The sequence below is a fragment of the Ornithorhynchus anatinus genome, chromosome 7 (assembly GCF_004115215.2).
Source record: "Ornithorhynchus anatinus isolate Pmale09 chromosome 7, mOrnAna1.pri.v4, whole genome shotgun sequence".
NCBI lineage: Eukaryota > Metazoa > Chordata > Mammalia > Monotremata > Ornithorhynchidae > Ornithorhynchus > Ornithorhynchus anatinus.
Window position 1 is genome coordinate 69,555,359 of NC_041734.1, and position 71,676 is coordinate 69,627,034.

Sequence of the window (71,676 nt, forward strand, 5' to 3'; positions counted from 1 at the left end):
TCATATATTTTGGAAAGCGTGATTAAACTGCTTGTGGGCAGGGAATGTGTCTGCTTATTGTTGTGTTTTACTCTCCCAAGCACTTAGTAAAGTGCTCTGCACACAGTAAGTGCTCAGTAAGTACTGAGCACTTAAATTCAAATACTAAATTTGTTGAATTTAATAAATCAGCACTTTTGTGAGCAGCATATTAGAGATAGTCCCGGCCAATCTTACAGTGGTCTTCCCTTCATCTTATGCTCTGTATTCATTCATTCATTCAATCGTATTTATTGAGTACTTACTGTGTGCAGAGCACTGTACCAAGCACTTAGCACTGTACTAAGCGCTTATTCCTAAACACATCCTATTACTGTTTACTCATTCTTCTCACCGCTCCATTTTGTCCCCATCACCCCATTCCTGAGCCCTCACCTTGGAGCAACAGCTTGGTGTAGTGGCTAGAATAAGGGTCTGGGTCGGGTTCTAATCCCGACTCCACCACTTGTCTGCTGTGTGACCTTGGACAAGTCACTTAACTTCTCTGTGCCTCAGTTACCTCATCTGTAAAATAGGGATTAAGACTGGGAGCCCCAAGTTGGACAGGGACTGTGTCCAACCTGATTAGCTTGTATCTACTCCAGTGCTTAGTACAGTGCCTGGCAAATAGTAAGAGCTTAACAAATATTATTATTATTATTATTTAGCTGTTTGCTGCAAAATGGAAAAAACTTGTATAAACCATAAAGACTTTATAGCCAGCAAAATGTTTCAATAGCAGCCATCCAACTTTATGATTTTCTTTATGATTTCATTAAATATGACAGATGAAATAATGGAATTTCCTCCACCTAGAAACTTATTACAGAATTTGGTTAAACACTTAACTTCCCAGGTACCTATCATTATTTCAGCTTTCTTGGGGTGGGAGTTTGTTGATATGTAGATTAGAATAGCGAAAGTTCAAAGAATCCTAAGAACAAATAATCTTGCTTTAAGAAGAAATTACTTTTAGAGAGAGAGGTTGAAAGGCAGCTTGGCTTATCAAAAGAAATATACTGAAAGATTAATAAAATACAAAGTATGTTTGATAATTCTTGGTAATATACGTTCTAAGACATTTATTGCGATTGATGGTGAATTCCTCGTGAATCACCACAACATTTCTGTGTAGTTGGGTTTTCAGTCAAAATGTTTGCCCCAGGTAAGCCCAGTTAGAGCATAAAGGATAAAACTTAAAACTTTAACTATTCGCCTATGTACAGTACAAAGAAATTTTGTAAAATGGCTGTCTGTGTACCTTAAGGCATTTGATATTTGCCCCACCTTCACCCCCATAGCACTTATGTACATATCTTTAAATTGTATTCGATAAATGATTTATATTAGTGTCTGTCTCCCCCTGTAGACTTTAGGCTCATTGTGGGTAGGGAGCATTTCTGCCAACTCTCTTGCATTGTACTTTCCCAAGTGCTTAGTACAGCGCTCTGCCCATAGTAAGCACTCAATAAATACCATTGTTGATGATGATGGTGGTGTTTCTCATTTACAAGACACCTTATTTTGCCCAAACGTTTTGGGAACATCAAAAACATCTTTGTGTTCTAGGTGGTCAAAGAAGCAGTTGCTTTCAGGGCGTAAATCAAACTCAAATTATTTTACTTTAAAATGCCACATGCAATCCAAGCACTTATTTTATCGTGATAATGTTGTCTTGTTTTTGTTTCATTCTGTTTTGTTCTGCCGTCTGTCTCCCCCAATTAGACTGTGAGCCCGTCAATGGGCAGGGATTGTCTCTATCTGTTGCTGAATTGTCCATTCCAAGTGCTTAGTTCAGTGCTCTGCACATAGTAAGCACTCAATAAATACTATTGAATGGTGAATGAAAAAATATTGAAGCATATTAATTCAATCTCCTAACACCCTTAGAAAGTGGATTTTGCAAGGTTCTCTCCATTTTACTGAGACTCACCCAAATCAATCAACTGATGGTATTTATTGAGTGCTTACTGTGTGCAGGGCACTCTACTAAGTGCTTGTGGAGAGTACAATGCAATAGAGTTCATCATCATCAATCATCAACATCATTGGTATTTACTGAGTGCTTATTATGTGTGGAACACTGTACTAAGTACTTGGGAGAGTACAATACAACAGATTTGGCAGATATGCTCCCTATCCACAATGAGCTTACAGTTTAGAGGGGGAGACAGACATTAATATGAATTAATTTATAATATACAATTTATAGATGTGTACATAGGTTCTGTGGGGTTGAGGGTGGGGTGAATATCAAATGTCCAAAGATCATAGATCCAAGTGCCCAGGCAGTGTGGACCGAAGAGGGAGAGAGGGAATAAAAGACTTAAAGGGGAATGCCTCTCGGAGGAGCTGTGACCTTAAAAATCACAGTCGCTACCTACAAAGAGCTCACAGTCTAGAGTGGGAGACAGGCATTAAAACATACTAAAGAGAGGGGTAACGTCAGAATATACAGGATATGTACAAAAGTGCTGTGGGGCTGGGGGTGGAAGTGAATATCAGAGTGCTTGAGGAATACACACCCAAGTATATAGGTGAAGAAGAGGGGAAAGCGAATAGGGTGGGGAAATCAATCAATTGTAGTTAATAATAATGTTGGTATTTGTTAAGTGCTTACTATGTGCCGAGCACTGTTCTAAGCGCTGGGGTTGACACAGGGGAATCAGATTGTCCCACGTGGGGCTCACAGTCTTAATCCCCATTTTACAGATGAGGTAACTGAGGCACCGAGAAGTTAAGTGACTTGCCCAAAGTCACACAGCTGACAAGTGGCCGAGCCGGGATTTGAACCCATGACCTCTGACTCCAAAGCCCGTGCTCTTTCCACTGAGCCACGCTGCTTCTCTTGAATCCTTACTCTTCTAAGTGCTTGGGAGAGTACAACACAGGAGAGTAGATAGACATGATCCCTGCCTCCAAGGACTAGAGACATTAAACTAAATTATAGATGGATGTGTACCTAAGTGGTGTGGGGGTGGGATGAAATGCAAAGTGCTTCAGGGGTAATGATGTTGGTATTTGTTAAGCGCTTACTATGTGCACAGCACTGTTCTAAGCGCTAGGGTATACAGGGTAATCAGGTTGTCCCACGTGAGGCTCACAGTCTTAATCCCCATTTTGCAGATGCGGTAACTGAGGCACAGAGAAGTAAAGTGACTTATCCACAGTCACACAACTGATAAGTGGCAGAGCCGGGATTCAAACCCATGACCTCTGACTCCCAAGCCCGGGCTTTTTCCACTGAGCCAGGCTGGGTAAAGATCAAGTGCATAGGTGACACAGAAGGGAGAGGAAGTTGGGGAAGTGAAGGCCTAATAAAGGAAGGCCTCCTGGAGAAGATGTGATTTTACTAGAACTTTGAGGACGGGGAGACTGGTAGTCTGTCAGATAGACTCCGCACACAGTAAGCGCTTGATAAATCTGATTAACTGGTTGATGAAGGGGGAGGGAATCCAGGCGAGAGACCGGCATGGAGAGGCCGGCGTGGACAAGGGGTCGGGGTGAGATAGGCGAGATTGAGGTAGGTTGAGTAGGAGGGTTTAGAGAAGCGAAGTGTGCGGGCTGGGTGGTAGTAGGAAATCAGTGAGGTGAGGTAGGAGCAGGAGATCTGGTTGAGTAATAATAGAACTACTACTTGTGGCATTTGTTAAGCACTTGCTATGTGTCGAGTGCCGTTCTAAGCACTGGGGTAGAAACAAGACAATCAGGTCCCTCCTAGGGTTCACAGTCTGACTAGGAGGTAGAACAGGTATTGAAACCCCATTTTGCAGATGAGGGAACTGAGGCACAGAGAAATTAAGTCACACAGCAGGCAAGTGGCAGAGCTGCGTAGAGTGCTTTAAAGCTGGTGGTAAGGAGTTTTCGTTTGAGGCAGAGGTGGATGGGCAACCGCTGGAGGTTTCTGAGGAGTGGGACACTTGAACTGAACTTTTTTTTTGGAAAAATGCTCTGAGCAGCATTGTGTAGCATGGACTAGAGTGGGGAGAGAGAGTGGGGGTTTTGTGCAGCTTCTGTCCCAGCCCTCTTGGGTTCCTAAAAACCAGGAGCCCTGAACTTAAAGCCCACAATCGGGGCAAAATAACAATGGTGATTATGGTATTTGTTAAGCCCTTACTATGTGCCAAGCACTGTATTAGAAATAATAATTATTTTAGTATTTGTTAAGCACTTATTGTGTACCAGGCACTGTTCTCAACACTGGGGTGTAAACAAGTAAATCGGGTTGGGCACAATCCCTGTCCCATGTGGGGCTCACAGTCTCAATCCCCATTTTACAGATGAGGTAACAGAAGTGAAATGACTTGTCCAAGGTCACAGAGCAGACAAGTGACAAAGCAAGGATTAGGAGCCATGACCTCCTAAATTCCAAGCCTGTGTTCTATCCTCTATGCTATGCTGCTTCTCCCCACTGGTGAGATCCAGTACAAGGAGATTAGTAACAGCCCCATAGAGGGCAAAATCTGAAAGGGAGAGCAGGTATTTTAACTCCTTTTAATAGAAGAAGAAACTGAAGAACAGAGAAATTAAATGATTTGCACAAGGTCACACAGCAGGAATGTATGCTTGTCAGGGGAAAAGTAGAGGATGGAGCTCGTTATTATTACGAAACACCCATATCACATTCTTGAGACGTTGATGGAGAGCCTGTATTATTATTATTTCCCTTTTTAATCGGGCACACCGAAGCGGAGAAATTGAGTAATGCATCCATCTGTTTTAGATTTTAGAGCAAAATACAAATAATGAATTTGATATTTAAAAACATAGCTTTAGTAGAAGCAGCTTTTAAAAAAGACCCAACAGAAACCGTGAAAGATACCACCGGTTCCCAAATCTGACCAAGTGTTTGGTTTTGGGCTACACTCTGAAAGTCAGTCAAGAAGGGAAGGCAGGGAGGGAGTGACAGAGGGCAAACCCCCCTCCCCTAAATCCCCAACCTCAAATTCACGCTTGTCCCTCTCCCTCTTAAACTGTGTCATATCTGACGGCGTTGTATCTACCCCAGTGCTTGGCACATAGTAAATGCTTAGCAAATACCATTTTGATGATGGTGCTGATGTTTATTTCCTTACTCAGAGATCATTGAGAAGCAGCGTGGCTTAGTGGAAAGAGCCCGAGCTTTGGAGTCAGAGGTTGTGGGTTCTAATCCCAGATCTGCCACTGGTCTGCTGTGTGACATTGGGCACGTCACTTGACTTCTCTGCGCCTCAGTTACCTCATCTGGAAAATGGGGATTAAGACAGTGAGCCCCACGTGGGACAACCGGATGACCTTGTGTCTACCACAGCGCTTCGAACAGTGCTTGGCACATAGTAAATTCTTAACGAATGCCATATGTGAAGCAGCATGGGTTAGTGGAAAGAGCCCGGGCTTGGCAGTCACAGGTCGTGGGTTCTAATCTCGGCTTTGATACATCAGTTGTGTGACTTTGGGCAAGTCACTTGCTTCTTTGCACCTCAGTTACTTTGTCTGGAAAATGGGGATTAAGACTGTGAGCTGCACGTGGGACAACCTGATTACCTTGTATCTACCCCAGCGCTTAGAACAGCGCTTGGCACGTAATAAGCGCTTAACAAATACCATTATTATTATTATTATTTTTATTATTGAGTTGGAGTGGGATTATGCCAGTCGGGACTTTCTGGGGCCTCCCCGTTTTCCCTGGATTCTGCCACAATGTGGCAGCAGAGCTCCCCTTAGGCCTGGGTCATCTCATTCCTTCACCTTTTTCCCACAATTTTCCCACGTATTCCTTTTCCAGCGCTTTCCTCCTTTTTGTTTGGCTGCTTCCTCGGTCTTGGCTTCTTTTATTTTTCACTTCTCTTTTTCTCTGTCTTCATTTTCTCCTTCCTCTTTTCTTCTCCTCCTTGCTTCCTCATTTTCCAGGGCTATTTTCTCTCCCCATGCTCCCCTTCCCACTCACGCTCTATATTTCTCTTCGAAATCTTTCCTGCCTTTCTTTCCTCCCCTTCCCCTTTTCGGAGGGCTGACACTTTCTCCTTCACCAAGGAAACCTTCTGTCTCCCAGTTTCCCCACTCTGCCATCAAGCAAGGATATTTATTGGGCATTTTTTGAGGGTATGGAACTTGGGAAAGTAGAGCGGAAGCAGAGTATACATTGCCTGCCTTCAAGGAACTTATGCTAGAATCGAGCGTCGGCATATTATACCAGCTCCTGCCAAATGCAATTCTGCTTTGTTTTTTCAAAATCCTATTTGTCTCCTTGTCTAGACTGTAAGCTCGTTGTGGGCAGGGAATGTGTCTGTGTTTTGTTATATTGTACTCTCCCAGGCCCTTAGTATAGTGCTCTGCACATAGTAAGCGCTCAATAAATACGATCGATTGATTGAGCTTTGAGAGAGAGCGAGGGGAAAGCTATTGGTTCTAAGTGGTCAGTGCAGAGGGTCAATCAGCCAGTGGCCCCGACCATTGCATTTCTGGCAGTATCAACCGGAAGCCTGGAAACTGGAAGTCCTGGATTCTATAGTATGGATGTGGTGGGGAAAAGGCAAAATTCCAGCTCTGTAATGGGGAGAGGATACAGAAACAGCATGGCCTAGTGGGAAGAGCATGGGCCTGGGAATCGAGGGCCTGGGAATCGAAGACCTGGGTTCTAATCCCTGCTCTGTCACTTGTCCGCTGGTAACCTACTTTTCATTTCTCTGGGTCTCAGTTCCCTCAGCTGTAAAATAGGGATTCAATACCTATTCCTCCTCCTTTTGGATTCTGAGCCCCATGCGAGACAGAGAATGTGATTGTATCGTACCTACTCCAGTGCTTAATACAGTACTTGGCCCATATTAAGTGCTTAACAATACCATTATTAGTATTATTTATACTATGCTAATGGAGGGTGTGGTTCTGGTGCTCCTAGGATTGGGACATCAGTGCTCACTGTGGGCAGGGAATCACTCTGCCAACTCTGTTATGTTGTACAGTGCTCTGCCCACAGTAAGCACTTTACAAATATGATTAATCATTGGTGTCCCCAACCTACTGCTAAAGGCAGAGTGGCAAACTGTAAGCTCCTTGTGGGCAGAGCTTGTGTCGGCCACCTCTGTCGATTGTACCTTCCTAAGCATTTAGTACAGCACTCTGTTCTCAATAAATACCACTGACTGATTCATGACGGCATTTATTAAGGGCTTTATTGTGTGCCAAGAATACAGAATAATCAGAGCAGACCCAGTCCCCATCCTCCATTGAGCTCCAGGGTGACCTTGGGTAAGTCACTTAACTTGTCTGTGCCTCAGTTCCCTCATCTGTAAAATGGGGATTAAGACTGTGAGCCCTACATGGGACAGGGACTTTGTGCAGCTTGATTATCTTGTATCTATCCCAGCACTTAGAACAGTGCCTGGCACATGGTAAGCACTTAATGAATACCACAGTTATTATTATTATTATTATTAAGAGTGGGGGAAGGCAGTGTTCTGCCCAGCTCCAGGACAGACAGGCTCAAAAGTCTGTGGGGGTGAAAATAGTAGTCTCACTCTACCCTCAGGACATGGGTCCATGGCAGCAATCATTCTCTTTGTCCCCAGGGCTGGAGCAGATAATTTTTTTTAATGGTATTTGTTAAGTGCTTACTCTGTGTCAAACACTGTTCTAAGCACTGGGGTAGATTCAATTAGTTTGGACACAGTCCCTGTCCCACCTGGAATTCACAATCTAAGTGGGAGGGAGGACTGAGGTATGTAGGAGTTAAATGACTTGCCCGAGGTCATACAGCAAGTATTTGGTAGTATTTTCTCTGACTCCCAGGCCAGTGCCCTTTCCACTCTTTCCACTAGGCCACTGATTCTCAATTTCTGTCTCCGGCCTGGAACTACCTCTCTCTTCATATCTGTCAGACGATCTCTCTTCCCAACTTCTAAGACTATTGAAGGCACATTTCCTCCATGAGGCCTTCCTGGACCAAGCCCTCTTTTCATCTTCTCCCACTCCCTTCTACATCACCCGTGCACTTGGATTTTCTCCTTTTATTCACCTCTCCCTCAGCCCACACAGCACTTACATACATATCTTCCTTATCTTCCCACCCAAACCCTGTCCTCCCCCTGACTTTCCCATCTTTTTAGACAACTTCATCCTCCCTACCTCACAAGCCCATAATCTTGGTGTTGTCCTCAACTCATCACTCTCATTCTACCCACATATTCAACCTGTCACCAAATCCTGTCAGTTTTACTTTCACAACATTGCAAAAATCCACCCTTTCTTCTCCATCCAAACTGCTGGGCCAAGCACTTACGCTACCCCTCCTTGTCTACTGCATCTGCCTCCTTGCTGACCTCCTGGCTTCCTGTCTCTCCCCACTCCAGGCCATGCCTCACTCTGCTGCGTGGAATGTTTTTCAACAAAACAGTTCATTTCATGTCTTCCCACTCCTCAAGAACCTCCAATGACTGCCCCTCCACCTCTGCATCAAACAGAAACTCCTCACCATTGGCTTTAAATCAGATAATCAGCTCGCCCCATCTTACCTCATCTCACTGATCTCCTACTATATCCCAGCCCGTACACTCCGCTCCTCTAGTGACAGCTTCCTCACTGTGGCCTGGTCTCGTCTATCTCATGGCTGACCCTTTTCCCACATCCACCCCCGAGCCTGGAACTCCCGCCCCCTCCATATACTCCAGACCACTCCTCTCTTCATCTTCAAAGCGTTATTAAAGTCACATCTCCTCCAAGAGGCCCTCTTTTCCCTGGCTCGCTCTCCCTTCTGCACCTACGTACTTGGATCTGTGACCTTTGGACATGTGATATCACCCCACCCACAACCCCACAGCACACTTATGTACATATCTTTAAATTATAGATTATAAATTACTCATTAGTTCATATTAATGTCTGTCTCTCCTCTAGACTGTAAGCTCGTTATGGGCAGGGACTAATGCTAATTCTGTTATATTGTACTCGGTACAGTGCTCTGCTCATAATAAGGGCTCAGTATATACCACTGATTGACTGATATCTGTAATTTATTATTTATATTAATGTCTGTCTCCCCCTCTGGACTGTAAACTCATTGTGGACAGGGAAAGTGATTACCGACTCTTCCGTATTGATGATGATGGCATTTGTTAAGCGCTTACTATGTGCCAAGCACTGTTCTAAGCACTGGGAGGGATACAGGGTAATCAGGTTGTCCCACGTGGGGCTCACAGTCTTAATCCTCATTTTACAGATGAGGTAACTGAGGCACGGAGAAGTTAAGTGACTTGCCCAAAGTCACACAGCTGACAAATGGTGGAGCGGGGATTAGAACCCATGACCTCTGACTCCCAAGCCCCTGTTCTTTCCACTGAGCTGCGCTGGTCCCCAGTGCTTCATACAGTAAGTGCTCAATAAATACCATTGATCGATTGAATGATTTTCTCGAGAAACGGTGATTCTGGAGACAGCACAAAGTCGTGAATCTTAGGGGCAAAGGACCATCCACTCAGCTGCCTCCAAGCAAGGCAGAACTTTTACCATCTTGGTTAGATTCCTTTCAAGACTCCAGGAAAGAAAAAAGTTTATGGGAAACAGGGTCTGCCCCTTCTTCATCATGTGGGGAGGGGAGGGAGATGGTGTCTGGAATCTGAATAGGGTCCCTCTTTCTCAGCAGCCTGCTCTGGGGAGAAGCTCTGCACCCAGAGAAGCAGAGGACAGGGAGAAACATTATTATTATTAATAATATTATATTTATTTTTGTATCTGCTAGGCACTTTTGAGATGCCAGGGATTGTACTACGGGCTGGGGGTGATCCAAGCAAATCCGGTTGGGCGAAGTCCCTGTCCCTCATGGAGTTCACACTCTTAAGCCCCATTTTACCGTTGAAGTAACTGAGGCCCAGATAAGTGAAATGACTTGCCCTTGCCATACAGCAGACAAGTGGAGGAGCCGGGATTAGAACTCAGGTCCTTCTGACTCCCAGGCCTGTGATGTAGCCTTCAACACTTCTCTACCAACTTACCTAATGACAATTTGGACTTTGGGAGTTCCTTTTTTCTGGAGTATTGTGTTGCCTGAGGGCTCACGGCTCAGTGAAGTACTGTTTCAGGGTTTGATGTTTAAACGGTTATCAAACAATTGATGGTATTTACCGAGCACTAAGTGTGTGCAGAGGGCTGAACTAAGAGTTTGGGAGAGTATAGTGCAGCAGAGTTTGTAAACACGTTCCCTGCTCACAAGGAGGTTACACCCTACATGGGAAACAGACATGGAATACATTATGGGTGTAGACATAATCACCGTGGGGCTGACAGTGGTGGAAATATCAAGTGCTTAAAGTGTACAGACCCAAGTGCAGAGGTGACACAGAAGGGAAAGGAAGACGGGGTTAATCAGGAAAGGCCTTTTGGAGGAGATATGATTTTAGTAGAACTTTGAGGAGGCCGGTAGACTTTCAGAAATGAAGCAGGAGGGAGTTCCAGGCCAGAGGCAGGACTTGGGCAAGAGGTTGGCATTGAGACAGATGAGAGCAAGGTAAAGTGAGTAGGTTGGGGTTAAGAGGAGCAAACTGTGTGTGCTGGGTTGTAGTAGGAAATCAGGAAGGTAAAGTAGGGGGGGAAAGAACTGATTGAGTGGAAATAACTGATTGAGTACCTTAAAGCGGTTGGTAAAAAGTTTCTGTTTGATGTGGAGGTGGATAGGGCAACCACTGAAATTTCTCGATGAGTGTGGAGACATGGGCTGAATGAAGTTTGAGAAAAACGATCCGGGCAGGAAAGTAAAGTAAGGACTGGAGTGGGAAAAGAGAGGAGGCAGTGAGGAGGCTGATGCAATAGTCAAGTAGAGAAGCAGTGTTGCCTAGTGGATAAGCATGGGCCTGGGAGTCAGAAGGAGCTGAATTCTAATCCTGGCTCTGCCACTTGTCTGCTGGGTGATCTTGGGCAAGTCACTGAACTCCTCTATGCCTCAGTTACCTCATCTGTAAAATGGGGGATTAAGATTGTGAGCCCCACGTGGGACACGGACTGTGTCCAACCTGATTAACTTGTATCTACCCCATCACTAAGTACAGTGCCTGGCACATAGTAAGCGCTTACGAAATACCATAAAAAATGGTGGGATAGGATAAGTGCTTGGATCAACGTGGTAGTTTGAGATGGAGAGGAAAGTATGGATTCTAAAGATGATGTGAAGGTAAAAGCAACGGGATTTGGTGCCAGATTGAATATGTGGGTTGTTTGAGAGTGAGGAGTCAACAATAAGGCCAGGGTTATGGGCTTGTGTCTACCGTGATGGGAAACTCAGTGGGAGGATAGGGTTTGGGTGGGAAGATAAGGAGTTCTGTTTGGAGGTGTCAGCAGGATATCCAAGCAGAGATGGCCTGAAGACAGGAGGAAATGAGAGACTGCGGAGAAGGAGAGAAGTCGGGGCTGGAGAGATAGATTCACGAGTTAGAGTTGGTAATTGAAGTTATGGGAGCGAATGAGTTCTCCGAGGGAGTGGGTGTAGAGAGTAGAAGGGGACCTAGAATTGAGCCTTGAGGAGTAGCCTCAAGTTACGAGATAGGAGGCAGAGGAAAAGCCTGTGAAAGAGGCAGAGAAGGAGCGGTCAGAGAGATAGGAGGAGAGACAGAAGAGGGCAGGGGCAGTGAAGCCAAAGTTTCATTCATTCATTCAATCGTATTTATCGAGCGTTTACTGTGTGCAGAGCACTTGGAAAGTACAATACAGCAGTAAAGAGAGACAATCCCTGCCCACAATGGGCTAACAGTCTAGCGAGGGGGAAACAGACATCAAAACAAACAGGCACCATAATGTTTCAAGGAGAATGATTCCATTGCTCTTTTTTCTCTCCATTTTGGGTTCATACTAGATGTAGATTTTTCTCTGTTTGTCTGTCCTCTTTTTATTCATTCACTCATTCAATCGTAATTATGGAGCGCTTACTGTGTGCAGAGCACTGTACAAAGTGCTTGGGAGAGAACAATACAGTGATATACAGGTACAATCCCTGCCCTCAATGAGTTTACAGTTCTAGAGGGAAGGAGACAGACATTAATATAAAAAAAAATTGCAAACTCCTTGTAGCCCTGTGACCATGTTTAAATTAATATCAAAACATTGTCAGCGCTAAGTATTATGCACTTAGTACATTTTCTTATTGACTGTTGTACTCTAAGCCTATTTCTTTTGAGTTGTTCAAGTGGAGGTGAAGAGCAAGACGTGGTGATTTAAAAAAAAAATCAACACCACCTCTCAGCTTTCCCTTCTCTAGACTTATTTCACTATTGTGCTCTTGATGCCAAACCGATACTCAAACCTTAGCAAAGGGACTTTCAGAATGAGTTTCCTTTTAAGAGAGTGGCTTAGATTTGACCTCATTTCTCTTTCTTTTTCAGATGAGCTGCTTACGTTGGCCTTTCTCTTTGACCTCTGCTGAATTCAGCAGTGTCAAATTCCAGAGCCTTTCTCTAGCTTGTTAATCGCAAAAAAGGACCCAATAGCATTCTAAAGGATACCTTGCCCCTCAACTCTGTTTCTTTCTCTCTTACTCTCTCTCTCTCTCTCCTCTGCCCCCACTCCCCCCTTCCACCCTCCCGATCCAGTGTTCTCCCAAGGTCAGCTTGATTAAAAGCCCTGTAACCGGGCCATTGAATCAACCTCCAACTCCATTCCCTTTAATTCTCCTCATCCTCTTTCGTGAGGAAGAGAAGGCTACGGCAAAGCCCCAGTCCTCCTTTTCTCTTCCTCATTTCCTCATCCCTTCCCCTGCCTTTGCTTCTTCAAATTCCATCCCTGGCTAAATGCAGTGCTGTGCTGTGACCTCTCTTGCCCGGTGGCGTATCCCGGAGAGATTTTCCGAGTCTTCCTTAAAGGGAGATTTCTTGCTCGCTTCCCTACCAAGTCATTAAATTTCAAGGGAGTCCCAGCCCCCTCTGGCCCCGAGCCCTTGGCTGGAAGCCTCCGGTCTAGACCCGTTGCTTCTTTGTGATTGGTGGAGTTCATGAATAATAATAATAAAAACTATGGCATTTGTTAATGCTTATTATGTGGCAGGCACTTTACTAAGTGCTGGGGCAGATACAAGCAAATCGGGTTGGACACAGTCCCTGTCCCATATGGGGCTCATAGACTCAATCCCCATTTTACAGATTGAGGTAACTGAGGACCAGAGAAGTGAAATGACTTACCCAAGGTCACACAGCAGACAAGTGGCAGCAGCGTGGCTCAGTGGAAAGAGCACGGGCTTTGGAGTCAGAGGTCGTGGGTTCGAATCCTGGCTCAGCCACTTGTCAGCTGTGTGACTTTGGGCAAGTCACTTAACTTCTCGGTGCCTCAGTTACTTCATCTGTAAAATGGGGATTAAGACTGTGAGCCCCACGTGGGACAACCTGATTCCCTTGTGTCTACCCCAGCGCTTAGAACAGTGCTTGGCACATAGTAAGCGCTTAACAAATACCAACATTATTAAGTGGCAGAACCTGGATTAGAACCCATAATAGTAATAATAATAACAATGATGATGATGGTATTTGTTAAGCACTTATTATGTGCCAGGCACAGTACTAAGCACTGGGAGAGATATAAACTAATCAGGCTGGACACAGTCCCTGTCCCACGTGGAGGTCAAAATCTTAATCCCTATTTTACAGATGAGGTAACTGAAGCACAGAGAAGTTAAGTGACTTGCCCAAGGTGACACAGCAGACAAGTGGCAGAACTGGGATTTGAACCCATGACCTTCTGACTCCCAGGCCTGAGCTTTATCCACTAAGCCATGCTGAAAGAGCATATTTGGGTGTCTAAGGGGGAATGGGAAAAGGCAGGTGGCTCACACCACCATCCTTACTCACCCTGTCCCAGATACCTCCTTCCAAGAGGGCTAACCCACTCGCATTCACCAGGAGAGGACTACCCCTTTGGAACTGGCTGATTATTATTTTATTTTTTTACAAAAATTATGTTACTTAAGTGCTTCCTATGTGCCAGGAATTCTACTAAGCACTGGGGTAGGGTTTTGGGGGTTTTTTAAAAGTGGTTTTTGTTAAACACTTACTACTCACGTGTAATCAGCACAGGGGTAGATACAAACTAATCAGGTTGGACACAGTTTATGTGTTCCATGGGGCTCACGATCTTAATCCCCACTTTACAGATGAGGAGACTGAGAAGTATTTGTTGGACATTCACTACCTGTGGGGTGCTGTGCTGGGAGCCTGGGAGGGTGCTATGGGGGAGGAGAAGGATGTGGTCCTGCCCATAACGAATTTACAATCTAGCAGGAGAGACAGACAAAAATTAATTTGCCAATGAGAGGAAGAAGTGCTCAAGCAGCACTGTGTTCTAAAACGATATATAGGAAAGTGCCCCGCGAAATCCACTTTGAGTGCAAAGGTGCTAAGATGAAGCAAAAGTTCCATGCCAACCTCAGGTCACATGTTATAATAATAATGATGGTATTTGTTAAGTGCTTACTATGTGCCAAGCACTGTTTTAAGCACTGAAAATAAGTCACCTGTCCTGGAAACACTGCAATACTAGGCCGATGCGCGGAGGGGATGGAGCAAGCGCCCAACCCACCTCCCTACTCCAAAAAGCCGCTTAATACAGCTTCCTGATAACGAGGACATAGAAGATATTAAACTGAGAATCCAGTGGGACTACAGGTATGGAGGGGACGGAGAACTCTGATTTGTGGTCTGAATGATGAGCGGTCAGGATTAGAACCCAGGTCCTTCTGACTCCCAGGCCTGTGCTCTATCCACTAGACCTTGCTGCTTGCTTCTCCCTCACTGCTTCTCGCTACAGCTTCCTGGAGCTGGAAGAATTAGCCTCAGGATACCTGGCAGGAATTCAACCGGAGTCACTGCAGGGGTCTTGTTCATCCAGATCAGGAACCCGGTGGGTCACCAGTAGCCTGGAAGTCTAAAGCTGACCATCACACTCACCCCCTCCGGCTCACAAACTCAACCGTCCACACGGACCCCGGTGGAAGTAAGCTTGCCTCAGCAGTCACTGCAAGGAAGGCTCAGGGAAACGCTTTGGGCTGGGGCCTTCACGGGGGGAGAGAGGGGAGAGAGACAATATGAGGCGGGGAGAAGGGGTGGGTGAAGGATCTGGGTGCGAAGGGAAGAAGGGAAGGCTCAGTTGCTCTGCCACTTGTCTGCTGGGTGATTTGGTCAAGTCACTACACTTCTCTGGGCCTCAGTCACTTCATCTGTAAAATGGGGATTAAGACTGCGAGCCCCATGTAGGACAGAGACGGTATCTACCCCAGAGCTTATTATATTGCCTGGCACATGGTAAGCGCTTAATGAATAACATTAAAAAAGGGGATAAGACTGACCATTGAGGAGTCCCAGGCGGCAAGGAGGAACAGTGCGGGCTATCCTCGACCTTCCTCCTGCTCCTTCTTCCCCTTGCTCCTTCTCTGAACCCCACTGCTTTCTGCTCTCGGCCGGTAGCCACTTGGCAGATGGCAGGATTGTGAGGGGTTTTTCTAGTCCTCGAGCTAAAACCCCGTGCTCCCACCCAGGCCGGGGCCCAAGCTGCTGGGGTGGCGGATGCCCCCAAGAGCCCCCCTGCATCTCCGCAATTCCGGGAGGGGCAGAGGCCGGCCAGTCCCGGGCCGGGCCTAGCTGGGGAACTCCGCAGAACAGCGGCTCCGGACCATTTCCCACGAGGGCGGAGAGGGCAGGCCTGGGGGGCGGGCAGGACCCCCTTGGCAGAGGGGCAAGGGGTCCAGAGATGCAAGGGCTGCACCTGTCTGCTGCCCATATGTGTATTGAAGGCCCATCTCCTCCAAGAAGCCTTCCCTGACTAAGCCCTCCTCTCCTCTTCTCCCACTCCCTTTCACACCGCTCTTACTTGCTTTTTCCTTCCTTCAGTCGTATTTATTGAGCACTTACTGTGTGCAGAGCACTGTACTAAGCACTTATTCATTCATCCTCCCTCCCATCCCCACAGCATATATGTATGTATCTGCAATTTATTTATTTATTTATATTATTGTGTGTGTCCCCCTCTAGACTGTGAGATCATTGTGGACAGGAATATAATATGCCTGTTGGTTGTTATTCTGTACTCTCCCAAGCACTTAATACAATGCTTTGCTCACAGTAAGCATTCAATGAATGCAACTGAATGAATTAATACATCTCTATATATCTGTAATTAATTAATATAATAATACTAATGGTATTTATTAAGCGCTTACTACGTGCCAAGCACTGTTCTAAGCCCTGGGTACAAGGTAATTAGGTTGTACCACATGGGACTCATAGTCTTAATCCTCACTTTACAGAAGAGGGAACTGAGGCACAGAGAAGTGAAGTGACTTGCCCAAAGTCACACAGCCGACAAGTGGAGGAGCCGGGATTAGGACCCACAACCTCTGATTCCCAAGCCTGTGCTTTTTCCACTAAGTCACGCTGCTTCTCTTAGTGTCTATCACCCCCTCTAGACTGTGAGCTCACTTTGGGCAGGAATCTGTTTGTTGTTCTATCATACTCTCCCAAGCACTTAGTATAGTGCTTTGTGCACAGTAAGCACTCAATAAATATGATCGAATGAATATATCTGTATAGATCTGTAATTTATTTATGTTAATGTCTGTCTCCCCCTCTAGACTGTGAGTTCGCTGGAGGCAGGGAATGTGTCTATTTGTTCTATTGTACTCTTCCAAGGGCTTACTACGGTGCTCTGCACGCAGTAAGCGCTCAATAAATACGATTGAATGAATACCCTGGGACAGTTGCTTATTGTACCCTGATCATGATACAAATACTATGATGATGATGATTATTATTTATTTGTATTGAGGTCTGTAACCCCTCTCCCCCCCCCCCCCACCTCCTAGACTTTGAGTTCATTGTCAGCAGAGCACGTCACTCCCTGTAGCTGTGAGAAGCAGCGTGGTTTAGTGGAAAGAGCCCGGGCTTGGGAATCAGAGGGCATAGGTTCTAATCCTGGCTCCTTCACTTGTATGCTGTGTGACCTTGGGCAAGTCTCATCACTTCTCTGTGCCTCAGTTACCTCATCTGCAAAATGGAGATTAAGACTGTGAGCCCCCTGTGGGATAATCTGATTACCTTGAATCTACCCCGGTGTTTAGACCAATGCTTGGCACAGAGTAAGCACTTAACAAATACCATCAGTATTGTTATTTATTATTGTATCGTACTGTCCCAAGCACTTTGTACAGTGCTTGGCACATAGTAAGCATTTAACGAATGCCATTATTATCATTTATTTGAATTGATGTCTCTGTCCCCTCACCCCGCCCCCCTGCCCCCCTTACTGTGAGCTCATTGTGGGCAGGGATCATCACTCTTTATTGTTGCATTGTACTTACCCAAGTGCTTAATCCAGTGCTTGGCAAGTAGTAGTGCTAAACCAATACCATTATTATTATTATTATTATTATTGTTATTTTGTATTGATGTCTGTCTCCCCGCCCTAGACTGTGAGCTCACTGTGGACAGCGATTGTACCTGTTTATTGTTGCATTGTGCTTTCCCAAGCACTTAGTCCAGTACTGGGGAAATAGTAAGTGCTTAACAAATACCATTATTATCATTATTTTGTACTGATGTCTGTCTCCCCGCCTCTAAACTGTGAGCTTGTTGTTGGCAGGTATTGTCACTCTTTATTGTTCTATCGTACTTTCCCAAGTGCTTAGTCCAGTGCTTGGCACATAGTAACCGCTTAGCAAATACCATAATAATAATAATAATTTATATGTGTTGATGCCGGTCTACCTTCCCTCTAGATTGTGAGCTCACTATGGGCAGGAATTGTCATTCTTTATCGTTGCTTTGTACTTTTCCAAGAGCTTAGTCCAATGCTCTGCACACAGCAAGCGCTTGATCCCACTCATTCTATTTTGTTTTGTTGTCTATCCCCCTCCTTCTAGTCTGTGAGCCTGTTCTTGGGCAGGGATTGTCTCTGTTGCCGAACTGTACTTTCCAAGCGCTTAGTCCAGTGCTCTGCACCCGGTAAGCGCTCAATAAGGACGATTGAATGAATGAATGAACATATGGTCGAGTGGACGGATGGATGGATGGATGGGTGGGCTGCTAACCTCCTGGCTTAGTGGAAAGAGCCCGGGCTTGGAGTCAGAGGTAGTGGGTTCTAATCCTGCCTCTGCCGTTTGTCAGCGGTGTAACTTGGGGCAAGTCACATCACTTCTCTGTGCCTCAGTTCCCTCATCTGTAAAATGGGGATGAAGCCTGTGAGCCCCACCTGGGACAACCTAATTCCCTACTGTCTCCTCCAGTGCTTAGATCAGTGCTGGACACATATTAAGTGCTTAACAGATGCCATCATCATTATTATTATTGGGGAATCAGCCTGGCCTAGTGGAAAGAGCCTGTACCTGGGAGTCAAAAATTCCTAATGCTGGCCTCGCCACTTGTCTGCTGTGTGACCTTGGGCAAGTCACTTCACTTCTCGGAGCCTCAGTGACCTAATCTGGAAAACGGGGATGAAGACTGTGAGCCCCACGGGGGAAAACCTGACAACCTTGTATGTCCCCCGGCACTTGGAGCAGCGCTTGGCATATGGTAAGCGCTTAGAGAAGCAGTGTGGCTTAGTGAAAGAGCCTGGGCTTGGGAGCCAGAGGTCATGGGTTCTAATCCCAGCTCTGCTACTTGTCAGCTGTGTGACTTTGGGCAAGTCACTTCACTTCTCTGTGCCTCAGTACCCTCATCTGTAAAATGGGGATGAAGACTGTGAGCCCCACGTGGAACAGCCTGATGACCTTGTATCTACCCGAGCGCTTAGAACAGTACTTGGCACCTAGTGGGCGCTTAACAAATACCATTATTCCTCCAGAGGTCGTGGGTTCTAATCCCGCCTTCGTCGCTGATCAGCCGGATGACTCTGGCCAAGTCACTTGACTTCACTGGGCCTCGGTGTCCTCATCTGGAAAAGGGGGAATGAAGCCTGGGAGCCCCACCTGGGACAACCCGAATACCTTGTATCTCCCTCGGCGCTTAGAACAGCGCTTGGCAAATAGTAGATGCTTAACAAATACCATTATTGTTCCAGAGGTCGTGGGTTCTATTCCCGCAGGTTCTAATCCCGCCTTCACCGCTGATCAGCCGGATGACTCTGGCCAAGTCACTTGACTTCTCTGGGCCTCAGTGACCTCGTCTGGAAAAGGGGGATGAGGACTGGGAGCCCCGCCTGGGGCAACCTGAGTACCTCGTATCTACCCGAGTGCTCGGAACAGCGTTTGGCACCTAGTGGGCGCTGAACAAATGCCATTATTGTTCCAGAGGTGGTGGGTTCTAATCCCGCCTTCGCCGCTGATCAGCCGGATGACTCTGGCCAAGTCACTTGACTTCTCTGGGCCTCGGTGACCTCATCTGGAAAAGGGGGATGAAGCCTGGGGGGGGCAACCTGATGACCTCGTATCGACTCCGGCACTCAGGACAGCGCTCGGGAGAGAGTAGATACTTAATAAGCGCCATTATTATTATTATGAATAAGAAGAAACACCACGATTGTGATGTCGACGCTGCTGCTGCTGATGGGCGGGCAGGGGGTGAGCTTCAGCCGGGGCTCCGGACGTGGCCCGGCCTCCTTCCCGCCTCGACGGTCTCCTGGCGGCCGGTCCTGTTTCTCCCCCTCCCCTTTTGCAGTCATTCGATAGTATTTATTGAGCGCTGACTATGTGCAGAGCACTGGACTGAGCGCTTGGAATGGGCAATTGGGCAAAAGAGAGAGACCATCCCCGCCCAGTGACGGGCTCGCGGTCTAAACGCGGGAGACAGCGCAGCGAAACAGAACAAGACAAGGCATCGTCAAGATCAATCGAATCGAGGGGCTGGCCGTCTCATTAATAGACTAAATAGGGTGATAAAGAATCTACAGAAATGAGCAGCGTGCGGAGGGGAAGGGGAAGAGCCGGTGGGGGGGGGGGGGTGCTGAGTGTGGGAAGGCGTCGTGGAGGAGGTGAGAGTCCCCTCCCCCCGGGCCCAGGGGCGGAGGGTCGGGCGGGCCGGTGGTTAGCGCGTCGGCGGCGGCCGCTCAGATCCTGCTCTTTCGTTTTCGTTTCCCGGAAGGATTAGCCGCCACCTCGGGCCGGCCGGCCCGCCCGCACTCCCCACCGGGGGACCGGCAGCGGCAGCGGCCCCGGCGGCTCCCGGCCCGCCCGGCCCCCCGCCTCCGGGCCGCCCTCCCTGCTCGGCCGCCGCCCGGCCCGGCCCGGCCCGGCCCGGCCCGGCTCGGCCCCCCCTCCCGCGGAGCCCCCATGACGGACGGCCCCGCCCCCTCACCTGCCATGCAGGTAAGAGCCCCTCCCCCGCAGCCGGGACCCCCCCCCCCCCACTCTGATCTCGGGACGTCTCCCCGCTCGACCCCCGCCTATCACGTTCCCTTCCCGCCCGTCCCTTTTCCCGGCCTCCAGCCTGACCCCGGCCGACCCCCGGGAGCCTTTCCCACGCCTTTCCCCGCCACCGGCACCGGCCCGGTTCCGCCCCGTTCCCCGTCACCCCGTTCCCTCGTCCCGACCTGCGGTGTACCTCTCCTCCCCCCCGAACCGGCCCCCCACCAACCCCCGGCTGGTTTCCCACCCACGCTCACCACCGCCCCTTCTTCCCGACTTCCTTTCCACCTCCAAGTGTCTCCCACCCGTGGACACATATACTCCTCTCCTCGGGACACGTACACTCCTCTCCTCAGGACGCATACCCTCCTCTCCTTAGGACGCCCATCGGGGCTTCCGTTGCCCCCGCCCCGAAATTCCTTTCCAACGCGGGGGCTTCGACCCCGGCCCTTCCGGGGCTTTCTCCTGCCTTCGTTTCCCCATAATCGACAGCCTTGGAATTCCCCTTCCCTCAGCGTTTCAGGCCCCGGGAGGAGGAGAGAGAAGAGGATGTGAAATGTGTCGCGTAGGTTCTGAGAACCGTCCGGGTCTGATCCGAAGCATCCTCCCCTCACACCCGCCCCTTCCCTCCCGCCATCCTGTTCCCGGAGGGGTGAACCGTCTCTCCCGGGGCCAAGGAGAAGCCCCTCGCCGAGGACGCGACATCGGGAGAAATAGCTCGCCGTCGCCCGGGATAAGTCACGGAAAGGAGGCGGAAGGCCCGTCTCGTTCCTTGCGAGTCTCCTCTCCCGGAGAGGAGGTCCGCTTCTGGGGTCGCCCTTTTCGAATCCTTTTAAAGCAGTACAGAGCTCCCGCTGACATCGGGAGAGGATGTGAGTCCAGGGTCTCTCTTCTGGAGCGTGAAAATAACTGTTAACTGGTTTCACTTTTACCTTCTCGCGAACGGCCAGCCTGCTCTTCGCAGTGGGCCCCCGCGAACCTTCCGCTTCGAAAAGTTTAGCCGAATCCCGCGTCGCCTCATCTCCGTTTGAGCCCCTGAGTCATCTTGACGGTTAAATGGATCTTAAAGTCACGGGAGTATAGAATTCGATCCGAGAGGGATACGGGGTTCTGGAGTTCATCGGATGGCCGGGCCGTCGACCGGCAGCCGGGGATCCTCCGTTGGCTTTTCCGGGGGGCTTGGGGCTTCCGTCGCCTTCTGGGAGAAGCACGGTTTAAACCTTCGTCAGTGTTCTCGGATTCAAAGACCGCAGGCACCGGAGGCAAGTTGTGACAAGGAATCCTATTCCAGGACTGATGTTTTGTGCGTTCCTTGCGGTCAGGGAACACGTCTGGTAATTCCGGAGTATTGCGCTCTACCAAACGCTTAGTACAGTGCTGTGCACATAGTAAGCGCTCAATAAATGCCACTGATCGATCGATCATCACCCCACCCTCAGCCCCACAGCCCTTTTGTACATGTCTAAAAATTACTTATTAGTGTCTGTCTCCCCCCTAAACTGTAAGCTTGTTGTGGGCAGGGAACGTGTCTACCATCTCTTGTACTGTGCTCTCCCAGGCGCTCTGCAAACAGTAAGCATGCAACAAATACCGTCGATCGGTCGTCGATACGAAGGGAATTCAAACGGACGAGATACCGTAGCTAGTGCTCTTCAAAGAACAAACAGCCCCCACCTCACTGAAGAAGACTCAAGAAATAATTAAAGGGATCTCCCACCTCTCATCATGCTTTTCACTGAACCACTGTCTTGTTTTCTCCCCAGGGAACAGTGTCCTCCAGCTCTTCTTTAAGTCCAGGGGTGGCCACGCCAGCGGCAACTACCCAATCCCAGGGCAGAAGCGAGACCTCGTTTCCACTGATCACTGAGGAGGAAATCTGCAGGTTACCAGGCCAGCTCAGTGAGTCAAGCGGAGGATGGGTTCTGTCATTTTAAGGGGTATCCACGCCAAACTTGGGAATGTTGGTTCTCAGCGAGAACATTTTCTCTCTCTCGGAAGTTGTCTGGCGGGCTCGTTTAGTTTTCCCTTCAGTGTTGGAGTTGGGAGATAAATCTGAATTTGCTGCAAGAGATGGGCCGTCAGTGAAATATTCAACTTTAGAGCTAAGACCCAGAGGAGTGGTTTAGAGCTGGCGAAGGCCGGGGGGGGGGGGGTTGGGTTGGGGGGAGGAGAAAACTACAGTAGATGGGCCCTTTCTTGAGAAGTCATCTCTATGGGTTTTGTCACTGATCCTCAGAATAATAACTGTGATATTTGTTAAGTGCTTACTAAACGCCAAGCGCTGTACTAGGGGCTGGGGTAGGTACAAAATAATCAGGTCTCACAGGGGACTCACAGTCTAAGTAGAGGGAGAACAGGTATTGCATCCCCATTTTATGGAAGAGGGAAGTGAGGGAGTTCCCTCAGAGAAAAGTGATGTGCCCAAGCTCACACAGCAGGTAAGTGTCAAAGCAGGGATTAGAACCCAGGTCATCTGACTCCCAGGCCCATACGCTTCCACTAGGCCATACGGAATATGTCAAACAATGGTATTTATTGAGTGCTTACTATGTGCAGAGCACTGTACTAAGTGCTTGGGAGTGAACAATACAACAGACTTAGTAGACACTTTCCCTGCCCACAAGGAGAATGAGGCAGAAGGCAAGGGATCATATCTTCCTAGCCCTATTTGACAAATGGAGACCCTGAGAGGTTAAAGCAGGTTTCATAGGTTGTCTGTCAAAGGTTTCTTAAATCTTGATCCAGTGCTCTTTCCCAAGTCTCCGAGAACCAGGGGGAAGCTCCCAACTCTCACTGATGATGTGATTTCTGGCCTTAAAGGTGGAGGCTGGGAAAGCTTGCCTGCTTGGTTTCTAAAGATTAGACTCTCTAGACTGGAAGCTTGGAATGGGCACGGAATGTGCCCACCAATTCGATTGTATTTGACTCTCTCAACCGCTTAGTACAGTGCTCTGCACATAAGTGCTTAATAAAAACCACGGGTACCAGCTGAGAAATAAAGATTGCCGATTAGCACCCCTCAATCAATCAGTGGGATTCACTGAGCACGTACCGTGTGAACAACACCGTACTAAATGCTGGAGAGAGAAGAGTGGATTTATTCAGGAAATAGAATCCCTGCCTTCTAGGAGTTCACAGTGCAGTGGGGGAAACAGACCCTAAAATTACATCCAGGGGGAAGAAGGGAAAAGGGGAGAAGCATATGAGTTAGGGCTTAAGGAATGGGTTATGAAAGATAAATTTCAAGGGTTTCGGGGGGTTGTTCAGTACCCAAGGTGGTGCAAAAGTGAAAGGTATAGAGGAAATAGCTGGGGAGATTAGAAATTAAGTGGGGAAACAGCATGGCCTAGTGGATAGAACAGGGGCTGGGAGTCAGCAGGACCTGGTTTCTAATCCCAGCTCTGCCACTTGTCTGTTGTGTGAACTTGGGCAAGTCACTTCACTTCTCTGTGCCTTCATTACTTCATCTGTAAAATGGGGATTAAGACTGTGAGTCCCATGTGTGTCAGGGACTGTGTCCAACTTGATTAGCTTGTATCCAGTCCAGCGCTTAGTACAGTGCCTGGCACAGAGTAAGAGCTTAACAAATGCCATAAAACAAAAGTCCCCGGTGATTTCAGAATGGCTTGGGAGAGCCGGAGAGCTCTGGGGTACGAAGTGGGAGGGAGTTCCAGGCAGTAGGGGGGAACAACGAGGGTTGGCTTGAGGGGAACAAAGAGAGTGAGCTGGGGTGTAGGGTGGAGTGGCTACTTGGAGGGAGAGAGTGGCTGATTTCATTGATTTCATAATGTCTGGGATCTCCCAGAAGGGAATGGGCCAGTAAAATATTCAAGGGTTTGGCAACTCGTGGTGGCTATCTTCAAGACCGCAGTCTCTGTCTGAGGGTGGGTTCTAGGCATGCTTTTGGGCTGGTGCTTTCCTGCGCTCTGGATGGAAATGTGTCTGAAGAGGGATAGAAATACCCTTTTGTCTTCCTTGCTTGTGCCCCCGTACAGTCAGGCAGTGTGGGTTGTAAGAGCTGATGGAGGAGGAGGAGGCTGTGGGAACTCGAGTGGTGAAGTGGCACAGTCTCCCCGTCTAGACTGCAAGCTCATTACAGGCAGGGAATGTCTCGGTTTATTGTTCTATTATACTCTCCCAAACCTTAGCACAGTGCTCTGCATATAGCAAGGGCTCAATAAATCTACTGACTGATCTATTGACTGACTGGAGAGGTTTAGGAGACTTCTTCCGTCATCGTGTCTGGCCTTGGCAACTTTAGTGATTTTTTTGGAAAATCTCTTTTCCCTAGATGACTTGTCCTTCCACTGATAAAGGCCAGGTGGTGGAATTAAAAACCTGGAATCCTGGGGTTGGGGGAGTACAAGGGTTCATCTGGTCCAGCCCTCTGCCTCCAGGTTGCAGAATGAGTAAACCTTCTAGGATAGATCTTTGTCTCTCTTGTTTTGAAGTCTCCTCGGCGGATGGAGACTTCCAGGCTTGGTATGTTCCAGTGTTTAATCTCTCTGAAATCCAGGAAGTGTTTCCTTTTTAGGAAATGGAAAGTTTAGCCTGAATCCCGTGGAAAAATCCCCAAGGTTGAGATCCAGAAATCAGGTACCGGGCCTTCCCTTCAGAGCAATGGCATTTCCGTCGCTATACACTGGATTTGATGAACTTCAAAGAATGCTTTTCCAGGAGGGGGTTTGAAGTAGTAAAGCTATTTATTGAGCACCTACCGAGCGCAACGCTCTGAACCCTAGGCTTAAAAAAACATATCAGGCATAAGACTTGTTTCCTGTCCACAAGGAGTTTACGCTCCAAGGAGCCGATTTTCTCTTTTTAGATTGCTCAGACTTGCCCAACCTTCCGTTTTGTTCTGAATTTGAAACTATGGTTAGGTGAAGCAGGAGACTTAACCTCTTGAAGGTAGACAAGGTCCAGGGCCTTTGAGAGATTGCATTAAACTCAACAACCTTGACATTTTCTCCGGTGTAGTCCCAAATTTTCTGAGATTTTGACCTCTTAGACTGGAACCCTATCTAAGAAGGATTCGAAAAAACAGGGACATCGGGACTTGTCTTTCAGAAAATCTTTTGAAATTATATAGGTTATCCCAGGATTTCTTGGTAAACATTTAACCATATCAGGAGATACGGAGATAATGATTCATTTTCCTTTAATTGGTGGCTAGCGGGTGTTAGAATGCTTATCCTCCTGGGAACCCTCACTGTGAGATTATTTTTCACTATAAATAAAAGATTTGTCTCCCAGTCCCTGAATCATCTCCCAATCCCCCTGTCTTCTGCAAAATGTTCAATATCTTCTTCCTTCCATCTAGTAATGAGGGTTTGAGTTTATTTCAATTTTACCATGATTCATTCTGAAGCAGGAAATGCAACAAAGCAGATGCCTGGCGTTTTGTGACTCACAACTAAATGGGGTTTGAAAGTTATTTCCCGTGAGCATCCAATCTTTCTTTTTTACTTACGTGGAGTTGTTGCTTAGTGAGGCTGCAGAGAAAACTTATGGAGACAGAGATGCCTGTAGAGTATAGCAGTTTCCTACAGGTTTGCTGAGACTGAGGGTCAAGGTCAACTAGGAAGGATCTTTTTGTCTGCTGATCTGAAATCTCTGGGGAGGAATTAATAGTCTCATTCACTTTTGCTCCAGGGAGGGTTAACCCAGTGATCCTGAGAAGCAACGTGGCCTAGTGGAAGGAGCCAAGGCCCGGGAGTCAGAGGACGTGGGTTCTAAACTCGGCTCTATCACTTCTCTGTTGTGTGACTTGGGCAAGTCACTTTACTCTGTGCCTCAGTTACCTCATCTGTAAAATGGGATCTAAAGACTGTGTGCCCCATGTGGGACATGGACTGTATCAAACCTGATTAGTAAGTATCTACCCCAGCACTTAGTACAGTGCCTGGCACAGAGCACTTAGAGAAGCAGCGTGGCTCAGTGGAAAGAGCACGGGCTTTGGAGTCAGAGGTCATGAGTTCGAATCCAGGCTCTGCCACTTGTCAGCCGTGTGACTGTGGGCAAGTCACTTAACTTCTCTGTGCCTCAGTTACCTCATCTGTAAAATGGGGATTAAGACTGTGAGCCCCACGTGGGACAACCTGATTCCCCTGTGTCTACCCCAGCGCTTAGAACAGTGCTCTGCACATAGTAAGCGCTTAACAAATACCAACATTATTATTATTATTAAATGCCATTTAAAAAAAAATGAAAAAAGGTGCTACACAACTGCCTCGCTTTACACTTGAGCCTCATTTGGAAACAGAAGACTTCATGGCTTATAACTGAAATAAGTGTGTAGAGTTGGCAAGCTGCCATCCCACATCAATGAAACTCTGAGGTCATGAAGCAGCTGGTAGGCCCCACAGTCGATCTGGGAAAGATAGAGAAGGCAGCAGTTAGAGTGTACAACTGGGTCATTCACATCAGAAGATCCAAAAAAAATTCCTTTAAGAGTGGCCACATAGCCACCTCTGATTTATAAATCAGGGATGTCATTATCCTCCTCCTCCTCCACCTCATCATCGGTATTGATGCTTACTATGTGCTAGGCACTGTATTAAACACTGGGGTAGATACAAGATAATCAGGTTGGACGCAGTCCCTGTCCCATATGGGGCCCCAAGTCTAACTAGGAGGGTGTAGGATTTAATCTCCATTTTGCAGATGAGGACACTGAGGCCCAGAGAAGCTAAGTGATTTGCCCCAGGTCACACAGCAGACAAATGGTAGATTTGGGATTAAAACCCAGGTCCGACATGTTTCTTCTGCTCGGATCTGGTGTCCCCCCCCGGGGTCAGTAACTGAAGAAGGAGTGAGGGAGGCCCAAATCGAAATCCCCAACCAGCTGGTCTGCTCTTGTCAGTGGCGTTTTATCATTTAGCCCTCAGCCCCAGAGTGGGAGCAAGACCAGTGAGTCAGAGGGGACTAGAAGGAAGAGTGTTTTCATCATCAATGGTACTTATTGAGCGCTTACTGTGTGCAGAGCACTGCTTTGGAGAGTACAGTATAACAATGTAACAGACACATTCCCATTTATTTATATTGATGCTATTAATGCCTGTCTACCAGCTTTGTGGTCTGTCTCCCCTCTTCTAGACTGTGAGCCCGTTGTTGGGTAGGGATCGTCTCTATTTGTTGCCGAATTGTACTCTCCAAACGCTTAGTCTCTGCACACCGTAAGCGCTGAACAAATACGATTGAATGAATGAATGAACTTAATATGCATAAATAAATTACGGATATGAACGTAAGTGCTGTGGGGCTGGGAAGAGGGAGGAATGGAAGGAGGAAGTCAGGATGATGCAGAAGGGAGAGGAGCTCGGGAGAGTACAGTATAGCAGAGTTGGTAGACACGTTCCCTGACTACAAGGAGTTTACAATCTAGAGGGGGAGACAAACAACATAATGCCCTCCCTCTTCATATCTGGCAGACAATCGCTTTCCCCCGCTTCAAAGCTTTATTGAAGGCACAACTCCTCCAAGAGACCTCCCCTAATGAAGCCCACATTTCCTCTTCTCCCACTCCCTTCTGCGTCACCCTGATTTGCTGCCTTTATTCACCCCTCCTTCAGCCCCAGAACACTTATGTACGGATCTGTAAGTTATTTATCTTAATCTCTGTCTCCCCCTCTAGACTGTAAGATCATTGTGGGCAGGGACCTTCTCTACCAACTCTGTTATACTGCACACTCTCAAGCGCTTAGTACGGTGCTCTGCACACAGTAAGCGCTCAGTAAATGCGATCGATTGGTAAATAAATGGTGCTCGTTGACATTAGGAGCTGTTGGTTAGAAGTCATAAAGGGCACCTGCACACACAGGGAGCGAACTACAGACTATTGTCCTCTCCCAAGATCCCTGACTTCCTCCTTTTATTCACCCCCTCACCCAGTCCCACAGCCCTAGACTGGAAGCTCGTTGCGGGCAGGGGATGTGTCTGTTATATTGCTATATTGTACTCTCCCAAGCGCTTAATTCAGCACTCTGCACACAGTAAGCACTTGATAAATATGATTGATTGAGTAGTGCAGACTGGACCTCAAAACTCAGCCTTCTGTGGCTTGGAAGTCAAGGTCCCCTTTCCTATTGAAGGTGTTTGATTGTCTGCGGCAAATCTCTTTATGGCGATTTAGTCTTGGTAGTTGAACTCTATTGCCTGATTGATGGGGTGCGTATCTCCTCACTCTTTCCAAGGCAGTTTTTGGGCCAGGAGAGCACTAGACAAATTGTCAGCGTTTTGGGGGAGGTTGGGAAAAAACAGAGAAGTGAGAAAACATGAAAACAAACCCCCCAGACCACATCACCTGCTGCTTCACCTTTTTTGTTCCTGCCTCTGGCCTGGAACTCCCCCCCGGCCCTGCGCCGCGCCCTCCCGGGACCCCCATCCCCCCAGCTTCTTATTTGACAATCGCTCTCCCCTCATTCAAAACGTTACTGGAGGCCCAACTCCTCCAAGAGGCCTTCCAGGACTAAACCCTCATCTCCTCTTCTCCCACTTGCTTCTGCACTGTCCTTGCACTTGGATTTGTCCACTTTATTCACCCCACCCCCACAGCATTTATGTACCTACCCATAATTTATTAATTTATATTAATGTCTCTCTCCCCCTCTAGACCGTAGCTCCCTCCTTGGGGTGAGGGAATTTGCCTATCAACTCTGTTATACCATACTCTTCTAAGAGCTTAGTACGGTGCTCCACAGGAAGCGCTCAAGAGATACGATTGATCAATCGATCGATTTTGTGCGAGTGTCCTGACTGGCTGTGAACCGGAGATTTGAAAGTGAAAAATTGAGCTGGACTTCAGGCTAGATTCCAGTTGAACTACCACTTCTCTCTGGTGAGAAGCAACATGACCTAGTGGAAATAACACGGGCCTGGGAGCTAGACTGCCTCGTTCTAGTCCCATCTCTGCCTCTTGCCTGCTGTGTGACCTCAGTCAAGACACTTAACTTCTCTGTCCCTCAGTTTCCTCATCAGAAGAAGGAGAATTAAACACCTGGTCTCCCTCCCACTTAAGACTGCGAGCTCCAAGTAAGACAGGAATTGCATTTGACCTGATAATCTTGTGTCTAACCTCAGTGCTCAGAACAGTGCTTGGTACACCGGCTGCGCTTAACAAGTACTATTATTATAATTGTTCATTCATTCATTCTTATTTATTGAGCGCTTACTGTGTGCAAAGCACTGTACTAAGTGCTTGGGAGAGTACAATACAACAACAGACACATTCCCGGCCCACAGCAGACTCACAGTCTAGAGGGGGAGACAGACATTAATATACATAAATAGATAAATCAATAAATTAGAGCTATATACATATATGCTGTAAGGATGGGAGGGAGGATGAATGTAAATGGTTAGTACAGTGCAAGTGCTTAGAACAGTGCTTAACACACGTAGCTTAGTGGAAAGAGCACGAGCTTGGGAGTCAGAGGACGTGGGTTCTAATTCCGGCTCCACCACTTGTCTGTTGTGTGACCTTGGGCAAGCCACTTCACTTCTCTGTGCCTCAGTTACCTCAAATGTAAAATGGGTATTAAGACTGTGAGCCCCTTGTGGGGCAACCTTATTACCTTGTATCTACCCCAGTGCTTAGAACAGTGCTTGCACATAGTAAGTGCTTAATGAATATCATAATAATAATAATTATTATTATTAGCAAATGCTCAATAAATACGATTGAATGAATGAATAAAGGGAGCAAGTCAGTTATTATTATCATTAGCATTTAGATTGTATCTGAGGCCCAGTCTGCAACTGGAAGAGTGATTTTCCAACTGACTTTTCTCCTAAAATATCATATTTCCACATGGACCTTCGTCGTAGGACAACACCTTTCGGTAGAGGCGTGGGTAGGGAACGGGTCACCTGGTTATCCTGTCCTTCCCAAGCAGGCTCTCAATTCAACGTGCTCTTGGTTTCAGGAATCCAGCCTTCCCTGTGGAGCAAGGAGGATGTGATTCATTGGCTGAGATGGGCCGAAAAGGAATACTCCCTCCGGCGGATTGTGGAAAACAAATTTGAAATGAACGGAAAAGCCCTCTGCATCCTGACCAAGGACGACTTCCGATACCGAGCCCCGAGTTCAGGTTGTGAGAGAGGGTGGGCATCTTAGAAATGTTGATCCCAAATTGAAAGTGGCCATGATGTGTGTGGGTGTGTGGGTGTGTGGGTATGGGGGAGGGGTCGCTGGGATTGGGGTGGCGGGGGAGTTGAAGGGTCTGAATCTGAACCCTGGGACCGAAGCCAAAAAGTCTTTGTGAGCTCCCCTGGATGAGACTTTCTGCGGTGGTTTGGCTTTTATCGCTCCCCATGGAAAATTTCTTCCCCAGGGTGAAGCTCACTGCCCCCTCTGAATAGTGGCCCATCACTCTCAGCTGACACTTAGCCAAAGAGAACTCACTTAGCTCCTCTCTTCCCTCAGGCGGGATGGCAGATTTTCCATTTATTTCTCCCTTTGGCTGAGCAAGCTGGTAAATGAGTTAAAAGAAGAAAAAACCTTTGAAAATTCGATTTGCCGTCGTCGTCGCCCCCGCTTCTTCCCTCCTCCCTCATAGGGTCTTTGGAGAGTTCCTCAAATCAGTGTCCCCTCAGGGCAAACCAGGATTGTCATCTCCTGATTTCCGAGAGCCGCAGGGCTGCTGCCTTCCTCAAACCCTGCACAACCTCCCCCTACCTCGCTGCTCTCCCCCCCTCCCCGGGCAGAGTCTGTTCCCCTTCCAGTTTCAGATGGACCCACTTCCCATCCCACCTGAAAACTGAAGCTGCTAAATTTCGCTGCTCTCCACCCTATTAAAGAGCCCGTGATCTCAAGGCAGAAGAAGAGTTTCCCAAAAGGCAGAGGGAAACTCCTTAGAGACGGATGGTGCTGCTGTTAGGAACCAGCGGCTACGGAAAAGGAAGAGGAGGCCTAGAACTGTTGACGTATGATTTAGGAATGTAAATTCCCTGAGGTCAGGATCCCTATTCAACTCTCCGCCTGGAAACCCCGTACGGTCCAGGGTAAGGCCGTGCTCTCTCAAGTGTCCCGGCCAATTATCGTGTGGATGATATTGAAGATGAGATTGTTTCAATCCTCATTTCCCCTCCACAAAATAATGAGCTTGCACGGATCTGGATAAAGGCTTAAGGATGTGGATATTCGATAAAGTACGAATCACAGGAAATGATGTCTTTCTGAGTGACCTTCTTCGATTGTGTTCCACCAGTTAAAGCACTGGAGGACTGGGGGGCGGAGGGAGGGGGTGGAGGGGGCCCCTTCTTTGATTGGTTCCACCAGATGGGGTTGAATTGATGAGCACGTCTTGTTTCACGGAATGATCTTTTTATGCTTTCGAGCCTCCTCAAGACTCTGAGCGCCTTGTGGGCAGGGAACGTGTCTACCAACTCTGTTATACTGTGCTCTCCCAAGTGCTTAGTTCAGTGCTCTGCACATAGTGAGAGCTCAATAAATATATTGATTGATTGACTTTGCCCCTTTCTAGTTACTTAGCACTGGCCTTAACCCTGCTCCCTAGTGATATTCATTCAATAGTATTTATTGAGCGCTTACTAGGTGCAGAGCACTGTACTAAGCGCTTGGAATGTACAAATTGGTAACAGATTGGGACAGTCCCTGCCCTTTGACAAGCTTATAGTCTAATCGGGGGATAGTACCAATCCCCCAAAGTGCCAACTAGTGGCCTAGTTTCCTGAAGGCTTACCCATCATGTTGGGCAGAGAATGATTCCTGCAACACTATCAGTCACTGGCATTTATTGAGCGCGTACTGTGTGCAGAGCACTGTTCTAAGCACTTGGGAGAACACGATTCAGCAGAGTGGGCAGCCACGAAGCCTGCCTACATAGTGAGTTTAGAATCTAGTCCCTCTTTGCTATCAGCCTCCCTTCTTTGTTCACCCAGGTGATGTTTTGTATGAACTACTTCAGTACATCAAGACTCAGAGGCAAGCCCTGGTCTGTGGGCCATTCTTCAACACACCACTGAGGCAGACGTTAGCTGGACAGCACCATGGGCCTTTGGAAGGTAGAGCTTTGGGGAGGGAATTTTCTTGTGAGTCCTTGGAATCCATCCAAGAAGCTTCTTTCCCTTCTCCAGACATTCCCTTTCTTTCTTTTTAATGGTAATAGTCGTGCGCTAACTCTGTGCCAGGCGCTATACTAAATGTTGGGGTAGTTGCAAGCTAATCAGGTTCGATTCAGTCCACGACCCACGTGGGGTTCAGAATCTCAATTCCCATTTTACAGATGAGGTCACTGAGGCACAGAGAAGTGAAGTGACTTGTCCGAGGTCCTAGAGCAGACAGGGATTGGAACCCAGGTGCTTCTGAGTCCCAGACCTGTGCTCTATCCATTAGGCAACACTTCTCTTTTAGCAGGCTTGGTCTATTTTGAACCAGTGTGATCTGGTGATTCCTGGACACTGGGTGGAGCGTTTGGGGTGGGACCTCTGGGATTGGTGACATCCTGGGGCTGGGGGAGGGGTGGCAAAAGCGGAGCCTCAGTTTTAGGGATAATCAATTAATCACTGGTATTGACTGAGTACTTCCTATATGCAGATCACCATATTAGGTGCTTAGGAGAGTACGATAGAGCTTGTAGACGCAGTCCCTGTCTTCCAGAAGTTTACGATTTGGTTAGGGGAGAGTGCCGGCCCACTCTAAAAAAGTTCAAACAATGAAGCAAGCATTCCCTAAAGACTGCTGGATCATTGTTTGAAAGTCCTTATGAGTAGTCCAACCCTCCTCCCTAAGGACGTCCTGATTTCTGCCATCTCATATGGGCTGGGCACCCTAGATGAGTTGGACTATCTTTGCCTGCCCGGGCCTTTTCCCATGATGGAAGGACCCTGAATATAACTAGAGAGGCAGTGAGGCCTAGTGGATGGAGCGTGGGCCTGGGAGTCAGAAGGACCTCGGTTTTAATTTCGGCTCCACCACCATCTGTTTGGGCAAATCACTTCACTTCTCTGTGTCTCAGTTCCCTCATCTGTAAAATGGGGATTAAAACTGGTAGCCCCAGGTGGAACAGGGACTTTATCCATCCTGATTAGCTTGTAATAATAATAATGTTGGTATTTGTTAAACGCTTACTATGTGCCGAGCACTGTTCTAAGCGCTGGGGTAGACACAGGGGAATCAGGTTGTCCCACTTGGGGCTCACAGTCCCCATTTTACAGATGAGGTAACTGAGGCCCAGAGAAGTTAAGTGACTTGCCCACAGTCACACAGCTGACAAGTGGCAGATCCGGGATTCGAACCCATGACCTCGGACTCCAAAGCCCGTGCTCTTTCCACTGAGTATCTACCCCAGTGCTTAGTAGAGTGCCTGGCACACAGTAAACGCTTAACAAATACCATTAAAAAAACCCCAAACAGACAAAAAAACTTCCGGCTGTGACTTCTGCAGGTTAGTGGGATCCTCTAATCGTCTCTAGAGATGAGACCGGCTTGGGGATTGGCTGATATGCCGCTCCCTCCGTCCTCGTCCTCTCGATAAACAGATTTTGGGGAAGTCTGGCCCTGAAACCCGGAGGAAGAGGTTCTTGGGAAATGATGAGGTGGGCGTGGGATGGAGACTGTTGGTTCAGAAGAATGAACAGGAGGTGTGTTTCCTTCCAGAGCGGATGTACCAATCCCACCCTCCCCTCAAAGGAGTCCTACCAGTCCACCCACTGGACGTGGTGTCCGTCAACTCTCCGAGCAAGGCCGACGCCTCCCGCCCGCCGAGCGGGATCTTCCGCAGGGAGGAGCCACTCAATCTCTCGCACAGATCTGAAGTCAGCTACAGCGCCGAGGTTATCTGCTCTTTTACCACAGTCCCACAGGCCCCCATTGATGGGAAAATAGCAGGTGGGTATGAGGGTCCCTGGGACCTTCGGGAGGGAAGGAGGGAAAGAGCTTGGATGAGGGACTGTACGAGGCCAATTGTATGTTTCAAAAGGAGAGAAAGAATGTCAAGTGTCTGTGTGTGTGTGTGTGTGTGTGTGTCTGGAGAAGGAGAGGATAGAGCTCTGAGCTAATCTATATAAATCTGGAGTTTTTATTCCCTGCTTTTATCTCCTGGGTTAGCCAGGATCAGCCTGTTGTTGGGTAGGGTTTGCCTCTATTTGTTACTAAATTGTACTTTCCAAGCGCTCAGTACAGTGCTCTGCACATAATAAGTGCTCAATAAATACAATTGAATGAATGTAGGCAGAAACTAGGCCCAAAGAATCAAACTTCTGCAGGTAGGGAGCATTATATCGTAGTCATCATCGTCATCATCGTCACAGTGGTATTCGTAAAACCCTTACTATGGGCCAAGCACTGTACTAAGGACTGGAGTAGGTACAAGATCACCAAGTTCCACTTGGAGCTCACAGTCTAAGTAGGAAGGACGGAGAACAGGTATCGAATTCCCGTTTTGCAGAGGAGGGAACTGAGGCACAGAGAAGTTGTGTGATTTGCCTCAGGTCACACAGCAGGCAAGTGACGGAGCTGGGATTAGAACCCAGATCCTCTGACTCCCGGGCCTGTGCTCTTTCCACTAGGCCAAACTGCTGCTTGTGGCCTAGTGGATCATCTGTATTGACTGAGCAGCTACTACGTGCAGAGCCCTAAATTGGATATCTGGGAGCATAGGTTAAAAGTCAATGTCTTTGACTTGGAGGAGTTTACAGTCTAAGGTGGGAGATGAGCAGAAATTCATCATATTTATACTGTAGAAAAAATGGAATTTCCTCCCTCCAAAATAAAAATAGTAACAGCAAAAGTAAACCACTGGCAAAGAATGAATAAGTCCTTGAATGAAACAAATAGACCGATATTCACATCAATTAATCGATAGTATTTACTGAAGACTTACTATGTGCCAAACACTACTAAGCCCTTGGGAGTGTACAATAGAGTTAGTGGACATGATACTTGCTCTCACAGAGTTTACCATCTAGCAGGAGAGACAGATACAAAAATACATTGAAAGTAGGGGACCGTAACCGAGTTTAAAGATATGTATGTAAGTGTTAGGGGTGGAGAGGGTGAATACCCAAGTGCTTCAGTGACATGGAAGTCCTGAAGAGGCACTTGGGTGGCAAATAGGATAGGGGAAAATGAGAGCTTATAGTCTAGTCGGGAAGCCAGACATTAAAATAAGTTACAATAGAGGAAGCAGCAGAGTATAAGGCTTTGGGGCTGGGTTGGAGTCAAAGTGCCTAGGGGATACAGGTGCCAAGACTCCTGAGAATCTCCAATAAAAAATCCTTCTAACAGTCCCCAAAGCACCTTAGAACTCCCTGGAAATCTCACCCAATCAGAGCCACCCACGAGCCCACTTCCATTTAAAAAAACTCAAACTAAAAGTTTACATTTTAGGTCATTTGTCGGGAGTGGCAAGGCACATTGTATGGTTCTGGGCTGAATAGTATTTCTTTTTGCATTGTCATTTAGCTTTCTAGGTGACTTTTAATGTCAACGTGATTACAATTTACAATATTAAATGCATTAATAGAGCTGTTCTATTCATATATTCATCTGTAATTGATTGAGAACCCAATTCTAGGGGATTTTGGTAAAAATAGGGTATTTGGTCTTGATTCAGGAACTGATCTCCCATTTATCACTTTGTTCCGTTGAGAAAACTGTTTCCTATTTACAAGATTTCTCCTTAAGCCACATTTTTCAGGAACCAATTCTGTTGTAAGTCCAAGGACTGTCTAGTTGATGTTTGTCCTATTATATGACTCTCCCTGAGAAAGGGGGTGGAGCTCTACCTTACGAACCTGGCATTAAGTCAGGGGTAAATTCAGAGTCCTTCCTGGACATAACTCTGAGAGTCATAAGACGAGGACTTTCTGGACATGCTAGAGAAGAGACGTGACCCACTTGCCTTGGGATTCCTTTGAGATTCTTCTGATCCAACTGATAGTAATAATAATTCATTCAATAGTATTTATTGAGCACTTACTATGTGCAGAGCACTGTACTAAGCTCTTGGAATGTACAAATCGGCAATGACAATTGTGGTATTTGTTAAGTGCTTACTACGTGCCAAGCACTGTACTAAGCGCTGGGGTAGGTTCAAGCAAATCGGACTGGACACCGTCTCTGTCCGACATGGGGCTCTCAGTATTAATCCCCATTTTACAGATTAGGAAACTGAAGCACAGAGAAATGAAGTGATTTACTCAAGTTCACACAGCAGACCTCTAGTAGAGCCGGGATTAGAGTCCAGGTCCTTCTGATTCCCTGACCCGTGCTCTATCCTTCAGTCCAAGCTCTTTCTCCTAAGCATCACGATAGGCGTCACGATAAAACAGATGACTTGGAGGGTGGGCGAGCAGGAATCCATCTTTCTTCCAAGTGTCTTTTGGTGCCAGATCAATCAGTCATATTTACTGAGCATTTACTGTGTGCAGTGCATTTTTCTAAGCGCTTGGGAGAGTACAGTGCAACAGAGTCAGTAGACACGTTCCCCGCTCACCATGAGTTTACAGTCTAGAGGGGGACTTTCCCCAGATGGTGGGAAGAGAAAAACAATAACTGTCCCTTGCATTTTGAGGGAGTCTCAGAATACTAAAAATAGTGATCAGCCCACTGCTACTCCACCACTCACCCAGAAGGCCACCGATGGGGCTTTGGTACCACACCTTAATACAAACGTTACATTACGTCTTTCTGTGCTCACCCGCAGACTGCCGGTTGCTCTGGGATTATGTGTATCAGCTCCTTTCCGACCGCCGATACGAACGTTATATCAAGTGGGAAGATCAGGAGGCCAAGGTCTTTCGAGTCGTTGACCCGAATGGGCTTGCCAGACTCTGGGGAAACCACAAGGTAAATTTAGGTCTCAACAAGTTGGGAGGCAGGGGTCGTGCCTGCTTAGGTGAGAGTCTGTTTCAGGCCTTGGGCTACCATTGGGTTTCCATTTCATCAGCCGTGGGTTGGGTAGGCCAAGAAGATGGAGGACCTGCTCCAGTTCTGGATGCTTCCTGCTCCCTGGGCCCTTTGGATCCAAAGTTAGTTACAAGCAGGACCCCGTATAATTATTATTATTGTGTCTGTTAAGTGCTTACTATATGTCAAGCACTATACTAAGCACTGGGGTAGGTGTGAGATTATCAGGTCGGACCCAGTCCCTGTCCCACACGGAGCTCACTGTCTAAGGAGGAGAAAGTAAGACTTAACTCCCATTTTACAGGTGAAGAAACTGAGGCACAGAGAACTTGAAGTGACTTGCCCAAGGTCACACAGCAGACAAGTGGCAGATCTGGGATTAGAACCCAGGTCCTCTGACTCTCAGACTCATGGTCTTTCCACTAGGCCACACAATGGGGTTAGTGTGGGCTGGTTTCATAAAGCAGGTCTGTTTTAGATAGAGCTCTGAAGGAGGGCAGGGGCACGGCTGGGAAGCTCTAATCCAGGCTCCACCGCTTGTCTGTTGTGTGACCTCGGAGAAGTCACTTAGCTTCTCTGTGCCTCAGTTATCTCATCTATAAAATGGGATGAAGACCGTGAGCTCCGTGTGGGACACGGACCGTGTCCAAGCCGAGTTGCTCGCATCTAACCCAGTGCTTAATACAGTGTCTGGTACAGTGGAAGTGCTTAACAAATGCCTTATTGAACAAAAAGAAGAACCTAGGATCTTGTCCAAATAAATCAGGGCCCTGCTGAAATTAGGGTGGGACTGTCTGTCCTCACAGAACCGAGTCAACATGACGTATGAGAAGATGTCACGGGCTCTGCGGCACTACTATAAACTGAATATAATCAAAAAGGAACCAGGCCAAAAGCTGTTATTTAGGTAAGAGAAGGCCCTCCCTTTTCTCCCTTCCTCCCCACTTCACACCCCTAGGGAGTCAAAAGGGGGAAGTTGGGGGTTTGGGGCTCCTAGCCCGAGGGAGGGCCTGGCTCCACACTTCATCTTGGTTCCGGTCCGTCCTGACGGGTGGGTGTCTGTCGCTTTGAATTCCAGATTTCTGAAAACCCCTGGGGAGATCGTCCATGACAAATCGAGCAAGCTGGAACAGCTCGCCCACCAGGAGCAGGAGGGCCTGGACTTCCAGGAGGAGCTGCTAGAAGTATCGCCCTAAGGAACTCCCAACCCCGGAAGATGCTCTCTGGACAATGCCCAGGGCTTCTCCTGCCCCCTGAGGATGCCAGCCTGGGCCACGGCCATTCCTGCTTCCTGAACTCTGGGGTCCCCTCTTCCTCACCACTCCACCCCAGTCACTGCTTTGGGTTAGTTTATATTTTCCTTCACGACTCTGAAAGCAGCTTGGAGGATAGGAGGGGAGTGGGGTGGGGAGAAGGGGAGTGGGGTGGGAGGAGCTTGAGATGGAGAAGGCATCTCCCACTGGAGATGAACACCTTGCCATTCGCTGTCTCCCGTTTTTCTGTCCTGTAGGGATTATGTTTGGGATGGTTGAGGGTTGGGTGGCCCTGGGACGAGGTGGGGATTGAATGAAGGTAGGTAGGTACCATTTCCTTGGGTGCATATTTTCTGCCGATGTCAAAATCGAGACTTTAATCCTGCCGCTGCCCTCACCCTCCTCCAAGCCTGCGGGACAAGGAGGAGCCCCTGTGAGAATCATCAATTTGCCCAGCTGGAGCACAAAACCAGATCCGCTTCTTCCACGGGGAAATCTGATTCCCCTCTTCCTCATCATCAAAATGTGGTATTTGTTAAGTGTTTACTCTAGGCCGAGCACTGTCCTAAGAAGTGGGGTAGGTACCGAACGATCCGATGAGACACAGTCCCTAACACACATGGGGCTCAGACTCTAAGCGGGAGGGAGAAGAGATACTAAATCCCCCATTTTACAGAGGAGCAAACTGAGGATCAGAGGAGTTAAGCCACTGGCTCGAGGTCACCCAACGGCCATGCCGCAAAGTAGGAATTAAAACCCAGGCCTCCTGACTTCCGGTCCTATACTCTTTCCACCAGGCCGTCTGAACGATCTATAGAGATCCAGTTGATTTGAGGGCTCAGGCACCCAAACAAAGCTCAAGTAAGGGTGTTTCTGTAAAAGAACCATCTTTACTTTGAAGGTCACTGGGGTAAGGAGTTGCCTTTCTGCTATGGCTTTAGGACTAAGGAAGGAGCGGTAACACCCACAGTTCCAGGAACACGTCTCTCTGTTACCATCTGATCAGGGAGTGTTCCCCGCTAGGGCCGGGCAGCCTCTCTCTCCACTTCAATCAATCAATCCGTGGTATTTATTGAGCCCTGACTGTGTGCAAGGCACTGTGTTAAGCTCTTGGGAGAGGACAATGCAGTAGAACCAGTAGACACGTTTCTTGCTCACTATGGGTAGGGAATGTGTCTGCTAATTCTGTTGTATTCTCCCAAGCACTTAATATAATGCTCTGTTTGTAGTAAATGCTCGATAAATCCCATTGATCGATTGATTAAGGAGCTCACAATCTAGAGGGGAAGACAGACATTAAAATGAGCCCTGGAAGAGAGTCAAATCTCTCAGTGCTCCCAACACCACCCAAAATTCCCGATTCTGCCAAAATTACTCCTGACCAACCCTGGATCTTTAGAAGATGGGCAACCACTCCCTTCCAGGAGCAACTGGAAGCCTACTGTGGGATTGCCACCCATCAAGGACTCTTCCTTTGGCTCTCCCCTTTCTTCTTCATCCTATCCCTCTTCTTCCATCTACCACCCCACCACTCTCTCTGCCTCTGCTTCCCTCTTGCCCCTTCCTGAATCTCATTCATCTTTTCCCTGCCTTGGGTTCCCAATCCCTGGCCCCTCTAGGTCAGGGGTCTCAAACATTTTCATCCTGAGCTTCTCCCTCCCCATCCCCCACCACATTCACACAGTTCTCTTCTTCCACATTGGACTCTCACCCAGAATAATGCATTTTTACATAGAAGCAGCATGGCATAGTGGATAGAGCATGGTGCCTACAAGTTAGAAGATCATGGGCTCTAACTCCAGCTCCACCACTTGTCTTTTGGGTGGCCTTGGGGAAGTCATTTCCCTTCTCTGTGCCTCAGTTACCTCATCTGTAGAATGGGGATTAAGACTGTGAGCCCCATGCGGGACAGGGACTGTGTCCAACGTGGTTTGCTTGTAATAATAATAATAACGGTATTTGTTAAGCGCTTACTATGTGCCAAGCACTGTTCTAAGCACTGGATCCACCCCAGTGCTTAGTACAGTACCTGGCACATAGTAAGTGCTTAACAAATACCACCATTATTATTATTAGAAGAGATCACTCCAAAGCATCACCACGCTGAGGGTATGGATGGTCGAACGAAGCAAAGCGGTAGGTGGAATCCATTTAGACCTCAGGAAGGCTTTCCATTTCCCTCCTCATGACACTCTCAGTATTGGCCAGGAAGGTTTGGGCCGTTATGTCGCACTATCACAGTAGGGTGGAGGGTTGTTCTAGTATTGTCAGCCTATCGGGAATGTACCAAGAGGCTCCCCTTTGGGATCAGGCCTAATCCATCAATCAGTCGTATTGATTGAGCGCTTACTTTGTGCAGAGCACTGTACTAAGTAATCAGGAGGGTACAATGTAACAGTCTTTTTATACGATATAAAAGTCTTGTCACAGTCTTTATCAATAATAGTAATTGGGTACTGGTTAAGTGCTTACTATGTGTGAGCACTGTACTAGTCCCTAGGGCTTAATGTGGGCCGAGCACAATATTAAATGCTGGGAGAGCACAATATAACAGTTTTTATATTCAGTATAATGGTCTAATCATAGTCTTTATCGAAGACGGTAATCAGGTATTTGTTAAGTGCTTACTATGTCCAAACACTGTACTAGTCCCTAGAGTAGAATCAAGTTAATCAGGTCAGACAAAGTCCTTGTTCCACATGGAACTCATAGACAAAGTAGGAAGGAAAACAGGAATTTCATCCCCATTTTACAGATGAGGAAACTGAGGCACAGAGAAGTTTAGTGACTTGTCCAGAGTCACACAGCCGACAAGAGGTGGAGCCGGGATTGGAACCCAAGTCCTCTGGCTCCCAAGCCTGCACTTTTTCCAATGGGTCACACTGTTTCTCTATCAATCACCTGGATGGAGGAATCAAGAACATTAAATCTGTCGATGTTATATATTGAGTAGAGTGACCAGCTCCTTGAAGATCAGGGAGTAGATGTCCTAGCATCTTTAGGGCCAAGAAATGAGCTTACAAAAAATGATGAGATTTAAAGGACCAGTACGCTGTAGTACTGGTAGTCATACATGTCAGCACCGAGAGTCAGTCTTCATGTGTGCACAAGGCAGAAGGGACAGTGGATCTTGGCCTTGGTGGTGGCTTTTGCAGTCACACACGTGCTCATGGGTGAATTTCACTGACAGTGGTGCTCTCTTTGAATATCGAGAAACAGCATGGCCTAATGGAAAGAACACAGGCCTGGGAATGAGAGGACTCGGGGCCCAATCCCAGCTCTGCCACTTGTCTGCTGTGTGACCTTGAGCAAGTCACTTCACTTTTCTTTGCCTCAGTTTCCTCACCTGTAAAATGGGGATTCAATACCTGCTCTCCCTTATACTTACACTGTAAGCCCCACATGGGATGTGGGCTGCATCTGACTTAATTTTCTTGTCTCTACCTTAGTGCTTGGCACATCGTAAGCACTGAACAAATACCTACAATTATTATTATAAGAAAAGAAGGAAACACTCGTTGGAACAAAAACCAAGCCCCCCTGAAAAATAGAGGCTGGAGAAAGCTTAGCATGGTTCACAGAAGGAACAGGAAAAGACCTGGGTATCAGAGTGAATGATACCAGTGCAGGGTTTGAAAGTCTAGATGATCCTGGAATATGTGGTTTAGGGGAAGGTATGCAAGCATTGGCCGGTGGCTGGTAATCCTGATCTACTTTGCCCTTGATAAATTCATATTTTGCAGAAGCTTTGGTCACCCCACTTTAAACAGGATAGGGACAGAATCCAAAGAAGAATGAAGGAGTTGAACAATGGAGTCAGTCAATCAATCGTATTTATTGAGTGCTTACTGTGGGTAGAGAACAGAACTAAGTGCACGAGAGACTGCTTGTTTTGTTTTTGCTGTCTGTCTTCCCCTTTTAGACTGTGAGCCCATTGTTGGGCAGGGATTGTCTCTATCTGTTACTGGATTGTACATTCCAAGTGCTTAGTATAGTGCTCTGCACAAAGTAAGCACTCAATAAATACGATTGAGTAAACGAATAAGAGTGGAGTATGACAAGAGTTGTAGACATGTTCCCTGCCGAGAAAAGTCGAAGAAACTGGGGGCTGTTGAGCCCGAGAAGGAGAAAGCTGCGGTGAGTTGTCGTGCTTCAATCAATCAATCAATCCATGGTATTTATTTTGTGTTTACTATGTGCACAGCACTATTATAAGCACTTAGGAGACTACAATATAATAGAGTTGGTGGACTCGACCTCTGCCCTCAAGGAGCTTACAGTCAAACACAGAGGGGAATCGATTTCCATAAGCAGTGGTCAGTAGATAAATGTTCTTTGTTCCTAGAATCAGTATAGGAAACACATGAATAGTTCTGTTTATGGGGAGCTGGTGTGCAGAGCTTCATGATCCAAGCCATTAAGCAGATTTGCTCAATGAAATGTTTCACTTTCTGAAAAATCAGATTGCTCATGCTGTATCTGAAATAAACTCATCAGTTTGGGTCCAGTTGGGAAGTTCCTGGCATCCTTTCAATCAGGAGACGGGAAAAGTTTTCTTGGGAAATCTTAATTCTTGATTCTGTCTTTATGGAGAGGAGTGGCTTCTTTCCAAGTTCTGTCCATCTTGCGGAAATCAATCAATTGTATTTACTGAGCGCTTACTCTGTGCACAGTACTGTACTAGGCATTTAGGAGAGCATAACACAACAATATAAAAGAAACATTCCCTGCTCACGACGACTTTTGAGTTTACAGACTAGAAGGGGGGGAATAGACATTTATATAAATAAATTACAGATGTATACACAAGTGCTGTGGGATGGGCGATGAGTAAAGAGATCAAGTCAGGGTGACGCAGAAGGGAGTGGGAAAAGAGGAAAGGACGGCTTAGTCAGGGAAGGCGTCTTGGAGGAGATGTGCCTTCAGTAAGGCTTTGAAGATGGGAGAATACTTTTCTGTAGGATAGAAAGGAAGGGGGGCATTCCAGGCCAGAGGCAGGATGTGGATCAGAGGATGATGACGAGACTGAGGTAAAGTGAGTAGATTGACATTAGAGGAGCAAAGTGGGGGGAGGCTGGGTTGTAGTAGGAAAGTAACTAGGTGAGGTAGGAGGGGGCAGGGTGATCGAGTGCTTTAAAACCGATGGTAAGGAGTTTCTGTTTGATATGTAGGTGGATGAGCAACCACTGGAGGTTCTTGAGGACTGGGGAAGCAGGGCCTGAACATTTTTGTAGAAAAACAATCCAGGTAGCAGAGTGTATGGACTGGAGTGGAGAGAGAAGAAGAGCAAGGAGACTGATACAGTAATCAAGGAGGGATAGAATAAGTGCTTGGATTATTATGGAAGCAGTTTGGATGGAGAGGAAGGGTGGATTTTAGCAATGTTGTGAAGGTTGAACCACAGGATTTAATGATAGATTGAATATGTGGGTAGAATGAGAGAGAGGATTCAAGGATAATGACAAAGGAATGGGCTTGTAAGACAGGAAGGATGGTGGTGCTGTCTACAGTGATGGGAAGGTCAGGGCGAGGACAAGGTTTGGGTCCGGAGAAAAGGAGTTCTGTTTTGGACCTCCTAAGTTTAAGGTGTCAGCAGGACACCTAATTAGAGATGTCTTGAAGCCAGGAGGAGATGTGAGATGCAGAGAGGGAGAAAGATCAGGGCTGGAGATGTGGATTTGGGAATCATCCACATAGAGGTGGTAGTTGAAGCCGTGGGATTGAGTGAGTTCTCCAAGGGAGTGGATGTAGATGGAGAAAAGAAGGGGACCCAGAACTGAACCTTGAGGGACCCCCACAGTTAGGGGATGGGAGATAGAGAAGGAACCCACAAAACAGACTGAGAATGAGAGGCCAGAGAGATAGGAGAAGAACCAGAAGAAGACAGTGTCAGTGAAGCCGAGGTTGGATAATGTTTCCAGGAGAAGGGGGTGGTTGAGGGTGTTGAAGGCAGCTGAGAGACCAAGAAGGATTAAGATAGAGTAGAGCCCGTTGGAATATGATAAGAAGGAGATCATTTGTGATCATCTGTGGTTTCTGTGGAGTGAAGGTGGTGAACGCCAGATTGGAGATGGTTAAGGAGAAAATTGGAGGAGAAGAACTTGAGACAGTGGGTGTAGACATCTCACTCAAGGAGTTCAGAGAGGAACGGTAGGCAGGAGATGGGGTGATACTGGAAGGAGCCGTGGAGCCAAGGGAGGGATTTTTTTAAATAGGGGAGGCATGAGCATATTTGAAAGAAGTGGGGAAGAAGCCACTGGAGAGTGAGCAGTTTGAAGATGGTGGTCAGGGAGAAAAGAACGATGCGGCAGGTGTTTTGATAAGGTGAGATGGGATGGGTCAGATGTGCAGGGGGAAGGGGTGGATTTTGAGAGAAGGCAGGAGATCTCTGGAGGTACTGCTGGGAAATATGGGAGAGTTGAAGAAGGGGCAGGAGCTGGAAGGCACTGGAGAGGAGCAGGGGAGATTCTAGGGTAATCACACCTGGTAGTTTCAATTTTCTCAATAAAGTATGTAATAACAATAATAATAATGATGGCATTTGTTAAGAACTTACTATGTGCCAGGCACTGTACTAAACCCTGGGGTGGATACAAGCAAATCGAGTCGGACACAGTCCCTGTTCTAAGTGAGGCTCATAGTCTCAGACCTCATTTTACAGATGAGGAAACTGAGGTGCCGAAAAGTGAAGTGACTTGACCAAGGTCTCACAGCAGACAAGTGGCAGAGCCGGGATTAGAACCCATGACCTTCTGATTTCCAGGCCCATTCTCTATCCACTACTGCCTCTCCAGCCAGGTCATTAAGGGAGAGGGATGGGGGATGGGGGATGGGATGGGATGGAATGAGATGGGACTCAGAGACCACAAGTCACTTTCCCCAAGATACACAGTATGCTGTGGGCAGAGCTGGACAGAGAGATCATCCTGTCCTTGCCATTCCAGTGCTACACCCAATCAATCAATCAATCAATCAGTCAATTAATAGCATTCATAGAGTGCTTATTGCAGAGCTCTGTACTAAGCTCTCTTCCCCTCTTCAAAACCCTACTGAGAGCTCACCTCCTCCAAGAGGCCTTCCCAGACTGAGCTTCCCCTTTTCCCTCTGTTCCCTCTGCTTCCTCTACCACCCCTTCACCTCCCCTCAGCAAAGCCCTCTTTTCCCCCCTTTCCCTCTGCTCCTCCCCCTCTCCCTTCCCCTCCCCTCAGCAGTGTACTCGTCTGCTCATTTGTATATATTTTTATTACCCTATTTATTTTGTTAATGAGATGTACATCTCCTTGATTCTATTTACTGCTATTGTTTTAATGAGATATACATCCCCTTGATTCTATTTATTGCTATTGCTTTTGTCTGTCTCCCCCGAATAGACTGTAAGCCCGTCAGTGGGCAGGGACTGTCTGTATCTGTTGCCGATTTGTACATTCCAAACGCTTAGTACAGTGCTCTGCACATAGTAAGTGCTCAATAAATACTATTGAATGAATGAATGAATAAGCACTTGCGAGAGTAATAAATCCATCAGTTGTATTTACTGAGTGCTTATGGTGCGCAGAGTACTGTAGTAAGCACTTGGGAGAATACAATACAACAGAGTTGGCAGGTGCATTCCCCGCACACAAGGAGTTCACGGTCTAGAGCGGGAGACACACATTAATATAATTAAATTAAAGACGTGGGCATATGTGCTGTGGGGCTGAGTAAGCACTTAACAAATACCATTATTATTACTATTATTATTATTAAGTGCTCGGAGGGTGCAAGTGTAATACAATACAGCATGATCCAGAGTTGTCCTCAAAGAGCTTTCAGTCTAGCAGGGAGATGGGACACCTGTGGCAGAACTGGAAAATGGGGGCTTGGAAACAATACAAGAATGATGGGCAGTCAGCTGACCTTCAAAACAGCCTGACCTAGTGGATAGAGCCCAGCCCTGGAAGTCAGAAGGACCCGGATTCTAATCCCGGCTCTGCCACGTATCTGCTGTGTGACCTTGGGCAAGTCACTTCACTTCTCTGTGCCTCAGTTCGCTCATCTGTAAAAGGGGAATTGAGATCGGAAGCCCTATGTGAGACAGGGACTGTGACTAACCCAATTTACTTGTATCTACCCCATCGCTTAATACAGTGCTTGGCACATAGTAAGCTCTTAACAAATACTACAATTATTATAAGTACAGTGCCTGGCACATAGGAAGCGCTTAACAAATACTATTATTATTATTTACGCATTCTGGGACTCAAAGGCTGGTCCATCCCCGTTGCTTTGAAAATCAACCTTCTACAGGGTCTTCTCTGTGGTCCATCTGGATCACCTGCCCAGTGAGGTCTGGTCAGCTTGCTAGGCACTAGCCACCACCAGCTGCGTTGCTAGCTTGCCCCACATATGAGAACATTGCCATTTTATGAGGCCAAAGTCCAGGTTTATTGGAGTCTCCTGCCTCGGGACGGCCTGGTTCGGGTCGGGAGTTTCCTGCCCCGGAGGACTATGACCCGGCTGGTTATTTCCCCTTCCTGGAGAACCAGGCCAGATTCAGATTTCCCCAGCCCCGAGGTGGGGCCAGAGGAGCCACCTGCAAAAGTTCAGCAGGATGCCATTATGTCATGCTACACATGCACGTAGCATAACATGAACGATCATGTCAAATGCAACGTTTTTCACAGACGAGCATTATCCTGCCGCTGTCGCCGTGCCACCCCTCGATCGACTGCCGTAGGCAGGTTGGTTCCCAGATCCCAATTTACATTCGCTAATGGATTCCCTTCTTCTTGCCACCATCTTTGAGGAGGGCAGTTCTGTGGACTATCTTTGGAAGAAGCCATGAGGTCGCCATCTTTGAGCGAAGACAAGAGGAGGTCATCTTTAAGAGAAGCAGCGAGGCCTAGTGGATAGAGCGTGGGGCTGGGAGTCAGAAGGGCCTGGGTTCTAATCCTGAGACCACCATTTGCCTGCTGTGGACAAGGCACTTCACTTCTCTGTGCCTCAGTTACATCATCTGTAAAATGGGGATTTAGACTACGAGCCCCATGTGGTACGTGAACTTTGTTCAACCTGATTGGCTTATATCTACCCCAGTGCTAGTACAGTGTTTGTGGCACACAGTAAGCGTTTAGCCAGAGACCATTAAAAAAGCCACAGAGTGACCAGTTTCGAGAGAAGCTATGAGGTGACCAGCATTGAGAGAATCCATGAAGTGGCCAGCTTTGAGAAGGGCAGTGATGCGATAATCTTTGAGAGAATCCATGAGATGGCCGTCCTTGAGAGTGGACACCTAGACCCGGCTTTTAATTTAAGCCCTACCATTGAGGGGGGTCAGGATCCCAGAACCTCCTACTGTTTCAGCTTTTTTTCCACTGGCATTCACGGTTGTAGGTGGGGCGCAGGGGGTCTCAGGGGAACAAGACTGTGGAAGCTCAATCGCACAAGCCCTTCTCTCCGCTTCCCCTAAGTAATAGTAATAATAATAATAGGTATATGTTAAGTGCTTACTATGTGCCAAGCACTGTTCTAAGCCCTAGGGGAAATACAAGGTTATCAGGTTGTCCCAGGTGGGATTCACAGTCTTAATCCCCATTTTACAGATGAGATAACTGAGGCACAGAGAAATTAAGTGCCTTACTCAAAGTCACACAGCTGACAACTGGTGGAGCTGGGATTAGAACCCAAGACCTCTGACTCCCAAGCCCGTGCTCTTTCCACTAAGCCAAGCTGCTTCTCTACTCGATTCCGCTCTCTCAATACTGAGCCCCTTGTCAGCTGTGTGACCGTGGGCAAGTCACTTCACTTCTCTCTGCCTCAGTTCCCTCATCTGTAAAATGGCGATTAACTGTGAGCCTCACATGGGACGACCTGATTACTCTGTATCTCCCCCAGCGCTTAGAACATAGTAAGCGCTTAACAAATACCAACATTAACTTTCCCTCAGCTTCTCCTTTTGTGGACCATGATCTGGAGTACAACTGTCTTCTGACTTTTGTACCCCAGCCCCACGTCCACCTCCTTTTTCTTTTTTTTATGATATTTGTTGAACACACTGTGTGCCAGGCACTGTACTAAGCGCTGGGGTAGACACAAGCAAATCAGGTTGGACACAGTCCTTGTCCCACATGGGGCTCAGAGTCTTAATCCCCATTTTACGGATGCCTCAAATACCTACAAGTGAAGTGATTTGCCCAAGGTCACACAGCGGACAAGCGGCGGAGCCAGGATTAGAATCCTGACTCCCAGGCCCAAGCTATTTTCTCTAGATCACATTGCTTCTCAAGAAGGAGTTGTCAGGTCCCTCTACGTAGCTGGGCCTGAACTGCATCTCAGTCATTCTCCTGGGGAACTCTGGACAAGTCTGCATGTCTCCACTAGGTCACACTGACCTTCTGGTTCTGGGAGCTGCTAAACCATAGGGTAGTTGGGGTTTCTCTTCCTTGCCCTACCCTAAATTGGGAGATGTGATAGGCTTCAAGGGTCTCCATCACCTTGCCCCCTCCTACCTCTCCTCCCTTCTCTCTTTCCACTGCTCACCCGCACGCTCCGCTCCTCTACCGCCCACCTCCTCACCGTCCCCCGTTCTCGCCTATCCGGCTGTCGACCCCTGGCCCACATCCTCCCGCTGTCCTGGAACGCCCTCCCTCCTCACCTCCGCCAAACTCATTCTCTTCCCCTCTTCAAAACCCTACTTACAGCTCACCTCCTCCAAGAGGCCTTCCCAGACTGAGCTCCCCTTCTCCCTCTACTCCCTCTACCGCCCCCCTTCACCTCTCTGCAGCTAAACCCTCTTTCCCCCCCATTTCCCTCTGCTCCTTCCCCCTCCCTTCCCATCCCCTCAGCACTATACTCATCCGCTCAACTGTATATATTTTCATTACCCTATTTATTTCGTCAATGAGATGTTCATCCCCTTGATTCTATTTATTGCTATTGTTCTTGTCCGTCCGTCTCCCCCAATTAGACTGTAAGCCCGTCAAAGGGCAGGGACTGTCTCTATATGTTACCGATTTGTCCATTTCAAGCGCTTAGTACAGTGCTCTGCACATAGTAAGCGCTTAATAAATGCTACTGAATGATTGAAACTTCCCACTTTAGGCAGAACGGTCAAGGCTTTTGGGGTTCTGTCAACCAGCCCAAAAGGTCTCTCTGGTGGATTCTGTTTTGTCTGGCATGGCCAAAGATATTCCATTGACCATGAGGTGATGGCACCCACTTCTCCCTCCTTCCCCAGACCTCCTTGCCCTCCTCTTCATAATAATAAGTTCGTATTTGTTAAGCGCTTACTATGTGCAGAGCACTGTTCTAAGTGCTAGGGTAGATAAAGGGTAATCAGGTTGTCCCACATGAGGCTCACATTCTTCATCCCCATTTTACAGATGAGGGAACTGAGGCACAGAGAAGTAAAGTGACTTGCCCACAGTCACACAGCTGACAGGTGGCAGAGTCGGCATTCGAACCCATGACCTCTGGCTCCCAAGCCCGGCTCTTTCCACTAAGCCTCGCTGCTTCATCCTCCTCCTTTCTTCTCCTCCTCACCCTCCTCCTTTCTTTTCCTTCTTGCTCTCCTTCTCATCCCCCTCCTTTCCCTCCTCCTCATCCTCCTTTCTCTCCTCCTTGCCCTTCTTACTCTCCTCCTTTCTCTCTTCCTTGCCCTCCTCATTCCCCTTTTTCTCCTTCTCATCCTCCTCTCTCTCTCCTCCTCCTCACACTCCTCTTCTTCCTACTCCTCTCCCTCCTCGTGTTTTTTGACTCGGTGGTTGAACTGGTCCTTCTCCAGGTGCTTCATGGAGCCTCCAGTGGAAAAACGGTGCTGGGACCACTGGGGAAAGGCTCAAGAAGGGCCAGTTCTGTGCAGGCTTCCACAGTCAAAGCTCCTGCCGCAACGTAGAGTGGCCTAGTGGAAATCACTAGTGGCCTAGTGGCCTGGGAATCAGAGGACCTGTTATCAAATCCTGACTCTGCTGCTTTTCTGCTGTGTGACTGTGGGCAAGTCACTTCACTTCTCGGTGCCTCAGTTACCTCATCTGTAAAATGGGGATTAAGACTGTGAAACCCATGGAACAGGGATTGTAACAACCTGATTAGCTTGCCTCTACTCAAGAGCTTAGTACATTATCTGGCACATAGTAATGACTTATCAAATACCACAAAAAAAACCCACCAAAAAAACCCAGCAAACAAAAAATACTTGGTTGATACTTTGTTCGTGTCTGGTCTGGGCAGCAGCTGGCAGATGGATCTGTCTATTACTTCCTCTTCCTCTCTGCCTTTCTCCCGCCTCTCGCTCTGTTTTTCCTTTTCTCTCTCTCCCTCTTCTGCCTCCACTCCCCTCTCCTCTCCTCTCTTTTCCTCTCTCCATTTCTCTCTTCACCTCCTTTCTATTCTCCTCCTTTCTGCCCTCCTTCTATACTTGTCCATCTTAAGTACCTCACGCACATCCCAATTTAGGATCTCTTCTAAAATTGCCACCGAGCCCTTGGGGAAATATCCACCCATCTCTGGGGAAGGAGGAGCTGTTACGTTACAGCCTGGCGGCTCTTAGTTCCAGCCACCACCTGTTGGCCAACTTTACCTACCTATCCCATGTGGTGCTCAGGTAAGATCACCCTTGTTATTTATTCAATAATAATAACCGTGGTATGTTTTAAACGCTTACCGTATGCCAGGCACTGTACTAAGTGCTGGGGTGGGTACAAGCAAAACGGGTTAGACCCAGTCCCTGTCCAACGTGGGGCTCACACTCTTTATTCCCATCTTACAGATGAGGTAATTGAGGCACAGAGAAGGGAAGTGACTTGCCCAAGCAGACAAGTAGAGGAGCCAGAATTAGAACCCATGACCTACTAACTTCCAGGCTGTGCTTTCTCTACTATGTCATGCTGCTTCTCTCTCTGCTCTTTCTCTGTACTGGTCCTGCCCTTTCCCCATCCTCTCTCCTTTCCACATGTCTCCCCCCTTCACTCGCTCAACCTCCCTGCAGTTCTTTAAGACTCTGGGTCCTGGCAGTTCTCCTTCATCTCGCCCTCTAACCCCCAGTGCCCAACAACCCCAGACCAGCCGTGATCTCCCACCACTTCCTCTCCCGGGAGTGATTCCACTGGGGCTTTCTCCACCCTGCCTCCGTTGCTGCCATCCCTACCTGCTCGCTGTCACCCGTGCAGTCCCACCGGCCTTTGGGTTTAGCCTCCTGGGGGGGTGTCTGCAAGGGACTCTTGAGACGATGCCGGGGCAGGTTGACTTTGAGGACTTGAGAGCACATTTATTCATTCATTCAGTCATATTTATTGAGCATTTACTGTGTGCAGAGCATTGTACTCAGAGCTTGGAAAGTACAATTCAGCAACAAATAGAGACAATCCCTGCCCACATAAGTGCTTTGGGGTTGGGGAGGGGTGGGTGGTGAATAAAGGGAGCAAGTCAGGATGACCCAGAAGGGACTGGGAAAAGAAGAAATGAGGATTTAGTCAGGGAAGGCCTTTTGAGGAGATGTGCCTTCATAAAGGCTTTGAAGGAGGGGAGAGTAATGAGATGTACCTCACCCTGATTATATTTATTTGCTATTGTTTTAATGAGATTTTCTTCCCCTTGATTCTATTTATTGCCATTGTTCTTGTCTGTCCGTCTCCCCCGATTAGACTGTAAGCCCGTCAAAGAGCAGGGACTGTCTCTATCAGTTACCGATTTGTCCATTCCAAGCGCTTAGTCCAGTGCTCTGCACATAGTAAGTGCTCAATAAATACTATTGAATGAATGCCTATGGGATATAAAAAAGGAGGGTGTTCTAGGCCAGAGACAGGATTTGGGGCTAGAGGTTGGCGATGAGATAGACGAGACCGAGGTAGACTGAATAGGTTGGCGTTAGGAGAACAAAGTGTGTAGGTTGGCATTAGAGGAACGAAGTGTGTGGGCTGGGTTGTAGTAGGACAGTAGCGTGGTAAGGCAGGAGGGGACAAGGTGATTGAGTGCTTTAAAACCAACAGTAAGGAGTTTCTGTTTGATACGTCGGTGGATGGGCAACCACTTGAGGTTCTTGAGGAGTGGGGAAACATGACTGCTTTTGTAGAACAATGATCTGGGCAGAAGAGTGAAGTATGGACTGAAGTGGGGAGAGAAGGAGGCACGGAAGTCAGAGAGGAGGCTAATACAGTAAAGGCAGGATAGGATAAGTGCTTGGATTAACATGGTAACAGTTTGGATGGAGAGGAAAGAACACATTGTGGAAAAGGACAGGTTGAACTTAGAGGATTTAGTGATAGATCGAATATGAGCCCATCGTGGGCAGGGATTGTCTCTCTCTATTGTTGTCTTGTACTTTCCAAGAGCTTAGAACAGTGCTATGCACACAGTAAGAACTCAGTAAATATGATCGAATGAATGAATGAATAAGCGGGATGAATGAGAGAGAGGAGTCAAAGGTAATGCCAAAGTTACGGGCTTGTGAGACAGGAAGGATGGTGATGTTGTCTAAAGTGATGGGAAGGTCACGGGGAGGACAGGGTTTGGGTCTGGAGATAAGGAGTTCTGTTTTGGACGTATTAAGTTGGAGGTGACAGAGGGACATCCAAGTAGAGATGTCTTGAAGGCAGGAGGAAATGTGAGACTGCAGAGAGGGAGAGAGACCAAGGTTGGAGATTCATCCACATGGAGGTGGTAGTTGAAGTCATGGGAGAAAATGAGTTTTTCAAGGGAGAACATAGATGGAGCATAGAAAGGGATCCTGAACTGGATCTTGAGGGCCCCCCAAAGTTAAGGAAGCAGCTAGAGAAGCAGTGTGGCTTATTGGAAGGGGCACGGGCTTGGGAGCCAGAGGTTGTGGGTTCTAATCCCGACTCCACCACTTGTCTGCTGTGTGACCTTGGGCAAGTCATTTAATCCTCATCTGTAAGAATGGGGATTAAAAAGTGCGAGCCCCACTTGGGACAATCTGATTACCCTGTATCTATCCCAGCGCTTAGAACAGGGCTGTGCACATAGTAAGTGCTTAACAAATACCATAATAATTATTATTATTATTGTTTAGAGTATGGGAGGCAGAGGAGAAGCCCTCAAAAGAGACTGAGTAAGAGCGGTCGTGTTTAAAGGCCTTCTGAAATTTCCCTCCAAGTCTTTCTGATTAATTTCTCTTGTCCTCACCTAATATTTCAGCTGGCATTTTTTTCAATATTACTTACTGAGCTCTCAGGCTGTGCAGAGCTCTGTATGAAGCATCTGGAAGAGAACAATAGAATTAGCAGACGTGACGTCTGATCTTTAGGAGTTTACAGGCTAGCAGGGGAGAACTTCAGATACTTCAACACCATTTAAAGTTACTCAAGGACACATATACACAACCCTGTAGCTCTTATCTCTTGGTGTTAATCAACCAATCAGTGGTACTGGAGAAGCAGCGAGACTCGGTGGAAAGACCACGGGCTTGGGAGTCAGAGGTCATGGGTTCTAATCCCGGCTCCGCCACTTGTCAGCTGTGTGACTTTGGGCAAGTCACTTCACTTCTCCGTGCCTCAGTTACCTCATCTGTAAAATGGGGATTAAGATTGTGAGCCCCATGTGGGACAACCTGATCACCTCGTATCCCCCCCTGCACTTAGAACAGTGCTTTGCACATAGTAAGTGCTTAACAAATACCATCACTATTTATTGTGCATTTACTATATGCAAGAGCACTATACTAAGCACTCAGGAGAGAACGATACAACAAAATTAAAAGACACATTCCCTGCTCATAACGAGTTTAGAGTCTGTACTCTAGTATTCAATAGTATTTTTTCAATAGTATTTATTGAGCGCTTACTATGTGCAGAGCACTGTACTAAGCGCTTGGAATGTACAATTCGACAACAGATAGAGACAATCCCTGCCCACTGACGGGCTTACGGTCTAATCAACAATCCCCTGAGAGCAGAGAGCTTGTCTTTCAGCATGGTCTACGAGAAAAAGCATGGGCCTAGGAGTCAGAGGCCCTGGGTTCTAATACTGACTAATACTAAAACGGATTCTAATACTGACTCCTCCAGTTGCCTGCTTTGTGACCTTGGGCAAGTCACGTCACTTCTCTGTGCTTCAGTTTCCTTATTTACAAAATGGTGATGCAATGCCTGTTCTTCCTCCTGCTTAGATCATAAGCCCAATATGAGACCTAATTACCTTGTGTCTACTCTAGCGCCTAGTACAGTGCTGGGCCCAGAGTAAGCCCTAAGCAGATACCACAGTTATTATTATTCCAAGTGCGTAGTATATGCTTTTCCCATATTAGGCACTTAGAAAATGTGATTGATTGATTGGTTGATTCTTATTATTATAGCCCAGGAGGCAAGAAACCAGCCAGGGAGCTGATTGTTTTTTTCTTCCTGGACTGTAATAATAATAGTAATAATAATGATTATAGTACTTGTGAATAAGCAATTACTATGTGCCAAACACTATTCTAAGCCTGGGGTAGATACAATTTAATCACGTTGGACACGGTCCCTGTCCCACATGGGGCTCACACTCTTACTCCCCATTTTACAGATGGGGTAACCGAGGCACGGAGAAGTTAGGTGACTTGACCAAGGTCACACAGCAGACATGTGGCGGAGTCAGGATTAGACCTAAATCCTTCTGACTCCCAAGCCCCTGCTCCATTCTCTAAGCCACGATGTAGTGTTTAGGCAGCCGGGACTGTGTCCACAAGACAGCGGCAGTCTGCTAGTTCCCGTCATGAACCTGGCCCTGGCCATAAAACCGAAACCGGCTCCTCTGAACCTTCAACCGGGGAGTCCAAAAGCAAAACCGAAACAGGGACTGGTGTTCCCCCTCTGGATCCGGGGATGATTCTCTAGACTTTTCTCTAGAGACCGTAAGCTCGTCTGGGGCAGGGCACGTTTCTACCGACTCTGTTATATTGTGTTCTCCCTAGTGTTTAGTTCAGTGCTCTGCACACGGTCAGCGCTCAATAAATATGATTGATCGAGGAGGATCCGGGAGACCCTCGGGCAATAACCCTGCGTGAGCAGACCCAGGGCCAGCCGTGGGGTGAGGGATGGGGCCAGAGGCTCCTATTGCACCGTTTTTTTAAATGCCCTGAGTGGAAATCCACCAGCAGAGATTTCTCCTCCCCTAACTTCCCCTCCCTCCCTCCCCGCACCCCCCCCGGACTCTGGGGTTCCCTGAGGCAGATTCGCACCGGCGGCCTGGGCCCAGGCCGTGCTCGAGTTGGTCACTGACCTTCTGGTTTCAGTTGAAGTAGAGTTCACAGGAAGTTCGGGAACAAAACGAGACTCCCTGCTGGGAAGCTCGGCTGGCTGTCAGGGGGGTTCTGGGCAGGAGAGAGGATGAGGGCCCTTGAAGAACCAGGTTCTGGTTCTGCCTCCTCTGGCAGAACTTCCAAGAAGCCCAGGGGTGTTGAGAATGGTCAGACGACTGAGGTCCAGGGGGTCCGGAACCCACCGCTCCCCGCCTCTGAGTCTGGGCCGTGGTCGGTGTGAGTCATTCCTCCAGGGAAAGACTCCCCCAAAGGAAATCTATTCAGCAGCCCGTTGGGAAGTTCTTCCTGATATCCCACTTCAATCCCTCTCGCTGTGACCGTAGTCCATTTCCTCTTGTTCTTTCCTCCTTGGGCCCAGAAAGTTGCTGGTTCCCATGAAAACATCCCCCCGTCCCCCATTGTTGAGGGAGGGAGGCAAAATACTAGGTTGCCTGGACCACGGGCCTGTCCTGGCTGGGCTAGTGTGCAGCAGGGTGGTACGTAAGCCCGTCGATTAGACTGTAAGCCCGTCGATTAGACTGTAAGACCGTCAAAGGGCAGGGACTGTCTCTGTTACCGATTTGTACATTCCAAGCGCTTAGTACAGTGCTCTGCACATAGTAAGCGCTCAATAAATACTACTGAATGAATCTTTGACCTCGTGAGGTGGCCCACCGGGTGTTTGTACATATCATCCCAACTAGGGAAGCTGCATGGCCTACTGGGTAGAGCACGGGTGTGGGAGTCAGAAGGACCTGGGTTCTAATGCCGCTCCGCCACTTGGGTTGCCCATTTGTGCACTCTAAGCACTTAGTACAGTGCTCTGCACATAGTAAGCGCTCAACAGATACGATAGAATGAATGAATGAATGAATGCTGTGTGACCTTGGGCAAGTCACTTCACTTCCTTGTGCCTCAGTTCCCTCTTCCTGAAAAAGGGGATGAAGTCTCTGAGCCCCACGTGGGACACGACCTGGACCCAGCCTGATTACTTTGTATCTACCCCAGTGCTTAGGACAGTGCTTGACACATAGTAAGCACTTTACAAATACCATTATTATTATTATTATTATTTCTATTAATAACTTATGTTCCACCCTTATAATAATAATAATAATGTTAGTATTTGTTAAGCACTTATGGCTTATCTCTTCTCCTCTTCCCAAGCCGGCTCCTCCCGATCTCCCCATGGCTCTTCTCAGTTTCAGATCCTTTAGCTCTCCCTTCTCGGCCGGGCCCGCTGGGCCCCGGAACGGTAAGCGCGCGCAACCTCTCCCCTCCTACTCCGTTCTCGTGGTTTGGTCTCTCCTCCCGGCCCCGGCCCTGGGCCCGCCACCCAAACTGTCCAGAGGTCTTGAGAGAAGCGGCGGGGCTCAGTGGAAAGAGCCCGGGCTAGGGACCCAGAGGTCATGGGTTCGACTCCCGGCTCTGCCGCTTATCAGCTGTGTGACCGTGGGAAAGTCACTTCACTTCTCTGAGTCTCAGTTCCCTCATCTGTAAAATGGGGATTAAATGTGAGCCTCACGTGGGAGAACCTGATGACCCTGTATCTCCCCCAGCGCTTAGAACAGTGCTCTGCACATAGTAAGCGTTCAGCAAATGCCAACTTCGTCATCATCTTTGGAAAACTCTCTCCTCCTGGCCTGTTCCTCTCTTCCCTGCAGGGTGGCTCCGTCCCCGCCCAGGTCCCCGGGACAGGGACACCTCGTCCTCCCCACTGCCTCATTCTGCCTGTCCGGCTGCCCCCTGGTGGAGAGGATTCTGGGTAATGTGTCCCTAAGGGGACTCCAGTGACCCCGAAGGAAGATCAGTGTGGCTCAGTGGAAAGAGCCTGGGCTTGGGAGTCAGAGGTCATGGGTTCAAATCCCTGCTCTGCCACTTGTCAGCTGTGTGACTGTGGGCAAGTCACTCAACTTCTCTGTGCCTCAGTTACCTCATCTGTAAAATGGGGATTAAGACTGGGAGCCTCACGTGGGACAACCTGATGACCCTGTATCTCCCCCAGCGCTTAGAACAGTGCTCTGCACATAGTAAGCGCTTAACAAATGCCAACATTATTATTATTATTATTACCCCAGCGCTTAGAACAGTGCTCTGCACATAGTAAGCGCTTAAGAAATGCCAACATTATTATTATCAGCAGGGACACGTTGAAAAACACCTGCATGGGGGGCAAATCTTCCTAAAGGCCCAGTGTGGCCTAGTGGAGGGGGAAGGCGAAGAAGCAGAAGCAGAGAAGCTGTGGGGGCTAGAGGAAAGGGCATGGTCCTGAAAGTCAAAAGACCTGAGTTTGAATTCTGTCTCTGCTCATTGTTCTGAGAGCTTGGACGAGCCGCTTAACTTCTCTGTACCTCGGTTTCTTCAGCTGTAAAATGGGGATGAAACACCTGCTCTCTCTCCTTCTTAGACTGTGAGCCCCATGTGGGACAGAGAATCAAGCGCTTAGTACAGTGCTCTGCACGTAGTAAGCGCTCAATAAATACTATTGAATGAATGTGTCCGACTTAATTGATTTGTAACTACCCCAGCGCTTAAGACAGTGTTTGACACATCGTAAGTGCTTAGCAAATATAAAAAAGGGGGAGAAAGTACGAGAATTGGGGGATGGGCTCAGTGTTGTGGGGATGCGGAGGAGGGGACCCAAGGGGACAGAAGTTTGAAATAATTGTGGTATTTGTTAAATTACTACTATATGCAAAGCACCATGCTAAAAACTGGGGCAAATAAAATAGAACCAAATCAGATACAGTCCCTGTTCTTCACGGGGGTGACAGTCTAAAGAGGAGGGAGAACAGGTATTTCATCCCCATTCTACAGATGAGGGGACTGAGGCACAGGGAGGTTAAGAGACATGTCCGAGGTCATACAACAAGCAATTGGTAGGGCCAGGATTAGAATCCAGGGCCTCTGACTCCCAGGCCAACGCTGTTTCTACTAGGCCACACTGCTGTGGGTTAAGTAAAGGAAGTGGGAGTAACGCCGGAGAAGAGCCAGAGAGAGAGGGGAGAGTTATAGTGGTATTAATAATATTCATTTAGCACACACTATGTGCAAAACACTGAACGAAGCACTGGACAGATGCGGTGTAGACACGGTCCCCAACCCCAAGGGACTTTCAATTCTAAGAAAGAGGAATGGTGGGGCAGGAAGTGGGCAGTTGGTGAGAGAAATCCAAGGCAAGGAAAAAAATAATAATGACAATTTTAACTAAGTGCTTACTATGTGTCAAGCACCGTTCTAAATGCCGAGTTAGATACAAGCTAACCTGGTTGGACACAGTCCCCTTCCCACATTCATTCATACATTCATTCATTCAATAGTATTTATTGAGCGCTTACTATGTACAGAGCACTGTACTAAGCGCTTGGAATGTACTATGAGCCCACATGGGGCTCATAGTCTTTATCCCCATTTTACAGATGCGGTACCTGAGGCACAGAAAAGTTAATTAACTTGTTCAAGGTCACAGAGCAGACAAGTGGTGGAGACGGGACTAGACCCAGGTCCTTATGACTCCCAGGCCAAGCTCTACCCACTAGGTCACACTCCTTCCCAGATGAGTACGCCGACAAAAGAAAGGAGCAACCTTTCCTCACCGGCCTGGCCAACAGTCCTAGAAGTCACTGCTTCGGGGTTGGAGGTGACTTGCTTGGCGTACTAAGAGGGGGAGAAGGTCTTCGAGTCCTTCCTTGGGCTGAAGCAAAGGCTGATAGGAGTCCTGGTGACATTGGGAAGTCAGTCAGTCAGCTTACTCTCAACAGAACACTGTTCTTAATGCTTGGGAGGGTACAGTATAACAAAAAAACAGACTCACACACCCATACACACATTCCCTGCTCACAATTAATAATAATAATGTTGGCATTTGTTAAGCACTTACTATGTGCGGAGCACTGTCCTAAGCACTGGGGTAGACACAGGGGAATGAGGTTGTCCCACGTGAGGCTCACAGTCTTCATCCCTATTTTACAGATGAGGGAACTGAGGCACAGAGAAGTGAAGTGACTTGCCCACAGTCACACAGCTGACAAGGGGCAGAGTCCGGATTCAATAGTATTCATTCATTCCATAGTATTTACTGAGCACTTACTATGTGCAGAGCACTGTACTGAGCGCTTGGAATGGACAATTCGGCAACAGATAGAGACAATCCCTGCCCAATGACGAGCTCACGGTCGAAACGGGGGAGACAGCAAAGCGAAACAGAACAAAACAAAAACAAGACAACATCATCAAGATAAATAGAATCAAGGAGATATACACCTCATTAACAAAATAAATAGGGTAATAAATAGTATATACAGATGAGCACAGTGCTGAAGGGAGGGTAAGGGGGGAAAAGCAGAGGGTGGGGGAGGGGGAACAGAGCGTGGCAGGGAGGGGAGGGGAGAGGGAGCAGAGGGAAAGGGGGGGCTCAGTCTGGGAAGGCCTCCTGGAGGAGGTGAGCTTACAGTCTGGGGGGGGGTGGCGGTGTAGAATCCTCCCCGTGTGCCTGGACCCCGGGAGCTGGGAATAAGGAATCCCATGGCGGTGGTGCTCTGCCCGAGCAGCTAGTAATGGTAGAGGTCCTTCCTTGGGTGGGATGAGTGGGAAAGGTTTGGAGATGGAGGGGTGGGGAAAGAAACCATGGGGTGGGGTGGAGAAGTGGGGAAAAGAGGGGTGGGAGGGTGGGGAAATGGGGGGGAAGGATGGGGAAATGTGGGGGGAAGGGTGAGGTGGAGAAGTGGGGAAAAGAGGGGTGGGAGGGTGGGGAAATGGGGGGGAAGGATGGGGAAATGTGGGGGGAAGGGTGGGGTGGAGAAGTGGGGAAAAGAGGGGTGGGAGGGTGGGGAAATGGGGGGGAAGGATGGGGAAATGTGGGGGGAAGGATGGGGAAATGTGGGGGGAAGGATGGGGTGGATGTTGATGGGCTGGAGAAGGGGCGGGGCGATGGTAGGGTGAACTGGGCATGGAAAAAAAATAGCCTCTGTGAAATCATTGCATCACACTGTTTGTGTTTTGCCAGACCTGTGATGTAATTTTATGACATGATATGGAAGTCCCCCTGGACCTAGTATTTTTCTTCCTGATGTTCTCCTCCCACTTTTTTTCTCTGCTGGCATTTGTTAAGCGCTTACTATTGGCCTAGTGGCAAGAGCAAGGGTTTGGGAGGCAGAAGTCATGGGTTCTAATCCTGACTCCGCCACTTGTCTGCTGTGTGACTTTGGGCAAGTCACTTCACTTCTCGGTGCCTCAGTTACCTCATCTGTTAAATGGGGATTAAAACTGTGAGCCCCACATGGAACAACCTGATTTCCTCATATTTACCTCATCACTTAGAACAGTGCTTGGCACATAGTAAGCGCTTAACAAATACCGTTATTATTATTATTATTATTATTATGTGTCAAACACAGTCCTGAATTCTGGGTTAGTTACAAGTTAATTAGGTTGGACACAGTACCTATCCTACATGGGGCTCACGGTCTAAGTAGGAGAGAGGAGAGGAGAACTGAGGCATGGAGAAGGTAAGTGACTTGCCCAAGGTCACACAGCAAGCGATTGGCATTACCTCATCTGTAAAATGGGGATTAACTGTGAACCTCACGTGGGACAACCTGATGACCCTGTATCTACCCCAGCGCTTAGAACAGTGCTCCGCACATAGTAAGTACTTAAATACCAACATTGTTATTATTATTATGAGGCAAGGTCTAGACTGTATGCTCATTCTGAGCAGAGAATGTGTCTGTTTATTGTTATACTGTACTCTCTTAAGTACTTAGTACAATGCCCTGCGCACAGTAAGTTCTCAATAAATACGACTGAATGAATGACTGAGTCAAACACTGTTCTAAGCACTGGGGTAGGTACAAGTTAATTAGGTCCTCTGACTCCCGGGCCCGTGCTCTTTCCATTAGGCCATGCTGCTTCTCTGAAGACATTGGAGAAGGAGCGTGGCCTAGTGGCTAGAGCATGGGCCTGGGAGTCAGAAGGGCATGGGTTCTAATCCCGGCTCCACCACTTGTCTCTGTGGCTATGGGCAAGTCACTTCACTTCTCTCTTCCTCAGTTACCTCATCTGTAAAATGAGCTGTAAGACTGAGTCCCATGTGGGACAGGGACTGTGTCCAACCCGATTTCCTTGTATCCACCCCAGCGCTTAATACAGTGCCTGGCATATAGTAAGTGCTTAACAAATACCACATTTATTACTATTAATATTATTGTGTTCTCCTCCAGCTCCCTCTTCCACGGGCAGAGGGTGGCTGGGGGTTTTCCCATTATAACCCCTGCTCCCCTCGCAGCTGCCTTGGGACTGGGTGTATTTTGGAGCAGCTGCTTCCCTCACGGGTCATCTGACACAGGTCCTGCGGGGCACTCGTGGTTTCTGGGTGGACTGGGATGTGGATGGTACACTGGACACAAACATAGATCAACATCCAGCGGGCGTTATCACAAAGTCAGATGCCACCCTGTCGGGGAACTGACTGCCATTCATTCATTCATTCATTCATATTTATTGAGCGTCGACTGTATGCAGAGCACTGTACTAAGCATTTGGGAGAGTATAATACAACAATAAACAGATGCATCCCTATCCACAACGAGCTTACAGTCCGGAGGGGGCGAAGACAGACATCAAGACTAATAAATAAATGACAGATATGGACATAAGTGTTGCGGGGCTGGGAGGGGGCAAGAACAAAGGGAACAAGTCAGGGCCACACAGAGGGGAGTGGGAGAAGAGGAAATGGGGGGCTTAGTCAGAGAAGGTCTCTTGGAGGAGATGTGCCTTCAATAAGGCTCCGAAGCGGGGGAGAGTCATTGTCTGTCGGATTTGAGGAGGGAGAGTGTCCCAGGCCAGAGGTAGGATGTGGGCGAAGGGTCAGGGGCGAGATAGAAGTGATCAAAGCACCGAGAGAAGATTAGCATTAGTTGGTTCTGAGCTGAATTATGGTAGTATTTATTAAGTGCTTATTATGTACCAAGCACCTTTCTAAGCATTGGAGTAGATACGGGATATGGGATAATCAGGTTGGTCCCCGTCCCATGTGGGACTCACAGTCTTAGAAGGCGGAAGAACAGATATTTAATCTCCATGTTACAGATGACAAAACCGAAGTATCGGGTATTTAATCTCCATTTTACAGATACCCAAGGTCACACAGCAGGCAAGCAGCAGACCTAGGATAAGAACTCAGGTCCCCTGATTCCAGGTCTGGGCTTTTTCTACTAGGTCAGGCTGCCTCTCACAAGCCTCACCACTTCTCACGTGGGTTTATGAGATCTTCCTGAGGTCCCCTTCCACCTTCTCCCTTCCATTTGCTCTCATTCCAATTCTCTTTACCTTTCCTCCCAGCATCCACTCTCTTTGCCCAGGAGAAGAGAGAGGAAGAGGATGCCTCCCCACCCCTCTTCTTCCTTCTCCCTTTCCCCCTCTTCCTCCTCCCCTTCTTCCCATTCCTTCTCCTTCTCCTCTTCATCTTCTTCCCCAAGCTTCTCCTCCTTCCCCTCCTTCTCCTCCTCCCCCTTTCTTCTCCCCACCCCCTCTTTTCTGTCAGCTCCATTTCCATTTCTTCTCTTCCAGCCTTTAGTCCACCCCTGCTCCTCCCATGATCTTTTACTTCCTTTAACAAAGCACTGCCTCGGAGCAGTGTTTCATTCTGTCTTTAACGTTCTCATCTGCCTTCTTCCTCTCCTTGCCCGAATTTGCCTTTCAGCTCACCAGTGTCTTGACCTGCACATTTTGCTGTCATCATCAGGTGGCACCAGGAGACTCAAGATCTTGACTCACTTCCCCTCCCCTAGCCCCTCATCATCATCACCATTGTCACCATCGTTAATGGTATTTATCGAGAGCTTATTATGTGCAGAGCACTGTTCTAAGCGCCTGGGAGACAGTACAACGGAGTTAGCAAACACTTTCCCTGCCCGTAACGAGTCCCCCTTCCTACCCACCCAATGTTGGTGGTTAATGATAATAATTATTATGCTATTTGTTAATTGCATACCATGTGCCAAGCACTGTTCTAAGCACTGGAGTAGATACCAGGTAATCAGATTGTCCCTTGTGGGGCTCAAAGTCTTAATCCCCATTTTACAGATGAGGTAACTGAGGCACAGAGAAGGTAAGTGGCTTTCCCAAGGTCACACAGCAGACAAGCGGCGGAGCCGGGATTAGAACCCACGTCCTCTGACTCCCAAGCCCGCACTCTTTCCACTGGGCCACACTGCTTCTCTAATGTGGGTTATCGTGACCGTCCCCCAGGCACAGAGTATCCATCGTGTCCATCCATTAAAGACATCTCTCCCTCCTTACTGACGTGTCTCTAGCTACCCAGGGGGCCCCCATTTGGATTTACACTGGACAGCCTGTTTTCAGCAGGTCTATCCCCTGTCTTCTATCATTTGTACTGATGTCTGCCTCCCCCATCTAGACTATAAGCTCGTCGCGGGCAGGGAATGTGTCGGTTTATTTTTGTATTGTACTCTCCGAAGCGCTTCGTACAACGCACCGCATAAACGCTCAATAAATACCATTGAATGAATGCATGCAACCCTGGCGGCTTTATGGACCACATTTTTATGTTCCCTATCCATTATATATTTTAGTGTCTGTCTCCCCCACTCGATCGTAAGTAAGCTCCTAGAGGGAGTTTACTCATCCATTCCGTCCATCCATCCATCCTTTTAGGAGCAAGGAGCAAGCCGCCCAGCTTTTTGCCCCTGAAGGGTATGGATCTTATTAACTAACTCTTTTGTACTCTCCCAAAGGTTTAGTACAGTGCTCTGCATAGAGTAGGCACTCAATCAATACCATTGTTTGATTGATTGATCTCCCAGCCTCCTTCGACTATGACTCTCTGTGTCTGGTATTTTTGATGGTCTTCTTAATAGCCTGCAAGCCCCTCGCTGCCCCAATATACACGTGTACATCACACACACAAACTCACACACACACACGCACACACACACTATGATCTATACCTGTAATCCCCCTTCATCCCACATTGGCATGGAGAATCAGAGCCGAAGCAGGGAATTTTTGGAGGACATACTCCTCTGTCCTATTGGTGTGGAGGGAGAATTTGGGGGAGTGTGACATTCATTCATTCAATCGTATTTATTGAGCACTTTGTGCAGAGCACTGAAATAATTATGGTATTTGTTAAGCGCTTACTATGTGCCAGGCACTGTACTAAGCACTAGGGTGGATACAAGCAGATCTGATTGGATACAGTCCCTTTCCCACATGGGGCTCACAGTCTCAATTCCCATTTTACAAATGAGGTAACTGAGGCCCAGGGAAGTGAAGTGACTTGCCCAAGGTCACACAGCAGACAAGTGGCAGAGCCGGAATTAGAACCCATGACCTTCTAACTCCCAGGCCCGTGCTCTAGCCACTACGCCATGCTGCTTCCCCGCTTCAGTAAGTACGATGCAACAATTAATAGTGATATTCCCTGTCCACGACTGAAGTACAGAGAAATTAAATGACTTGCCCGCGATCACACAGGAGACAAGTGGAGGAGCCGGGATAAGAACCAAGAGTCCTCTGACTCTCAAGTCTTTCTGTTTCTCAGTCTCATGGTCTTTTCACTGGACCATGCTGGCTGTTTTATTTCTCCATAGGTGTATTTCTTTATTATATTCATCCTGCTTGACATCTTTACCCATATGGGCATGCTTAGTAGATATATTCATTTGTTCATTCATTCGTTTGAATTTATTGAGTACTTACTGTGTGCAGAGTACTGTACTAAGCGTTTGGGAGAGTACAATATAACAACGGACACATTCCTGCCTCCAATGAGCTCACAGTCTAGAGGGGGAGACAGACATTAATATAAATAGATAGATAAGTGACAGATATATACATATGTGCTGTGGGGATGGGAGGGAGGATGAATGAAGGAGCAAGTAAGAGAGGTGTAGAGGGAGCAGGAGAAGAGGAGAGGAGGGCTGAGTCAGGGAAGGCTTCTTGGAGGAGATCAGCCTTCAATAAGGTTTTGAAGTGGGGGAGAGCAATTATAATAATAATGATGGTATTTGTTAAGCACTTACTATGTGCAAAGCACTGTTCTAAGCGCTGGGGAGGATACAAGGTGATCAGGTCATCCCACGTGGGGCTCACAGTCTTAATCCCCATTTTACAGATGGGGTCACTGAGGCCCAGAGAAGTGAAGTGACTTGCCCAAAGTCACACAGCTGGCAAGTGGCTGAGCAGGGATTTGAACTCATGGCCTCTGACTCCCAAACCCGGACTCTTTCCACTGAGCCTCGCTGCTTCTATATCTGTCTGATTATCTGTCAGATATGAGGAGGGAGGGTATTCCAGTCCAGAGGTAGGATGTGGGCGAGAGATCGGCCCCGAGACAGGTGTATCTCTAACAGCCGCACTGATGGTACAGTGGAAAGAGCACCGCTCTGGGAATCAGACAGCTGGGGTCTCAGTCCTGTCTTTTGGGGTTTATCAGTGGTGAAGGTTTCTGCTCAGAGAATCACCTAGAACGTTTGAGAGGTGGACAGCCCAAACAGAAATCCTGAAACATTGCTGTCTAATGTGGGCAGCAAAAAAAGACGGCAGCAACCAAGGCAACTTCATTCCTGCCATGGCCCCGCGGCATGACATCGGCACCGTGTCGTGGCTACTATGGCCATAAATGAGTCCTGTATGTGAAAAATAGTAATGATGGCATTTGTTAAATGCTTACTATGTGCCAGGCACTGTACTAAGTGCTGGGGAGGGATACAAGTAAGTCCTTGTCCCACAGAGGGCTCACAGTCTCAATCCCCACTTTACAGATGAGGTGACTGAGGCGAAGAGAAGTGAAGTGACTTGTCCGAGGTCACACAGCAGATAAGTGGCGGAGCCGGGATTAGAACTCATGACCTTCTGATCCCTAGGCCCGTGCTCTAGCCACTGTGCCATGCTGCTTACAGCTGGGTGCGTGTGCTGCATCCCTGTTGCCCTCTCTGCCCTGACAGGAACATGATTGCCAGGGACGAGAGGATCAATGGCGCCGTGCTAATCGTGAGCATTACGATCGATATCTCCGCAAAACTTCTTGGCTCCCAAATCTCAGACCCAAGACTCATCCATCACTATCAACGGACAACTCTAACATCACCGTCACCGTCTCCACCGCCATCGTCATCATTATCACCATCACATGCAGCTCCGAGATGTTCTGGTAGGAATTCAGTAAATCGTATTGAATGAATGAGTTCAGTAAATACGATCAAATGAATAAATGAATGAAAAGAGCTGGCAGTAGCTCAAACTGGGCCACGGGCTCGTTGGAAGCAGGGACCATTAGAAGCAATGTGGCTAGTGGAAAGAACCCGGGTCTGGGAGTCAGAGGACCCGGGTTCTAATCCCAGACCTGCCACTTGTCTGCTGTGTGACCTTGGGCAAGTTTATTAACTACTCTGTGCCTCAGTTCCTTCACCTGCAAAATGGGGATTCAATACCTATTCTTCCTCTTACTTGGACCATGAACCCCATGTGAGACCTGCTTATCTTCTATGCATCCCAGCGCTTAGTACAGTGCTTGGCACATAATAAGCACTTAACAAATATGATTATTATTATAATCATTACCCATCAGTGATCTCTATAGGGGTGGTGGAAAACGTAAGGAGAGAGATGGTGAGGAAGAGAACAGAGAAATGAGGAGAAAGGGGAGAAATGGAAACAGACAGGGAGACAGAGTCAGAGAAAAGGAGGCAATGGGGAGAAATGAGGGAAACTGGAGAGAGATAAAGAAATTCTTATATTATAAATTATTATATAAATAGTATAAAATGTTAATATCAAGGAAGATATTATTATTTATGATAATAATGGTACTTGTTAAGTGCTTATTATGTGCCGCACACCGTTCTAAGTGCTGGGGGACATGCAAGTTAATCAGCGTGGCGCAGTGGAAAGAGCACGGGCTTTGGAGTCAGGGCTCATGAGTTCGAATCCCAGCTCTGCCACTTGTCAGCTGTGTGACTGTGGGCGAGTCACTTCACTTCTCTGTGCCTCAGTTCCCTCATCTGTAAAATGGGGATTAAGACTGTGAGCCCCACGTGGGACGACCTGATTCCCCTGTGTCTACCCCAGCGCTTAGAACAGTGCTCTGCACATAGTAAGCGCTTAACAAATACCAACATTATTAAGTCGGACAATGTTCCTGTTCCACATGGGGCTTACAGTCTTGACCCCTATTCTACAGACGAGGCACAGGAAGTTAAGTGACCTACCCCAGGTCACATAGCAGACACGTGGCAGAGCCAGCATTAGAACCCAGGTCCTCGGACTCCCGGGCCCGAGCTTGTTCCGCTAAGCTTCTCACAATATGTTTGCACCTTCACAAATGTCACCCCTTTCTACTCCCATCACCCTTTTCTTCTCTAGGGCAAATATTCTCTTTCCTAGACCATCTCTTCCCATCCTAAAACCCATTTTCCCAACTCCTAATCAATTTAGAGTTTCTATGACTGGGCCAGCCAAAAAAGGGAGACAAGGTGGATGACATCATGTGGACAGTCAGATGGTTTGAATGTTTTTATTTCCTAGAAAAGCTTGTCCTGTGTCCTCCTTGGCCTTCCAGCCTGGCTCAGGTTATCTTTTGAGGTTCCAGTTCCTTATTGCTTCTGAGCCAAATAAGGAAGCAATCCAAGGTGAAACCTTTCCAGTCAAGGGTTGGTTTAAGGGATGGGGAAGTGGAGATCTCATGAGACCGAGCAGTCAGGTGAAGTCAGGCTCCTCTGTCCTTTTAGGGGCCTGATTGGCTGACTAAAAATAGACTGAGACCTTTGGTCAAGGGCCTCACACTCATATACCCTCCTCCGGGCTCTGGTTCCATCAGAGGGACTAGAAACCCCAACTCGCTGCTGAGGCCATTAGTGGATTCTCCTGCAAGACTACCCGGCTACCTGAAAGGTAAATTCCAGGGAGGACCAGAACTGGTGAATGTATACATATATTCAGCTGTATATTTGATTATTTATTCTGAAGCCACCGTTTGAAGATATCTTTACGGCTGTCTCCTCGATTAGCCGAGACAGAATATTGTCAGAGGGTTCCGCCACTTGTCTGCTCTGTGACCTTTGGCGAGTCACTTCCCTTCTCTGGGCCTCAGTGACCTCATCTGTAAAATGGAGAGTGAGACTGTGAGTCCCACGTGGGACAGGGATTTGTTCAACCCTATTTACTTGTATCCACCCCAGCGCTTTGCACAGTGCCTGGTGCACAGCTAAGGCTTAACAAATACCATCATTATTATTATTATTATTAGAGTGTAAGCTCTTGTGGGAAGGGAATGTGTCTCCATGTGTCTGTTCGTATGGTGCATTAAATACCATTACTCTTTCTGTGACTAAGGTGAAGAAAGCACTTTGCCTGCCCTCAAGAGGGTCTCGTTTAGTTGGATCATTGTGTGAGACTCTGCTGGATGGGGGAGTTCCGTAGAGAAGAATGACTCGAATCGATCAATCGGTGGGCTTTACTGAGTGCTTACTATGCTCAGAACACTGTATGACTATTGACTTTATATCAACCGGAGAGGGATGGGGGTCAATGATCTTCATAACTTCAGCTCTATTTTATTTCTCGTGGACCGGGGTACGGAGACAGTCAATGTTTGGGTTCCACAGGTAATAATAAGAGTAATAACTGTGATACTTATTAAGTATTTACTATGTGCCGGGCCCTCTATTAAGCTCCGGGGTGAATACAAGAAAATTGGGTTGGACATAGACCCTATCCTATGTGGGGCTCACAGTCTCAATGCCCATTTTACAGATGATGTAACTGAGGCACAAATAAGTGAAGTGACTTGCCCAAGGCCACACAGCGGACAAGTGGCAGAGCTGGGATTAGAATACACAACCTTCTGACTCCCAGGCCCATGCCCCGTCCACTGCATTATTCTGCTTTCCCAGAGGACGAGAACTAGCCAGACTGACTAGGCCCATTTCAAACTAGGTCAATTCCTGATCTGGTTCCTCCCTATCTTGGTTTTCCTAGGCTTCCCCTTGGCCCCGTCTTTGGCTCCTGGAGTAGGGAAGAGGCAAGGGGGAGCTAAGCTTAAAGGAGAGTTATTAGTGGGAAAATGGAGCATGACCTAGTGGAAAGAGCACGGGCCTGAGAATCAGAGGACCTGGGTTCTAATCCTGGCTCCACCAGTTGCCTTTTGTGAGACCTCGGGCAACTCACTTCACTTCTCTGAGCCTCAGCCCACTCATTTACGAACGGAGATTAAGACCGCGAGCCCCATGTGGGAGAGGGACTGTGTCCAACCTGATTAATCAATCAATTGTATTTACTGAGTGCTTTCTATGGGCAGAGCACAGTACTAAGCACTTGGGAAAGTACAATATAACAGAGCTGGTAGACTTCTTTCCTGGCCACAGTGAGCTTTCAGGCTAGAGGATTATTTTGTCTCTATCTCAGTTCTTAGGACAGTGCCTGGCGCATAGTAAGTGTTTAGCAAATACCATTTAAAAAAATGGTGGGGGGTAGTAATTGGTTCTATAGCATATGCTGTATTTTCTGGGTCCCGGTCTAAGTCAAGTTCTGGGACCCTGGTGCCCGCGTCTGGGCTGAATCTAGTCTTCACCCTGGGGAAGCTACTTCTCCAGTGATGGACAGGGGTGATGGCCAACCCCTGGTAGTCTCAGCAGCCCCAGGGGCCCTTCTTTCCTCTTCTTCCATTCCTTTTTCTCTCACCCTGACTTGCTCCCTTCATTCATCCCTCCTCCCAGCCCCACACCACTTACTTATCCATCTGTTGTTTATTTATATTAATATCTGTCTCCCCCTCTAGACTGGAAGCTCATTGTGGAAAAGGAGTATGTCTGTTATATTGTACTCTCCCAAGTGCTTAAAACAGTGCTCTGCACACAGTAAGCGCTCAGTAAATATGATTGACTGACTGGCTCCAAGCAGGAGAGAAAGCAATGCTCATTCATTCAATCATTCAATCATATTCATTGAGCTCTTACTGAGTGCAGAACACTGTACTAAACGCTGGGGACAACAACCAACAGCCCTTGTCTGTTTAAAGCAATCTGTCTTGAAACAGGATAGGGTAGTTCAGGAATGCTGGAGTGGCGGGTTCATGTGAAAAGCATCATGGCGTAGTGCATAGAGCACGTGCCTGGAAGTCAGGTCATGGGTTCTAATCCCGGTTCCTCCACTTGTCTCCTGCGTGGCCTTGGACAAGTTCATTCATTCATTTATTCATTCATTTATTCATTCATTCATTCAATCGTATTTATTGAGTGCTTACTGTGTGCAGAGCACTGTACTAAGTGCTTGGAAAGTACAGTTCAGCCATCAGGAGAGACAGTCCCTGCCCACATCGATCTTAGAGTCTAGAATGGGAGAGACAGACATCAAAACAAGTAAACAGGCATCAATATAAATAAATAGAATTATAGATATATACACATATGCCTAAGTGCTGAGGGGTGGGGAGATGGGGGAAGAGCAAAGGGAGAGAGTCAAGGTGTTGTGGAAAGGAGGGGGAACTGAGGAAAAGGGAGGCTTATTCTGGGAAGGCCTCTTGGAGGAGGTGAGCCTTCAGTAGAGCTTTGAAGTGTGGAAAGAGTGATTGCTTGGCAGATTTGAGGAGGGAGGGCAATCCAGGCCAGAGGTAGGATGTGGGCAGGGGGTCAAAGACAGCACAGGCGAGATCGAGGCACAGTGAGAAGATTAGCACCAGAGAAGCGGAGTGTGTGGGCTGGGATGTAGAAGGAAAGAAGGGAGGTGAGATGAGAAGGGGCAAGGTGATGGAGAACTTTGAAGCCAATAGTGAGGAGCTTTCGTTTGATATGGAGGTTGATAGACAGCCACTGGAGATTTTTGAAAAGGCGGGTGACATGCCCTAAACATTTCTGTAGAAAGATAATCTGGGCATCGGAGTAAAGTATGGACTGAAGTGGGGAGAGGCAGGAGGTTGGGAGGTCAGAGAGGAGGCTGATACAGTAATTCAGTAGGGATAGGCTGAGTGATCATACTAACGTGATAGCAGTTTGGATGGAGAGAAAAGGGCAGATCTTGGCGATGTTGTGAA

At 47.8% G+C, this 71,676-nt stretch overlaps 1 protein-coding gene across 2 annotated transcripts; it reads left to right on the forward strand.

Annotated features, from left to right (window-relative positions):
- The first annotated feature begins 14,895 nt into the window (after positions 1 to 14,895).
- On the forward strand, positions 14,896 to 38,749 carry ETV7 (ETS variant transcription factor 7). Of its 2 annotated transcripts, none has more exons than XM_029068353.2 (8): positions 14,896 to 14,955; positions 22,057 to 22,192; positions 30,217 to 30,381; positions 32,195 to 32,317; positions 33,912 to 34,142; positions 36,961 to 37,103; positions 37,970 to 38,070; positions 38,242 to 38,749. In XM_029068353.2, exons 3-8 carry the CDS (start codon positions 30,318 to 30,320, stop codon positions 38,357 to 38,359), a joined length of 780 nt encoding a protein of 259 aa, XP_028924186.1. In that variant the 5' UTR covers positions 14,896 to 14,955; positions 22,057 to 22,192; positions 30,217 to 30,317; the 3' UTR covers positions 38,360 to 38,749. The 2 variants fall into 2 exon arrangements, with proteins under 2 accessions (XP_028924186.1, XP_028924185.1); XM_029068352.2 differs by lacking the exon at positions 14,896 to 14,955 and adding an exon at positions 20,228 to 20,254.
- The last annotated feature ends 32,927 nt before the right edge of the window (positions 38,750 to 71,676 follow it).

Coding starts and splice junctions, on each gene's coding strand:
- ETV7 (XM_029068352.2), top strand. Junction 22,193..30,216: donor CAGGTTACCAGGCCAGCTCA/GTGAGTCAAGCG, acceptor TCTTGGTTTCAG/GAATCCAGCCTTCCCTGTGG. Junction 38,071..38,241: donor GGCCAAAAGCTGTTATTTAG/GTAAGAGAAGGC, acceptor TTTGAATTCCAG/ATTTCTGAAAACCCCTGGGG.